This window comes from Mytilus galloprovincialis, chromosome 4, assembly GCF_965363235.1.
Source record: "Mytilus galloprovincialis chromosome 4, xbMytGall1.hap1.1, whole genome shotgun sequence".
NCBI classification, from domain to species: Eukaryota; Metazoa; Mollusca; class Bivalvia; order Mytilida; family Mytilidae; genus Mytilus; species Mytilus galloprovincialis.
The window spans coordinates 85,127,955-85,190,963 of NC_134841.1; the positions used below are offsets into that span (position 1 = coordinate 85,127,955).

The following is a 63,009-nucleotide window of genomic DNA, read 5'->3' on the forward strand; positions in this document are numbered from 1 at the left end:
AATGAACTATCATAAGCACATGTTGCAAAACATATATATACTGACTTTCAATTCACAATTTGAACCATCATTTTCAACAAAGCAAATCAAAACTCATGCAGTGATACCAAATTGAACATAGATTATTAAAAAAATTGCATTTATCATATTTATATCAACAAATTATATTCCTGCTTTCAGCCTTCACTATAAAGGTCAATCCAGAAAAGAGCTTTGGATGCATTAAATTTATCAAGTGTTGCTTTTATATTTTTCAGAACTTTGTATTAAACAGCTATATTTCTTTCTTTCTAGAGAACAAAATGATTGACACTTTAATTGTCTTGATTGTTCTTTTATTAAACATGTAATATTCACGAAATGAATAGGTACTCAAAATGATAAATAATGCAATGAATATTGGTATTAAATATTCCATTCATTTATAAATATTGATAAAATGATTTATCACTTAAAATATATTCAAAACATTTTATTGTCTTAATTACATCATATGATATTATAAAACATGAATATGCATGACTTTATCAGCTAAGATAATTGATAACCATGTGACATTATAAAATATGAATATGCATGATTTTGTCAGCTAAGATAATGTGATCACCATGTGATGCTTCCTTATTGTCATGTATCAGAAATAAAGAGATTCCATTTTATTCCTGTTTCTTCATCAAGATGGGTGCCACTGGAACAGCAGGATGTGCTTTCCCTTTCAGTAGACCAGAGATCACTTCCTGTGTTTAGTGGGGTTTGGGTTGCTCTGTGTTTAGTGGGGTTTGGGTTGCTCTGTTTTTAGTGGGGTTTTGGTTGCTCTGTGTTTAGTGGGGTTTGGGTTACTCTGTGTTTAGTGGGGTTTGGGTTGCTCTGTGTTTAGTGGGGTTTGGGTTGCTCTGTGTTTAGTGGGGTTTGGGTTGCTCTGTTTTTAGTGGGGTTTGGGTTGCTCTGTGTTTAGTGGGGTTTGGGTTGCTCTGTGTTTAGTGGGGTTTGGGTTGCTCTGTGTTTAGTTGGGTTTGGGTTGCTCTGTTTTTAGTTTTATGTAGTGTTTAGTGCACTGTTGTAATACTTTTCGTATTTTTATGGGCCCGCAACGAAGTTGCGGGGGCCATATTGTTTTATCCTTGTCTGTCATTCTGTCATTCCGTCATTCCCCAACAAATCATTATACAGGCTTTTTTTCTAAACGCCTAAATTACAGGCTTTTGGCTTTGATAAATTGTTGAAAATCACAGTTATACAGGCTTTTTTTCTAAACACCTTCAGATATTGGCCTGTTTTTTGGCATGTGTGTTAACCATAATGAGTTACAGATCAAGTTTGAGTTCCTTTCTGCTCCACCTATTTTTGCCGAAATTACAGGCTTTGGACTTCGATAAATTGTTGAAAATCACAGTTATACAGACTTTTTTTCTAAAGGCCTTCAGATATAGGGCTGATTTTTGGTATGTGAGTTAAGGAGGTTCGCTACTCAGTTTCAAAATAACAAGCTTTTCATAACACTAGTATATATTGATAGGGGTTGTCTCATTGGCAATCGTACCACATCTTCTTTATTATATTATAAACAAAAAACGGGGGTCAAGGGGCAATTTTTTTTGAGGCATTCAAATGGATAAAACCAGATGATTCTGAAAATCTGACAAAAATCCCAAAACATGACAAGTGAACATCCTTAACCATGATGAGTTACAGATCAAGTTTGAGTTTCGTTTCCTTCACTAATATTTGCTGAAATTACAGGCTTTGGACTTGTTACAGATCAAGTTTGACCTTTGTTCCGCTCCGCTAATTGTTGCCGAAATTACAGGTTTTTGGACTTAGATAAATTGTTTAACCCTTTCCTCCATGGACATTTTTTTTTGACATACTTGATTCGCATAGGATTTTTTCAATAAAAAAAAATCGTCAGGTTAAAAGTATTAATGCATTGCGCAAACAAATATTTCATCAGTGAAATTCCAGTCAGATGTTCTCATGAATATCCTCTTTATATTAATTACAAATTTTATTCAGTCTAATACAAATTTTTGAAGGCAAGACTTTTCAATTGAGGCACTACACAGGCGTCAAAAGGTGTCATTATGGAGGAAAGGGTTAAAATCACAGTTATACAGGATTTTTTTCTAAACGCTTTCAGATATTGGGCTGATTTCGGTATGTGAGTTAACCATGATGAGTTACACATAAAGTTTATGTTTAGTTCCATTTTGCTAATTTTTGCAAAAATTACAGGCTTTGGACTTTGATAAATTGTTGAAAATCACAGTTGCATTGGCATTGTTAGTTAATTTTGACCAATAGAATTGTTTGTTAATTTCGACTAATGAGTTTTAGTATCCCTTTGGTATCAATCACCTCTCAATTATTTACAAAATTGATTTGGACGTATGGGGTTAGCTCCCTTATAGTAACAATTAGTCAAGTTCATTTCTTTTTGATTAGACATAAGTTTATGTTATGAGTTTTTGTTATTGTTAGAAATTATAAGCTCCCATTGACAGTTTGAGTTTTTATCATAGCATTTTGTTATTTACCAATTTACATACATCATCCAACTGTTTGTCTCTTTACTTTTACAAGGTAATTTTATGAAACATAAATTGGTAATGAGCACCAAATTTTTCAAGAATAAAGTTTTAAGATCCTCTTTAAAACTACCTCACATGTGTGCGAATCATATGTAAAAAATGTCCCCTAAAAGCAGTTATTGATTCTGATTGGATGATCCCAGACTTGTATGAGAAATCATATTTCATCTGTTCTCCCAAAAAAGTCACATATAAACAAGGCTGTTATTAGTATATTATTGCACATGTAAAAGTTTTATTGTATTAACATCCTATATGCAGATTTGTACGAGTCTAATAGATATAGGAAGATGTGGTATGAGTGCCAATGAGACAACTCTCCATCCAAATAACAATTTATAAAAGTAAACCATTATAGGTCAATGTACGCCCTTCAACACCGAGTCTTGGCTCACACAGAACAACAAGCTATAAAGGGCCCCAAAATTACTAGTGTAAAACCATTCAAACGGGAAAACCAAACGTCTAATCTATTTTAAAAAAAAACGAGAAACATGTATAAATTACATAAACAAACTACTGTACCTCAGATTCCTGACTTAGGACAGGTGCAAATTTGCACCAGGATTAAGCGTTTTAATGGTACCAAACCATTTCCCTTTTTCTGAAACAATAGTATAATAACACACTATGAACGAATAAATTTGGATATCTGAATACAAAAATAGTAAACATAGTTAATAAAATATTAGGGACAAACATTCAAGGCCAAAAAGCAAACAAACAAGTCGAAACAAAGCCATGGCAAGACACCACCGCAAAATATTTAACAACCCTTAGAAAATATTCACTTTTGAAAAATATATACAAGTAAATGGAAAATAACTTAGTCGGTTTAGGTATATAAAATCTTCCAAGAATTAGGAATACCAAGAAAGTTCTGTCATATAAATACCTAATTTAACACTAGATACATATGGGGTGAATATCAACAATAAAACTGTACAATTAGAGCTAGATAAAACTTCCCTGTACAGATTTAAGGAGAATAATCTTGATGTTCATAGTACGAAGAAGTGAAAATTAGTAGATATTCCAAATAATCAAAGCTGGTATATAGACAAGATCCATATTAATATAAAATAACAAAAAAAAACATTTCAAATAGTATCATCAGGTCAAATTAACAAGAAAGTACAATTTGAGAGTACTCACAGTTACTGACAGCTAGTTAAAAGCCAAAACAATTAATAATAAAAAATCATGCATCAGAGACTAAAATCAACAAAAACACATCCCAGGGATTTAGTATTTTAACGTCATGAACACTCAGAGAAGACATGACATGTGCAATGCCAAAAATAAATGTATCAACAGGTAGTAGAATAGTGAGGAGAGACTTCTTTAGAGATAAAGATTAACGTGTGTGGGTCTATACATCCTGCCTAAAAAAGAATACATTTAGTTATGTTTTCTATACATCCCACCTCAAAATAAAATACAATTTAGTTTATGTCTATAATTGGTATGTTTTGCATTTGAATATTTTTTTTCTAAATATACTGGACTCATAACTCATTTACTTGGCAAATCTTCATAATTATATTGTCATGTTTGTCAGTTGTTCTTTTTAAATTGAAATGACATAGTCAATGAATTGCTGCTTTTAGTTGTGCAGAGAAGCAAATGCAGCATTTCTTTAAGTTCTGTTATTTATTTTTCCCATAATTTCTTTAGATTTGTCTCCCTTTTAATAACTAGTGAAGGAGAAGTGAGTTTTATTTCAACTGAGTCATGAGATTAAACTGTAGACCAATCTGTCTGTACAAGGAAAATTTTTAGTGTGTCCTAAGACTCTCATTTTGAGCAACTATGGCTAACAAAATGATCTCTTTCGTTATAACAAAATAAAACATGAGACTGACAAAATGACAGTAAACAGGATTTTTCTTGCATTTATTTTTTAGTGTTAATGTCAAAGAAATCATTACCTTCACTCCTGAATGTCAAAAGTGACAATCTTCAAAACCAATCTTGACCTCCATTTTGTCTGATATCAAAATATATAATGGATTGGATGGAATGTTGTTAAGTTATACTAAATTGACTGAATACCAAAGTCCTATTGTGGAATTAGACTAGGACTATTACTCAAAGCTGTGGAATTGGACTAGGACTATTACTCAAAGCTGTGGAATTGGACTAGGACTATTACTCAAAGCTCTGGAATTGGACTAGGACTATTACTCAAAGCTGTGGAATTAGACTAGGACCATTACTCAAAGCTGTGGAATTGGACTAGGACTATTACTCAAAGCTCTGGAATTGGACTAGGACTATTACTCAAAGCAGGAATACGTGAATATCATTTATATCCAACTTGACCTGCATTTTCATCAGTAACAGTACATTAAAATCAGTATTAGTCAAACTAGTTCTCTAGTAATTTCATGGAAACTACATATAGACTAAGACTCACTTAGTGCCATTTTCCAAATCAATCAAGAACCATAACTCTTGAACAGTAACAGAGAATATCTTCTATATTGAACTTGACACCCATGACTACATCAGTATCAACAGATTAGATTAATTATAATTCTTTGGATATAAAGTGTGTCAGATTTTGTGGACAAATGCAAATCTTCAAAGAAGTAAAAATTTCAATGAGATAGAGGGTTGAGATCTCACAACACATGTTTAACCCCCACGCGAAATGTTATTGCCTGTTCCAAGTGAGGAACATCTGGCTATAGTTAGTCTTGTATGTTTTTTTTAATTTCGTTTCATTTATATGTTTCAGAGTTTAGAGTGATGTCAGTTTTCTCATTTCTCACTTTTTTGTTAAGGGGACAGCTGAAGCCCGCCTGCTGGATTTCCTGCTGTGTTGAAGACCCATTGGTGGCCTTGTGCTGCTTTCTGCTCTTTGGTTGGATTATTGTCATTTGACAATTGCCTGTTTCCATTCTGAATTTTAAATAACTCCAATACAGCAAAATTGATAATCTTCAATAACACATAAACTCCCATTTTTTTTTTTATCAGAAACAACATATTAAAATTTGAAAGAATTTGTAGAACAGATGTCAAGTTATTGCATGGACACAGATAGAGACACAAACCTGTCTGGTGTAATATCTTAAAATTAACAACTTATTTTTCTATTGAAAAAGCTGATTAACAAACTAGTTTTTCAAAGATCTCTATGTCTTGACATAATAGTACAAAGAAAAAGAGGCATTGTACAATCTTATTCTATTTCATATGTTTGCTATAGTTAAAGTGTGGTCTTTATGGATTTGATTTGTTTTTTGGTTTTAGCGCCACTCTTGGGCTATTTCATGGTAGTCATTTTTTATTGGTGGAGGAAGCCGGAGTTCCCCAGAAAAAAACACAGACCTTTGATAGGAAAACTAACAATCCTAGTGAAATAAGATTGGATTCGAGTGAACTAACAAAAGCAGGGTTCTAACTCACAACCTCAGTGTTGGCTGGCTAGTGATAACAGTAGTAACTACCATACTGAGATCACTTGGCCACAGAGGCCCCTGTTCTTTATGGACGTAGTTTGAATAATCATTATGTAATTGTCAATACACATGGAATACCACTGCAAACAACAATCCCTCAAGCTATATATGATACATGTACTTTGAAAATTATTAACAGATTAAAAATCTTTGAATATCCAGCGTTGAGTGATCTTAAGAAGAGAAGAAAACAAATTTAAATTATTTATTAAACTCTAACATTGTGTCAACACAAAAAGTAATAAATATGGTCACCATAGTAACACAAAAATCTGCTGTATATTTACATCAACAATATCAACATGAAATGGTAAACAACAGATGGATTTATGTCGGAAATGAAATGGATTTTAACAATGTTCTGGATTTATACAGGAAACAATGGGGGTTAATTCCCCTTGGAATATAAATGCATTGCAACTGCCATTTTGAAAATACAATTTGGACAAATAAAGAGTTTTTCAGATTTTCTTTTATTTGTTTCTCTTTGAATTCATTAACCTTGTCAGTGGTACAACTCTTGAATTCTTATGTAGTACATGTTATATAACAGATTGTAAAAATATAAAACTTTGTATGTAATTATACACAAAAATAAAACAATCTTTCTTCTCAATTCATACTTTCATAAAATATACCATATCAAATAAAAAATTCTGTCGATAGATATTGTACTTGAAATTTTATATTTCATTAAATTCAAGTCATTGTGGCTGATTTTACATGAGGTAACATGAGGAAAAGGTAGCATGTTCCAAATTTCTTTGTGCACACTATTTAACTAAGATATTTTGCAAATATATAGAAATTCTATGTATAAACTAAAACTTGAGGTCTTAATTATGCTTTACACTAATATTCTGTGCACAAAATAAATTAAAAATAAATCTATCTTATATTCATAATTTATAATTATTAACATTCTCACTTTATTATACAAGATTATTACATAATCTCTCTATTAAATAATTTAATCTTAAACAAATCTTTTTCATAACTAAAGAAAACTTTCACTGAAAGCACAAACACCATCACCTTGCATATTTCAAAACATAGGGTGTCTACAATCTGTACTTGAAAAGTTTATATTTATTGTACATTCTGTATAAGCTCCTTTCTAGGGAACACCACCATATAGTGGTCCTCTGTTTTGTGTGTTGGTTATCATATTATACAGATTTTTTTGTCGATGAAATAGATCAGACAACTTTAGAAATTCATATCAGAATGAGACCATATTTTCTTAATGCCGTTTTAAAATGCTCAGCAACTCTTCAAACTAGGCATTGGTGATCATGACAAAATTACTTTTAAACACTCATAGCACTAGACGATTATTAGCCTTCTTCAGTCAGTATTTGACTATTTGGGTGAGAGATTTACTATTAAATAGTGTATTTGTTTGGAACCCATGCCATTTAAACCAATTTGTTTGACTCCTTCAGTAATAAATGTATAAAATCATTCCAAGAAATGAGTTTTTAAATGTAATCTAGGCATACGGTAATATCATAATTTTCACCAATTTAACAAACTCATTAGGCAAACCATGTCTTTAGATATAGGTTGAACTTAATTCCAAAAAGCAATAGAAGGACAAGTCTATAAGACTACCAAAACACTATACAGGATCAAATATATTCCATTTACATTTGTGCATCTCTCTTTCAATTTGGAAATTTAAACATAATGTTAAATGTTTTATTTGTAATAAGACTAAATAAAAGCTCAATAGAGCTTATATCTGTATACTTATTTTCATCTGTAAATAAAACTCTTAAACTTGAAAATAAACATCTATAAACAAATTTGAAATAGTGTACACAGAGGGTCCTGTTACAAATATATAACAATTTACATGGTGTTTTTTTCAGTGCCTTCTATACCATTCACAGAATTAACTATGACAAGTGTAAGATTATTTATATCTTGAAAAGAAATTTGAAAGTAATTATCAAAATTGTAAAATGGACAAGAAAGAGTATTATCTTGACCACAGATTTGTCCATGCTTAATCATTCATACATAATCAGACTGATTTTAAAACTTCTTCAAACAAAACAGATTTTAAATTATAAATCAAAAACCACAAAGTGTTCATTTTTTAAATCTAAAAAAGGTAAACAAATAACTTTAAGTACTTACAGATTAAATTATAAGCTGTTGTACTCTTTTAATTAAAACATGATTTGTTCATATTATTGTCAACACTCAACATTGACCCTTTAGCAGTATTAATCCATTCATAATCTCAAAAAAACTTGTCAAATTTTCTGTCAGTAATCTGATCTAAATCTTAATAAAAATTGTCATCAAATCAAAATATTATAGACTGAACAAGAATGTATTGTGCTTAGTTTTAATTATAAAAAGGTCAAGTTGACTATTATTGATATGTCTTGCAAAATTAGTCATCAGAAAATTAAAGATAGAAGACACTAGCATTGTTTCTCAAAATGTGGAATGTGTTGTGAATTATAATTAGTCCATAATTGGAGAAAACATCCATATTTTCTCTTCGAAATTTATGTCAGGCTAAACATACTGTTTAATCATAATTCAATAATCTTTAGAAAAAAATCTTTGATTTATATCATATGATATATGTTATTTTAATATCTAATAAAAATACCCTGAATAAACAGCTAAATTTTAACTGATGATTTTAGCATGACTTAATGATAACAAATTTTCTTGCGAGAGGTCACTTTTAATTTAATAATTATTTTTTTCAATTAAATACACAGCATCTTAAAAAGGCTGATTTCAGTTGTTTATATACTCAAAATCAAGTGTGACCAATAAAACTGTAATTTATGTCAAATTATATAAAACATTTTTAGCTCCTAACTAATGTGACACTAGCTACCATACATTGGAGTATTTTTCTATCTACTTAAGTCAAATGACAAAAATGATGGATAAATGTTTGTAACAATATAATCACAGTGATGGTAAATAAAAACCTGTATAATAAATCTAAGGAAGTATACCTAGGATATGGGATCTTGTCATATAAAACCCCTGGTATGCTTTAACTGCCCTTTTTAATGAATAAATTTTAAGCTCAATAGATGTAACATGAATAATTTAGGTCCAGTTAGCAAGAATATACCATAAAGTATTATATATATATTTATAAAAAAAAAAAAGAAGTAATTTTATTTTAACTTGAGACAAATGCTAAGAATTGAAGAACGAAGAAAGTATTAGAGCCAAGAATTAGTGGAATAAGCAGAGTTTCATTCTTAATATTCTTGACAGAAATTCCTAAAAGGCATCTGAAAACACATTAAGGTACATGTACTGACAATAGAGTTATCTCCCTTGAACCAGGTTTACTCCCTTAGTCAACTGTACAAGACCCTTTTCATAAAACACCTCCATAGTAGTAATACATTCGATCAACTATTGGTGACATTCATATTTTATGAGTGTATACTGTAGTATGGCCTGTGACATTATATGCAATGATTTGAATGTAAGTAATATAAAAACTACAATACAGACTGTGATATCATCATCTATTTAACTTTTTTATTGCCTGAAGTTCTTAAAACAATTATGACTCATACTGACAAAGTTTCTTTGTTATAGTAACCTCCCTTGATCTTGCCGAAAATTATGACAACTAATTTTCTTAACTTTGATATTCATTATGCAGTTTTGAAACACTTAACTGATCACAACCTTTTTACTAGTACCTTTATTTCCCCTTCTAAAGGATAACAATATATCACAAGGCTAGGCTGAATTTAACAATCATTATAACGCAATCTTTACCGTTATTTGTTTGACAAATAATCATTCATTTCTACAGAAATTATCATGTAACTATAATATAATCACTCAAATTATATATTGTGACTCATAATGAATACAAAATACAAAATCTTATGAAGATAACACTAATTACTATGTAATTATTGGTCATTTTAACCTTTTCAGTGATTATATATGTACAGGTGTGAATGAGTTTGCAAATCATAACAACCCATAAGGTTTGTTTATTTTTTAATGCACTAGCTGACTAAGCAGTTCAAGACACTGAATGAAATCTATTGTTTCTGACAGAAAAACAAGATTTGAATTTTCAAATGAACAGTACATTTTAGTATTTTAGCATTTTTAAATACCAATATCAATAAAAAATTTCCAGTTCATAGTATTCTCTTACATCTTAAATTAATAATAAGAAATACTGAACGTTTTAAAACATTTTTTAAAGCTAAACAATATTAGGCTTAATCACAGCAGAATATCAACAAAAACAACCAACAAAAAAATCTTTCTTGAATTTTCTTAATGATTTTCAATTTGTTCTAAATCAAGGTCTTCCTGAAGCTTGAAAATTTCTTCATCTTCATCATCATCACCAACAAGTTTTACTGGACCTTTGAAAGGAGAATCTTCATAATTTTCACAGTCAATAAATTCTGTACTATCACTGCGACAATGTTCCATCTCAGTTATAGGACTTGTCCGTGATTCCATAGCAGCTTTCAACGGAAAATCATTGTCTAATGGAGAACTAGCAATTGGCATTAAACTCATCACAGACTCTAGTTCTTCATGAAATCTTGATTTCTGAAAAAGAGGTTTAAAATTTCATTAAAACTGCACAGAATTCATGCTACTGTGGAATTTGGATATTCTAAAAAAAAATCAATGAATCAATGAATATTTTGGTTTCTAAATACATAACTAGGAAATCTACAACTATTTTACTGCAAATAACAATGAATCAATAACACATATGTGTTGATATTATAAAATGACAACCTAAGCTTACTAAACATCAAACCTAATAGTATCAATCAATAGAAATTGGAAAATCCAGGGAAAAATTTACATTTCCATCTACCAGTTTATATGAAGATTATGAATAGATTTATCTAAGCTTACATGGAATTAACAGTGTAATTGTCAAAGAAATGTTAGAAAGTCCCGCTTAACATGTAAATTTTTACTTTGCTCAATGTTGAGGGTCACCAAGACTTTAGAACTGCAGTAAAAGGGTTGTTCAGTTCAACCTAACTATAAACAAGAACATACAGTTTTAAACCATAGTCTTTAATAAATAAGGTTGTTAGTTTTCTCGTTTAAATTGTTTTACATGGTCATTTCGGGGCATTTTATAGCTGACTATGAAGTATGGGCTTTGCTCATTGTTGCAGGCTGTACAGTGACCTATAGTTGTTAATTTCTATATCATTTTGGTCTCCGGTGGAGAGTTGTCTCATTGGCAATCATACCACATTGTCTTTTTTTATATTTATAATAAGTCATCATTCAGACGAAGGAAAAGTTCAAATAGAATGAAATTCAAAACAGTGTGGCTGTGGCCATTGATTGACACATTAAATTCATCCATTGACTGGGACAATTTAGGTGAACGTTTGTATGTGACGACCACTGCTCACTATGTACTTTTTAAAGACACTTAAACTATGGGGTCACCAAAGGTTCTCAACACCTTAATAAAGTAATTCGAAAAATTAATGAGAAATAACACGATGTTTTGATTTATATCAATTATATAAATCAAAACATAAAGGTTATTCCTGATTATTTTTTCTAATTATTTTATAATTAAAGGCGTTAAGAAACCTTTGGTAACCCCACAGTTTAAATGTCGATCGTAGGTACGTCGTGAACAGTGGTCGTTACAGACAAACGTTCACGTAAATTGTCCCAGTCAATGGATGAATTTAATGTGTCAATCAATGGCCACAGCCACACTGTTTTGAATTTCATTCTATTATCACATGGAGTCAATGACAATTGCTTGTATAATAAATAGTGAATTTCTAAAAATACACAAAAAAAGATATATATGCTAACAAGCCAAGCAAATGGGGAAAGTATTTATATTCACAGCAGTCATTTTAGTTTTTGGTCTGTTAAGCTTATTATTGATTCATCTATATATAAACTAAAAAGTCGTCTTAGTTGTATTTAAAACATATTTTGTAATTTACTGATATAATAACACTTTTTTATGCAGCTGACATATTATAATATTTATACAATCAACACTGAAAAAACTGTTGAGTCATCATAAATTACTTTCTGTACCCGTACGTGCGTTATTAATTTTCATTTTATCTATGATTTATACAAAGATTTCAATAGATAAAAAAAATCTAAAATATACTAATTTTCATAATAACATCACAAAAGTTTCCTACTATAAGTGGAAATAACAGTTGTGTAGGTGTGTTTGTTTAAGTTTTTATAAGGTATCAGAGTTTGTATAATTACAAGTTCGTGTTGACATATAACTTCAAATTTCGTAATTGAATAAGTGAATCCTTGAAATAACACTGAAACCAAATTAACTAAGTCACTATAAGTGCCCTTGGTATACCTTAGATTGATAGTAGCTTATAGTGTTATGTTTACACTTTGAAATATTTCTCAAAGATCAATTTAGTAGACAAGAACAATTACTGACAGCTTTCTTAAATTATTTCTCTCTGATTAGCAGTAACTTAATTTAAAATATCAAATTCAGTTAATGAGGAAAAAGGAGATATCAAATTATCCTTTGCTGTAGGATTTTCAATGCCAAAATCACTTAGTTTCTAAATGAAATCAATTCTAAAATTACTGACAATCCAAAACTATAATTTGCCGATTCATAAAGAAGTATGCAAATACATACACTAAAAACTAAATATCGACCAAGTCCACAGGTTAAGGACTATATGTATGATATCTATCTTATTTAAACAGACTGTTAGAATATACAAACCTCTTTGCCCAAAGTAGGTACTGGGGTTGATTTTGGAAACTTCTCATAAGCTGTCTGAAAAAAAAAAGATTCATCATTTTAAGAGATGTCATTTAAATTCTAAAACTTTTACGTAACAACAAATTTATTGACATAAACACATTTTTCTGGTTATTATTAATTCAAAATAACTTTGAATCTCAATCAAAAGAATTCACATCATGTGACATGTTAGGTTAATATTACAAATTCTGCATTCATTTTAACCAACTTTCAGCTATACAGGTGTTAAATATTTTTTTTGTAGGTCTTCATTTCAAATATTCAAATATGACTTTAAAAAAGAATTAATACACTTGTCACTGAATCTTAAAAAGCGTAATAAGGAACAATATATTAATACATAAATTATATGAAACTTGAATTAATGTTTTTTTTTTTTATTGAGGTGTACAATAATAAAACCCCTGGACTATAATCTAATCTTTAAAGATTTAGTACCTAACAATATTAGCACTTGTAAGAGTGCAGTTAAATAACCACGTCACTGATTTATCGGCAGACCGTTCCAAAGTATATCTTGACATATAAAGTTAACCTTCTGGACTCTTATTGTCAATATTATGTGTACAAACTAAGCCCTTTTAAGTTTAAATGGTGCCTTAAAATGATAAGATAATATTGATTCTTCAAATAAAATGACCAATGTTCATATGTTAAATACACCATTAAAAGTGGATAAACATGTCAAAGCGTTTTACTTGACCATATTTATCATCCTATTGGACATTGTGATATACTTGTTAAAATTGACTCTATCTTATCCACATTAACATGAGCTTCAAACATACATGATATCAGCATTTAGTCAGTCTGTCCTTAAATTTAAGTGTAGTTAAGAGTATTCATTGGGATATCTAGAGAATGGGTTGTGCAAGACCTCCCTCCCTCAGTCTTTCTCTCACTCATTTCCATTTTATTTAATCAACAAAGATTATTTCAGACACTAAGATTTTTCTTATTTGAAAATGATTCTAAAGCAGGAGCCTTTAGTCCAGCAGTTGTTGTTGTCCGTTGTCTACCATTGATTTTCGTATGTTTCAAATTAGATCAAACCAATGGGTATTTTTTCTACATGTTTCACAATTGGTTCTCCCAGTCATTTTATTGTTAATGGTTGTAGTTTGTTCTTATCCCTGTCATTTTGATCTCATTGTCAACATATCACAATGGTTTCAATTTGTACAGTCTGCGATCTGAATTCAAATATAACTGAGTCAAGTCTGAATTTTCAGATTCTGACTGCCACAATGAATTTATTCTTGACAATAATGACTCAAATTTCTGTCACCCAATGCTACAAGTAAAATCTATCTCATACCAGATTTTGTGCTTGTAACATCTTGATCAGAAGAAAGAAAATATGATCCTTTTCCATTCTAATTTTGTATAAAATACTTTCTGTAATTAAAAGTCACATAACTATAGGGATGGACAAAATTAGGAGAAACATTTCATCAATATTGTTTGCACTCCTAACAATGGCGATTTATCTGAAGTCTTACAAGTGCTGACAAGCTCCCTTTCAGAAGAATAAGATCTTGAGGTATTTTAATTGTGCATAATTTTTTACTTTATTTTATGGACATTTAGCAAAAAGATTTGGCGTAAAGTCAAACAATTTTCTACATAAGATCTTGTTCTAGATTTTATGTATGTGTTGGTAACATGAAATATTTATATGTTACCTATTAGATTGCTATTATTGCATGTTGACATTTTAAGCAACAACATAAAAACCCAATGAAAAGGATAGTAAAAATCCCCCAGATAGTACAAAACTTGTAAAAAGTAAATGATCCTTTTCAACTTTTAGAACAAAACATTATTAATTATTTACAAAAACATATTGGGTGTCACCTGTGTTTTAAAGATCTTTTAAACAGATATAAGGACGATAATACATAAAAACGTTCTTGTAAACCTTATACCCAATACAGGACAATTTTTTGCGAGATCAAATTATATTTTTCTCAATGTAAAGGTTTATATACACAAACGTGAAATCAAGCAGAAAAACAATCAATTTAGATATTCAATACTGGTGCTTTATATTTACAAAAGACACAGTTTTATAGCCAAAATCATCAATATTCATTACAGCAATACACATTGAAGTCAGGTGAAAGGTTCGACAAAAAACTTAATAAACTTATATCAAGTGATTTCAAGTTTGAAAATAGGACAAAGTTTATTGATCAAAAACTATTTATGGGTTCTTCATTCCTAAATCTATAACCAGTCAAATTATAATCAATTTAAATGTTTTGAATAGAAAATGTACGTTGAACTGTAAAATATTTTTCATTCCTTTAAAATAGCTCTACATATATATGATTATAATCAACTTTAAGATGACTTGTCATTATCATGTAATGAATTCAATGACCTGTTTTAAAACCATTCACCGATATTTTAATTTGATTTGAAATAATAAAAGCCATCCCTTTGTTTTATAATTATTTTGAACAAGGAAATATTCCTAATAATAATAAGTTTAATACATGTATTTAGTTTGGAATGCATTGGCTTTTGTTTTAATACACACCCAATGTTTTCATCTTTTTAAACTTAATTCTATTGTATAGTTCCTGCATCAATTGCGCATTTTAAATTGTTTTTCAGCAATGAAAAACTTCCTCAACATTTCAATTTCTAGTGAATACAATTTTTCTTTAATCTTTGAAAATTGGTATCCATAAAATCAAATGAATCAACAATAGATATAGTATTAATCTTACTTTTTTTAGTCATTTTTTAAAAATCTTGCTTACATCTTTCAATTTCAAGAGAAATATAAATAAACATGCCTATTGTTCATAATTGTTTCTTGTTTCTTTTTTTTTCTTTATAGATTAGACTGATGGTTTTACCAGTTTGAATTGCTTTTTAGTAGTCATTTTGGGGTCCTTTATAGCTTGCCGTTCAGTGTTAGCAAAGGCTGTACCTTTACCTATTATTGTTAAATTTCAAACAATTCTAGAATCAATATGAAGCACAAATAAGTTCAACTTTCATTGTTTTTATATATCAAACTTAACAAAATAGTTTGCTGAATCAAAATTATGCAAATTGTCAAATTATGACACCATAGATGTTGGATGCTACCCATGTTGTGTGTTGAGTTTATTAATTATAAAAGTCTTAAAACTAGACTTCAATCAAAAAGTGTGAAATTGATCAAATTAATAAAGTCTTTGTTTGGTAAAGTGTTAAAATGTCTCCCATATAATATCTATAATGACTCAATCTTATGAACCTACACAATAGTCTAGAGGTATTTCACAAAGGTCACAATAGAGGTCTTTACAAAGGTGCTACACACTTAAAAGGTGAATAGTTGACTAAATATAATTCACCTTGAGACTTACTAGAAAGAATACTACTTAAAGAGATATAAGGCAAACATGAACGAGACAGCAAACTAACTACACACAAAAAAACATCTATTGAATATAACATCATTGTCCCCTCATCTTTTAATCAACTCTGGGAGTCAGTTTGATTTTTGTGTGGTTATCGTTAGTATGACAGAGATAAGAGTGATGATGAATTCTCTGATCAGACTGAGACAAAGCTCAAAGATGTAATTCTTGTTTCTTTATCCATTGAAGTTACAATTATTAAAAGTACAATCAAATTATCTATGAGACAGGTAAACTATTCAAAGTACAGGCAAATTATCTAAAGGGCAGGTAAATTATTCAAAGTACAGGCAAATTATCTAAAGGGCAGGTAAATTATTCAAAGTACAGGCAAATTATCTAAAGGGCAGGTAAATTATTCAAAGTACAGGCAAATTATCTAAAGGGCAGGTAAATTATTCAAAGTACAGGCAAATTATCTAAAGGGCAGGTAAATTATTCAAAGTACAGGCAAATAATCTAAAGGGCAGGTAAATTATTCAAAGTACAGGCAAATTATCTAAAGGGTAGGTAAATTATTCAAAGTACAGGCAAATTATCTAAAGGGCAGGTAAATTATTCAAAGTACAGGCAAATTACCTAAAGGGCAGGTAAATTATTCATAGTACAGGCAAATTATCTAAAGGGCACTTCCACTAAAAATGCCAAGATCATATGTCTGTTATAATTACTATTCAACATTTAACTTGTCAAAACGGAAACTTTGCAAACCATAACCATACACTAAGGGGCTACAATACTACTAGACTGGAAAACATGGATTTTCCATCCGTGTTTTCCATCCAAGATAAAATAAAATATATAACAATTTGTGAAATTTTGTGGTAAAGCCAAGTGTAATTCTTGAAACCTAACATTACCAGATACATAAGTACGTCTTTAAATATTACATTTTCTTTGAATCATTCTCTATCAAAAGTCCTATTTTTTGTCAGTCTCTGTTTAAAACCTATTCAACCTTTAAAGATCAAGTAAACCAAGATTATGTTTGCAATATACAAGAGCTTAACAAAAATCCTGCTGTTAGTTAATTTATCTATAAAAGGTTCCTGAACTTTCAATTCAGCAAATAAATACTGAACAAAACAACAAACTGTAAAAATCAGTTTGAGGTTTAAAATGATTTGAAAAATGACACTGTCATACATAGAGGAAAACTATATCTGTAACCTATGAATTATGTATGAAGTACATGTTAAAACATAGCAATTCTTGAGATTCCTACTCCTATTTAACTGATAAATGACTTTTGCACCTAAAAAAAGAGTTTTCAGACTATTGTCATTAAAATATTGGCAAGTGCAGCATTGATAGCACATAAAGTACATATTTAGTTGCAGTATTCTGACAGATTTAACTGAAATTTTTAAATATTGAATTCCTCAGCAATATCTATTAGAAACAGCATATTTACAGTCTTATGGCCCAGGCTTGTAAGATTGAATTCAGACTTGAACAATTATTCTCTAAAAGTCAACAGAAACCAGCAAAAAGTTGAGGTTTTGGGCTTGTGGACTCAAAAGTTAACTGTCAAGGCTGTATTTAACTTCGATATTTAGTCTTGTATTATTTAATTTTAGTTTCTTGTGTACAATTTGGAAATTAGTATGGCGTTCATTATCACTGAACTAGTATATATTTGTTTAGGGGCCAGCTGAAGGACGCCTCCGGGTGCGGGAATTTCTCGCTACATTGAAGACCTGTTGGTGACCTTCTGCTGCTGTTTTTTTCTATGGTCGGGTTGTTGTCTCTTAGGCACATTCCCCATTTCCATTCTCAATTTTATGTATAGAGTATTGACGTTTTTCTGTCTCATTGACAATTACCCAATCCATATTCAATTCTTAAAATAGATTACAAATAAGTAAATCTACACAATTACCTCCGTCATTTTGTTAAAGTTTAATTTTGGTCGATGTTCATAATCTCTGCGACGTTTAATACCACATTTTCTGTCGTAGAGAACTGAAGGTTGTGATCGACACCGAGGTATTTTATTACGATGATGGTGATGGTGATGATGATGTACTAACTGTACAGATGAAGTTGATCCTGAGGCGTTACTACACGAAATCTCATCCTCAAAAGAAAGACTACGGTTTTTAAAAGCATTAAATTTGTTAAAAGTTGTTTGTTCAAGCCATGATGCACCAATGGGACTATACATGTTGTCGTAACAACCGGGATATGTAGATGCTGAAAGTGGACGAGGTACGGGAGATTCCGGTGGTGTAAAAATATCACAGTGTAAATGATCACTAAATGCTGGACTAAAATGATGTTCTTTATCAATGACAGGAATCGGCTTCCAAACTTCCGTTTCTTTTGGCTGCCATTTTGATGTCACATCTGTACAATGTCTTTTGGTAGGTGGGTCTACGGAATTCCCGTTATCACAGGCTGTTGAGATCTGAGACAATTCATCCTCACAAATATCCTTACTTGTTTGTTTACGTGGAGACAGTTTACTCCTCTGTAAGTCTTGGCTTGATCTTCTAGTTTCTTTTCTAGATAAAATGTCATCATGATATGAGCGTCGGCCATCTGTCCTATGATGACCCTCGTCAGATTTTTTACGAATGGAATGAGGTTCTGTTTTTGTAAGACCAGAAATTCTGTCCCCAGAATTTAATTTAACTGTCCATACTTTTTTCCCTGTAAAAGGAAATCAATCATTTATACATAAATATGTTTAATATAATATTAAAGTTTAATTTTGTTATTCTTTAATGCTAGTTGTCAAAATATAAAGAAACCCCAAGGGTAACTGGGGTATAGAAATATGGTCACTTGGTCTTCTCCCGGCAGTAAAATGCTTGCCGAAGTGGGGCGTACGTTTGGCTGTGCGAGATGTATCAAGTTCGCAGTCACGTCCGGTCAGATCGGGGACGTTAAATCCGATGCCTCGTGTAAAGAGAGTGCCACGCTCTTTGCACGTTAAGAACCCTTGCAACAACTCTTTGATGGGTCTGTAGGTGGCCTGTTGCAAGGCTAAATTTCTGTCCTATCCAATATACCCTCATTTTCCAGTGGCAGTCCAAATTTCCCCGACCATCATCCCAGATGGCCTGTTTTATTTCAAGACCTACCTATAGTATTTATTGTGTACTTGTTCTCGTCCTGAATATGCATGACATATTTGCCACTGAACATTAAGCAACCAACAATCAATCAATCAATCAAAATATAAAGATGTAAATGACTGCTAGATTTTTTTTCTACATAATGGTTTGTAATACAGCAACATTGAAAACTCTCATATCTATAATAACCACATCAAGTCAATTAAAAAAATTCAATGTCAGCAATAAATTTTCATGGTTATTTACATTCAATAGATATGATTTTAACAGAACACATTAATCTAGGTTATTTTAATTTGAATAAAAAATGGATTTCAGGTTTAATTTGTAGTGTTATGTGTGAACATGAAATTAACAGGAAATTGTCTTTATTGCCAACGTTAATTAATTCAAACACAATATAGGTCAAGCCTGTTTAAAAACATTCAAATAGGATTAACACAGGATTTTGTGAATGTAATAACCAAACTAGGTTCTAAATAATTGATATTAAATAAAGGCAACAGTAGTATACAGCTGTTCAAAACTCATAAATCGATAGAAAAAAAATATGCACTATCTACGTATTTAATATGATGGAATGCCTTTAAATTCATTGAATTACAGAGAAAACTTAAGATAACCCTAAAAACTCTAGTAAACTTATATCTTAAAGTCTTTTGGTCTTATATAGATAAAAATGCACTTTGTTAACTGGAATTGACTAAATACCTTTTTAATTTTTTATCTCTATGCATTCAAATTAAATTTTTATCACTGTGCTATGACAAATGACTAAACACAATTTTGAAATAGACGTAAATGAATTGACAACTTCAGTGTGATCTAAAGGAGATATTAATTCTATTTTATAGTCAACGTCTAATAATACCCCTTCAAGACATTACTATAGAAGATCAAATTTGTTGTTACGTCAATTTTCGCTCTGATGAACTAGATAAAGAAACATAAAAGGGCTCATTGGCGATAAATCCCTGCAAGGAATAATTTGATAATATATATTTTTAAATGAGCGACCTTACCTAGGGTTTTTATAATTTGGGGAGGACACTTTTTTGAATAGTGATTATAACAACGATGACATAACTTTTCTGAGTTTAAAAGACATAAGTGCACTAAACCTTATAAAATAATTCAAATAAGTATGGTACTTAATTTCTTGTCCACAATAAAATTCGTGGCAAGCAAATAAAGCTCTTTGGTCGGGTTGTGGTCTCTTTGACATATTTCCCCATTTTTTATGGTTTTATACTCTGTATGAAATTCAATTCTATTTTATGGGAGTCTGACATCAAATATTAAAAGGGTTATTCAGTCTTGCTATCCCTTTTCAGTAAAATAGTAACTCAAACTACAAATCTAAAGGGGCACTTAGTAGAGTGAATTTTTTTCGATCGAAAGGTGTTAAAATAGATATCTGACTATTTTAAAAATTTCAATTCAAGATAATAAATACCTTCCAAAAATAATCATTTAAAATCCCGACCCACATATACGAAAATTATCATTTGAAATGAATTTGAGTATTATTTCTTTTCTAATAATATTGAAAATGACAGTGAAAATGTGTTTTGAATTACCTCAAATCACCTAATAATGGCAAATTCTCACAACAATCAATAAAAATCTTGGCCTACTTAATGAAGTGGGTCCTTTTTTAAAAATATGAAAAATGCATTTACACCAAGACGGCTCTTTTTCTGATGTTTCTTGAAAAATAGCCAGATATGATTTGTTTGTATGCTAGCTACTACATTTGTACCATGATTTGATTTCTGAATACTTTTCCACAGCCACTATACTCAACAGAAGAGATTATACTGTTGGCCCAAAGGAAATATTTACAAACTGAGGTTTTCTATAATTAGATAATGCTTTAACATTACCTGAGCCCTTAATGGCTGCCTCAGCATTCTTGGACAATTTAAACCCTTCTCCTGGCTGTATCTACAATTACAAAACACTTATGTTAAGTCTTTACTACAAATTTACAATGTAAATGTCCAGTCATGGCTTCATTATGAAATCAGTCTCCACCTTTAACAAACAACTAAAATCTCTTACTTAAGTTCTTTGGTAATAGTGTGGCTAAGGTATATGGAACATCATAAATTGAAGTACATGTTTTTAATAACCAATGCCCAAAGGTAAATGCAATTATGATTTTAAAAGCGTCTTATTGAAAAGGACAAAATATATTTACTTTATAACAAAAGCAACACATGAACCTTATATCTTTATAAACACATTAAAAAGCTGTTTCTTTTAAAATCAAACATCATTCAGGACTGAAGTGACACCTTTAATTCTTGTTCCATTAATTACAAAAGTAGATCGCTGTGACCTTCTTCTTCTTTTATGGTGACAAACAACTAATAACTGGGCAATTAAGTTAAAATTACTCTGACATGTCTGATAAAAGTTGTTGACATTGTGAGAATCACTCTTCAAGTTATCTTTGACCACTCAATAAATACTTGTCTAGCTCATAAAATACTTGAGAATTTGTCCTATCATACCTAAAAAGCTAAATTTTATTACAAAAAATATACTGATATATTTTGCACAGTGTGATAAACGATTGGCATTGTTCCACAGTATTTGGAATTTATATTTTGCCAAGACTTTGATTGTACTACAGTTTGTCCTTTACCCCACCCCGCCCTCAAGATCCTTATTATTTTGGTGTATTCATTTTACAAGTCCTCATGATATACAATAACTGACCAACATAACATATATTAGTCTGGGGATTTTTATCTGATAGCTGACCGATATCTGTTAGACAATTATGAAGACATCTTATTCATGACAGAGATTTCATTTGATGACCACAAATATTTTCAGCCACATAAAACAACCTATAAGGAATCTTATTAGACTTTGTATGTCCTCAGGTTATCATAATATCTCCCATTCTCCAGTCATAATTGTAAATGAAATATTTGTCACTGGATGTTAACCAAACAATTAATCAACCAAGCTTCATCCTTCCTTCACGTACCATGCATTAAATTCCTGCATCAGCTAGTACATACCTTTGAAGCTGATACAAGCGGTAGTAAGCATGGTATTTTGACATATTTTCCCAAACTTCCTCATACATTGGATACTGAATTAACAACATTATGTAATATTATCTAATATGTGTTTAAAAATTATAAAAAAAAACATCATACTATTCATTTTTTAAATACATATTAGTAACTTGTAAAGTTACTTACAAATGTAATTGGAGATTTTCCCTTAGTTTTGGCACATTCTTCAAGTTTCTGGTCCTTAAGCTTATCAGCCAGTATATCCACTGCAATCATCTTGTAATCCACAATGGATTCAAATTCACATATTAATATTTTCCATGGTGAATCACTCCATCCACACAATTATAAAGTCCTTATCAACATTTTCAATTCATTAAACCTACAAAAAAAGTTTAATATTTTGAAATCAATGTTCTGTTATTTAGTTTGTTTAATTTGAAAAAAAGGTATTGAGATGTTTTCCATTCAATTTTCAGCTTTCAATTCAACAAAAAGTACAAACTGCATAGAAATAAACATCTAATACACAATCAACAGACCTCATATCAAATGAACTTTAGTCCAAGTGTTTAGAAAAAATATAATTGTAACACAAGATCTTTTGACAACAAATATTAATACATCTATGACACCAAAATAAATAAGTTCTTTCAGATTACCAACTCACTGTGAACTACTTGTAATACAGATCCACTCATGCAGATAATCTCGTAAACGCCAAATATAACGGGAAAATTTTACCCTACCAATAGGTCCTATCAGTCAAATATGTAAATATGATATTGTACTTGAAATAAATGAAGAGTGCCATCACAAGCAAATACACAGGTGTGTACAAAGCTTAACTACTCACCCCATAATAAACAAATATTTACACCTTTTACAATATTGTTCCCGGTTTGTTTAGCAGCTGATAGAAAACATTTTCTTTAAATCAATAGCTCTCATTACTTCAGTTTGTCACTGTTTAAATTGTTTCAAGGTTCATTTTCATGGAAATTGAGAAAAACATTACTTTGAAGAGTAAATCATAAATTTTATTTTAATAAGGTTTTTATTTTTTGATCTCCTAATAAAGTACTCAAACACACCTAAATGTATGTGATAAGTTTCGAGTAGAAATTTGGATCTAAAATTTGATCCTTTATATGTGACTTTTGCCAGCTTTTTCTAAATTACTGTTTTGTGAATCAGAATAAAGGCAAATGCTATTAATGCACACAGACATAAAAACTAATGAAAAATTAAGGCCTACCTACATCTCTAAAATAAATCTCAGTTTTGGATTAATTTAACTGGAACAGAATTAAAGTTGTTGTATGTTTGCTGTATTATTAAAGTGACATCTTTATTGTGTGGTTTTCTTTCCCGTTAATGAACCATAATATGTATCCTATTCTATCTTTTTCAAATCAGTACATACAATGTACATTGCTATATATTTTGGCAGTGCTTTGTACCCATTATTGCTAAGTGGTTAACAGCTAAGATGACCATGATAAATCAAATAAAAAGACATTTAAAAAGGGGGCATGCAATCGGCTGCATTGCAAAAGTGATTAAAATTTTAATTCTGATATAAATAACGAAGAAAAAACTGACCCATGATATTTACACTTCATAGTTCTTTATTCTTATCATCCATTAGAAGAAAAATTTGACAAAATTGTCAAAATTTCCGTTTTTGGTGCATATCATCTACATTTATCCTGGTCATGATAATGTTAAAATAATCTTTCTTGGACATCATAGATCTGCCGAATAAACTCAACATAAAGCAACACCTACCATATCATCTTGTTAAAGTTTCATGAAGACTGAATAGACAACCTCCAAGGTCATTGAAAAATGTTTGGAAAAATTAAAAAAGCGAAGTATGTAAACTTGGACCATGGATTTAGATGACCTTAAAGAGTACCAAAAAAGTCATTGCTCAAAAGAATGTCAATCTTGTTGTAAGCCATAAGAACCTTCAGAAAAATGTTGAGATAAAGAACAGCAATAAAAGTGTTTCCTTTTTGATAATATCTGAAGTTTAGTTGACATTTTGTTTCTACATGTATGAAATGTTCCAAACTATAAACTAGTGAACCAATGCCTGGTAAATCTCCAATAGATATCAAAATATTTAACATGTATTTCATTTAAATGACTTTTTAGAACTTTCTCCTAAATTTTGGTATATATTTCAACACATTATTAAAATCATATCTGTCTTAAGTTTCTTCTGTTACAAACTAAATGCGTGTAATATATGTATGCTCTATAAATAGGCAAAATAATTTGTTTTCAGGTACCATGTTTTTTTTTAATTTACACTGTTGGTACATTGATTCATGTATGAAATTCTGTCAATATTCCAATACCAGCTAATTCATCAGCAATAATCTAAATTAAAATGTAATATATTTCTTCTATAGTTACAGCTTTTTTACCTGATCTATAGATCTATTGATGTTTTTTTTTTTATAGCCTAATTGGATTTTTGAGTCCATTACATACTTGGCAATGTGACAATTCGGCTGGTAGGTATTAATCCATTGTTATTTCATTATGGTAATTGATTTAATTACACGTTTGATTGCCCTGTCTTGTAATATTACACCCTTCTTCAACATGCTTCTGTTATTTCCAACTTTAGTCGAAAAACAAATATAAATTTCGGCCTGATTATAGTTCAAACCAGGTCAAAATATTAATTGGGTATTGTCTGTTAAGTATTCCAGTAAACAAAGTCAACTGTTACCCTGACATGTGATAGCAAGATCACTGAATGTATTAGGATATAGAGATTCAAAAATTGATGATCATGAAGCCAAATTTTAAAACAAAAATAAAGAAAGCACAGACTAAAAAAATGTTCAAAGAAATTCAAGTTGGTTTTCAAAAAGCAGAAAATTCAAGTTGTATACAAGAATCTCTATATTTCACTGGTATAAAGAAAACCTTAAAACTCAATAATCATATCATATATATAAATTTTATGGACACCATCACGAATTAGTTGATCCATACGATGTGTCTTTGACCAAACTAGCTAGGACATTTTTACTACATGGTAGATTGTGGTTTGTCATTACCTCGTCTAATCTTTTAATTACCAATTGTGACTGTTTTGCTGAGTGTGAATTCGCATTACTATAAGACGTGTTACGGTAATATTTTAATGTTGTGTCCTTGTTCTCCTCTTATATTTAATGCGTTTCCCTCAGTTTTAGTTTGTTACCCCGATTTTGTTTTTTGTCCATAGATTTACGAGTTTTGAACAACAGTATACTACTGTTGCCTTTATATACTGTGGATTGACTGGATTCATTTATTTTCGTAGGTACCATTTTTCATGGATTGAGGAAAACTTGTGTTTTCGTAGACATTTGATTTGATAGAAATTTTGTAATTCATTGAACATTTAAATTTGTGGTTACCTTGCAGAATCCTTGAAAATTGATATGTTAAGAATAATTAAGAATCTACAGTAAAACAGAACAAAAATAGATGTTTTGTAGTTGGTTGTGATGTTGGGTTGCTGTTTTGTTGTTGGTTGTCATGATGGGTTGCTGTTTTGAGTGGACCTTTACTAGATGAAAAGTTTATCCAAGACCTTAAAACCAATTTAATTGTAAGCAACTGTATTTCTAAAGGTTACTTAATTGTAATCAACAAGGGATTTTTCCTGTATTGCATGCCCTTACATTAGTTTCGGGTAGCTGTCTCATTCAGACATAACATTCATCTGATTTTATTTCATTCAATAATAAATTCCAAAATGTACAGGTTGTGGTTCTGAGCCTGGTTTAAAAGCCATTTTTTCTCTCAAGATATTTACATTTGTTTATACACTGTAACTGCCATTTGTGAAACCAAGGTGAGAGGGACATATAATAAATTTATCAATGTCAGAGAAAATATGCCTTTAGAGTTTGTACTTTCTCACAAACTATGATGCTTAGTAACCTAAAGGGTTGAAAAGATTAAATTTTAATGATTACATTTAGAATTCTTCAAGCAGAAAATCAAGACGAGGCCCAAATACAGACTTATCAAAATTATTTATATATTAGATGAATATTTTTACTTTTCATCAAATAAACAGAACAAGGAATTGAGAAGTACTTAAGCCAACAATACAATCATGTGTGATTTTAATATTTTGTGGTGTTTAGAAATGTTGGCAATATTCCAAGATCTAGACTTTTATTGTATTAGCCTTTCACCTTTATAAATACTAAGTATATAGATAAACATAAAAGGCTAAGATTATTCTTTGGCACCAAATCAATACTACCAGCATTCTTATTTTTTTTACAAATATTTTAATTGTGAATTTCAGATATGAAAATAGCTAAGGAGGTCCTATTTATTTGGGTAACGATAGAATGAGTGATTACTTCAGATAAACCATACCCACAAACGTGCTGTTAAAATTTCCTTATTCTCTTTAAGAACGAAAGACACGCAAACATTATAAGTTTAATTGTTATGTTTTCCAAATGTAATTACTAACCGTACATACATAATTTTGTTCCCTCCCACTGGGCCTATGAACGTCAAGTTTGATTAGAAGTCTTAACTTTTTTTAACTTTTAAAATATACCAATGGTGCTTTCAATTATATATGTAATTATAATAAACAACTTTTTACAAAGCAAAGCTTATGGTCCAATATCATAACTTAATTATGCCCGAGTCTTATAATTCTTGGTTTAAAAAATTAAAGAATATTATCAATAGGGTAGACAGTTCCAAGTGAACAATAGCACACTTAAATGAGTGACAAATCTAAAAATAATCACAATTGAAAGGGAGTTTTTCATAGACCCAAATGTTACAAAAAAAAATGCACATAATCTAGCAACCTAGGAATTGGTTGAAGGGAAGTTTGTCTTGCCATGTGTACTTTATTACTATGTAAAAGTACATTGTAATTGTTAAATTAGAAAGGAATCATGGCCTAAGGTTGTTATGAGTCTTTTTTACCCCTGCTGTTGGCTGTTTCATTGACATATACCCCATATTTCCTTTTCTAATTCATATTTTGGAAAGACAATTATTTTTTTTTAGATAACCAATAACAAAAGCAATAAATCCAATTCCGTTCTCAGAGGAAACCCATGGACTTTCAGGAAACAGCTGCCATTATTTAATAAATTACTCTAAAAAAAGGAAATGTCATAAACATATAATAATTCATTTTTTGGTTACAAAATTCACTGCTTAAAAGACAGTCAGATTTTTTGCAAAAATCAAACTTTTTTCCTCACAATTTTCTGTAATACCAGTCTGCACGAAAAAATGTTCAACTACTAGTCCAAAGACCAATATTCTGACATTTTTCTTATTGGGGCAAACAAAGTTTTGCAAAAACTTACTTACTTGAATGAATTTTACTTGTCTGGGGCATCGGACCAGTGGCTAACTGTACAGACTAGTAATACAAATGTGAAAATAACATGAAGAGATGAGATATGATTTCCAATTTTGAGTGCAAATGGTTTGGGTAAAACAACTATAGCCTCATGGACTCATGAACTCGACTTTAACAGTTACAATTTCAACAGAATGTTGGACTTTAACAGTGCTTATTTGGTTTCAAGGGGGTCCGAACCCCCCTGGCTACGGGATGAATCTTTACCTCAATATGTTCTCTTTTTTCCCTTCATTACAGCAAAGAAGTATTAAAATCCAATCAATTTAATATTTCATATGTAAATATCATATTTCCTATATTGATAATCCTACCTTGCTATATATTTTACTTTGATAAAGAAATGAACATTTTTATTCTGGCGTAATGAGGGTTGTCTGCAAAATTAAATTCTTTTCAAAAACACTGTTGTAATTTATAAAAAGTTGTTCTCCAAAAATCTTCATCATTAATGGTAAGTTCATAACATGTTTACCATTTTTTCATTTCTATTCAAAGCTTTTTTGTTGATTTATTATTTCAAACGGTTGACCGAAATATTAAAAACATTCTGATCAATGTCAAAAGCCAGTTCAAAGAAGACTTTAAAACTCATCTTGCATGTCAGAAAACAGTTAAAAAAACTGTTGTTCAATAAAATGCACAAGGATGGATATAAAGTAAAGTAGTTGCAACAACTGTTATGATTATGAATTACTGTCAGCTGTCGGTGCAGGATTTAATAAAAGTTACCAAACAACATTGTGAGCGTATGATCTATTAACATTTGCATAATTTGAACCAAATTTTTTATCTTTCTAAAATCATTATTATTTCTCTGTATAAAAGTATAAAACCACTGTGGCTTAATTCTTCATTACTACATGATAATAAAATGTTTTCCAGGTTTAAAGTTGTATGCTTTTCTATGTGTGTTTGAAATAAATAACATTAGTACCATGTTAACAAATATATTAGGCAGACATGAGGCACTTTAAATACAGTAAATAAACTCATCATAGATACCAGGATTAAAATATTGTACACCAGACGTGCAAGACGTGCGTTTCTTCTACAAAAGACTCATTAGTGACATCGAATTAAAAAAGTTAGTAAAGGCTAAATAAAGTATGACAATAAAAGTCTTTTATTAAAACCTAATGAAACGATCTCAACTTTTCTGAAATTTATGTGCACATGTTTTATATGATCTGCACATGAAAACTTGTGGTACACTAAACTCTTATTTGTACAAAATAAATATCAAACTGACGTAACTATCAGATAAAACTATATTGGAATACAATGAATGTATAACTAATCTAATATGAAATTGAATTGTCCTAATTATTCATATATATATATATATTTATCTCAAAGCTAGAGGAAGATGATTTTACAGTTTCTATTGTTATGTTTAACTAAAAACAACTGTACTCACATTCACAAAGAAAACTTCCTTTCAAATCAAATGTTAATATAAAAAACTTTAACCATTTTCACTTCAATTTCAAAGACAAAATATATTTAAAATACCAAATACAGGTTTAAATGTTTTACAATATTGAAATTATTAAATGCCTTACCTAACTATACAATCTCCAGTATATATCCAAATCCTATTTATCCCAATAAGGTTAATTATCCCTTAGTGACCTACCGATTAGCATATAATGACCTTAAGTAATCCTACATGCACAAAACGAATGATTATTGCTTTGTAAATTATTAATAAACCTAATTAGCCGCAGGCATAAAGATATTAATTTTGTGTGAAGAAATAGATGAACCATAATACCTATAGATATTAATTTAACATAGTTATGTTCTAAAGCGTCATGAATATTAGATCAAAACTATATTCAAATGTATATTATAGGGTCAAAGATTGCATTTTTATCCTTTCAAAGACAGCAAAAATGATGTAAAGAATAGGTATACTAGCTGCTTTTCTAATATTTCTATATTTTTTTTTAATTCTGAACAAGAATTATTTATGTAAGCTTATTAAATTAATATGTTTCCTTAATAACAGGGTAATACCATTAGCATACAGTAAATTTAAAGCTTTACATATGAAATGTAAGTTACACATACAATGAAATGCACGTTACACATACAATGAAATGTAAGTTACACATAAAATGAAATGCACGTTACACATACAATGAAATGTAAGTTACACATAAAATGAAATGCAAGTTACACATACAATGAAATGTAAGTTACACATACAATGAAATGCAAGTTACACATACAATGAAATGTAAGTTACACATACAATGAAATGAAAGTTACACATACAATGAAATGCAAGTTACACATACAATGAAATGTAAGTTACACATACAATGAAATGAAAGTTACACATACAATGAAATGTAAGTTACACATACAATGAAATGAAAGTTACACATACAATGAAATGCAAGTTACACATACAATGAAATGTAAGTTACACATACAATGAAATGCAAGTTACACATACAATGAAATGTAAGTTACACATACAATGAAATGAAAGTTACACATACAATGAAATGCAAGTTACACATACAATGAAATGTAAGTTACACATACAATGAAATGTAAGTTACACATACAATGAAATGCAAGTTACACATACAATGAAATGTTACACATACAATGAAATGTAAGTTACACATACAATGAAATGCAAGTTACACATACAATGAAATGCAAGTTACACATACAATGATATGTAAGTTACACATACAATGAAATGTAAGTTACACATAAAATGAAATGCAAGTTACACATACAATGAAATGAAAGTTACACATACAATGAAATGCAAGTTACACATACAATGAAATGCAAGTTACACATACAATGAAATGAAAGTTACACATACAATGAAATGTAAGTTACACGTACAATACTCTAGTTCAGGGAAACAATGCGCATGTGCAAAATCGATCGTGATTTTGCGTTATCGACTTATTAGATACGAGATTTGTTAAACTGGGGGCATTATCAGTTTATTGATTTATCAGATCGGCATCGTTATTACTGTAGTCAGATTAATGCATACTTTATTTTCACATGCTATGGCAAACGAAAATATATACAACATATGACAAACAAAAGGCAGCAGAGAACAGAAGTTACAGAGTGTACAATAATATTATGACACTATATGTGATTTAATATTCCAAGCGGCTGCATTTGAATAAATGCATAGTTTTACTGTCAGAGATTTAGAATAAATTATCTAACTTGTACCGATTTGGCCAAGAATAGTAGAATAAATATAAAATTCTATACGTACAGATCTATACGTTGGACATGATAAAACAAAATGATATTCCTTCTCCAAAACATTCATATTGCAACATATACAAATTCTATTTTCTCTTTGAGTATTCAGATAACGACCAACTTCAACATTTAATCTAAGTGTGCCGCTACGCAATTTTGTTAATACATACTTTTAATGAACAGTTCTGTCGTATATTTATTTTTGTGTCAGAAAATTCATGTTAGTAGGTAGAAAAATGATACTAAATGCGATTTTTTTTTTGTTATACTACAATTACTATAGAAAAAAGACCCCCCCCCCCCTCCTAGACAAAAAGAAAACAATTATTGTCGTCTTGTCGAAAGCAAGGAGGTCTTTAAGATTTATGAGTGAAATAGCTGCCTACTTGGATCTTTTGACATACATCCTTCTTTTTGGGAAGTTTAGCGAAAGCGATACTTAGCGATGCTAGATCCGTCCTCGACATTCACACCGACTAATTCAGCATTTAGGTTCAGTCTGTGGTTAAAGTTTTGTTTTACATTGTCAAACATAATGGAATTTTGGGAAATTGGGAGCTTCTTTATGTCCAAAATACAGTATCCAGGGCAAAATTTTGCAAATATTTATTTTCATTTTTCATGTTTTGTCTGAGGTTAAAGATTTTTGTGCAGTCATCAATAATCGTTTTGTTTAATCGTCCAGTTGCAAGTTAAATGCATATCCATGCAGGTCAAGATCATGATAATGATATATGATTGTTGAAACTATTTTGTTCTACATTGCGCTGGACTTTCACTCGTTTGTTCAAAATGCAACAGTCAGAGTAAAGAAATTGTATATATCTTATAAGTGGGTGCTGCTTATTTAATTCCATATGATGATCTGTAGCTGTTTGATTTTATGGGAACTTATTTTATCATGGTTTGACTGACAAGGAACGTATATATATTGTACCAAGGTTTAACGTCAGATTATTTATACAATATTGAAAACATAATCTTTATAATGCCATATTGTTTATTTTTTATTGAATACAGTGACACATAATATCATTCATTACAACTATGTGTTATGACCAGCAACAACTTTTCAAAAAGATCCGTCTTACATGACAATCATATGGTTTAGGTTGTTTATCTATATTCTCCCGGAAAAAAGCTAAAGAGAATAAATTATGTAGTGTCACCATTGTATGATATACTGTTTCGGCAATTATTGCCATTACGCCAGCATGTTTCTGGAAATTATTATCAATCGACAAAAAATTATATTTCTGCACATAAACTTCTTCAAAGTTCTTAACAGCTTCCAGGGACTTGAAGGACTTCGTTCCTTCTTTTAATATCAAACATTTCGTTTTGGCTATTTGCAAGCAGTAATTTCAAATTTCATTTCCAATTTTCTCCCGTAATTTTTAAACACTAATGTCCCGAAATTTTTCAAAATATTATTTATTTTACTTAATTACACATAAACATAAACAAACAAAAAACAGATGACACACAACGACTTCACAGGTAAACGGGAAAGTGGCAGGCGTCCTAATAAACGCCTATTAAACACCGAATATTGATGTGTACCATATATGACTTTGCCCCCAGTTCATCCAAATCTCGCATATTCTCACATGAATTTTAATTAAACGCTTGACCCACTCAGAATTCTAGGTCACGAACAAGCTTTCCTTGAACTAGAATATTGAATGTAAGTCACATATGTAAGCAACTATAGTATTTTTCTTCAGTGGTTCCAATGTTCCTTCCAAAAATTATTTGGAAAAAAAATATTATATCAAATCAAGATTTTTTCACTGATATTTGCAATTTCTAAACTATTACTAAGTACATGTACCTTGAAAAACTAGAGCATTTAGGAATCAATCAAATGATCTCATAATTCATGGTAAAATAAAATGTTTATTTTATAAGACTTGCATGTAAAAAACAAACAGGTGGTCAACTGTTCTAAAGTAAAGTAAACTTAATCTGTATTTTAGGGTTCTTAGTACAGTCATAAAATATCCAAACTTTAGCTCAAAGTATATTATGTAAGATTTTCAATTTTCAAGGTGTATAACACTGAAGGGTAACAACCTGAAAAGAATGTTTATAGGTGGATAAATCAAATGTGCATGAAATACACAAGGAATGCATACATATAAGGAAACAGTGTTTGTAGTGTTGTGTCCTCATCTTGACAGCTGCTTAGGTAGACATTAAACAATGAACTATTGAGTCAACATCTATAGCAATATCTTGGTTTTACTTATCATTTATTTAAAAAAATAAAAATAATATAAAGCCATTACTTGTTTTTGTCAGTAAAAAAGAGACGAGTGATGCCAAAGGGGTGTCTAAAATTACAAGTAAAAAAAAAACAAACTAAACTAACTCAGATATGTTCCTTATATATAGTGTCTTTTTGTTGTTGGGATGTACAAGAACCCTATCATGTCCACTTGTATTTTTGTCCATCTGATGAGTTAAGCCTTTTTCAACTGATTTTTATAGTTCATTCTTATGTTGTACTGTTATACCACTGTCCCTGGTAAGGGGAGGGTCGGGATCCCGCTAACATGTTTAACCCTGCCACATTATGTATGTATGTGCCTGTCCCAAGTCAGGAGCCTGTAATTCAGTGGTTGTCGTTTGTTTATGTGTTACATACTTGTTTTTCGTTCATTTTTTTTATATAAATAAGGCCATTAGTTTTCTCATCTGAATTGTTTTACATTGTCATATCGGGGCCTTTTATAAGCAACTATGCGGTATGAGCTTTTCTCATTGTTGAAGGCAGTACGGTGACCATAGTTGTTAAATTTCTGTGTCATTTTTGGTTTCTTGTGGAGAGTTGTCTCAATGGCAATCATACCACATCTTCTTTTTTATAAAAAATACCTAGGCAAAAAACAAACAAAAATCGACCTAAAGACATGGATTTGGATTCAACTGTATCTGAACTACAGTGAGTGAGTACAGGTACCTCAAATTCATAACTGGATTTTCCATCAGAATAACCAGTTCATAAAAAAGTCTTTAATATGAAAACATGTGAATAGAAATGGATAAAATGTGGCATATATTATCGATTTATAACTCCTTAAATAGTTAAAACTAAAATAATTATCTATGTTCTCACTATAGATATATATATATATATATATATATACATATGTTTATTGACTTTTTAAAAACCATTAATTTCTTCAAATTTTGAATCATAAAAATAAAATGCTAATAATTACAGTAATAATCTATATTTGAATATGATATACAGTATCAAAATGAATCATAATTTGAAAGGATTTCACTTGAACTTTCAATACAAATAATGCAATTGGGAATTATTTTTTTTCATATTTAGCCAAAATACATTTTATGTTTTAAAATAAAATAAAACTTTTCCAAAGAGTTATACCAAATCTATAAACATGTAAACAAGGATTTATACAAATAGTGATGAAGCAACTATAATATAATATTATTTTCGTTGGGGGATGTCATTAATCAATCAAAAATTCATAAATATTCTAATAAATATACTTAATAAGAGAGCTGCAGACATCATGAAGTCAACAAGTGTCTATGCAATACAGTGGAGGATCCAGATATTTTCACAAGTAAGGGAGGAGCATTAGCTACCCTAAATGGGGCCTGCTCCAGTCGTGCTTCAATTTTTCCCGCAAAAAAGGGGAGCCTGGGCCCTCTGTAAAATTGTTTATGCAATATGCCAAGCTTTACCTTAAATCATGTCTAGCTATAAAATGTTGTCAAAACAAGCGTGCACACGCTGAAATGTCTTATCATTGATATTATGTTGATAGTCCTAAATAAAAAGCTTTATTACAACTGACACATAAGCTTAACATTAATCAAGATAACTAGAACAAAGACCAATGAACCATGAAATGAGGTCAAGGTCAGATAAACCAATTACCATGCCAGGCAGACATGTACAACTAACAATGCTTCCATACAACAAATATAGGTGACCTATTGCTTATAGTTTAAGAAAAATTGACCAAAACACAAAAACTTAACACTGAGCAATGAACCAGGAAAATGAGGTCAAGGTCAAATAAAACCTGCACAACTGACATATAGATCATAAAATGTTTCCATACACCAAATATATATGACCTAATTCGTATAGTATTAGATAAAAAGACAAAAACTCAAAAACTTAACTTTGACCACTGAACCATGAAAATGAGGTTAAGGTCAGATGACATCTGCCCGCTAGACATGTACACCTTACAATCATTCCATACAACAAACATAGTAGACCTATTGCATAAAGTGTGAGAAAAACAGACCAAAACACAAAAACTTAACTATAACCATTGAACCATGATAATGAGGTCAAGGTCAGATGACACCTGCCAGTTGGACATGTACACCTTACAGTTTTTCCATACACCGAATATACTAGACCTATTTGCTTATAGTATCTGAGATATGGACTTGACCACCAAAACTTAACCTTGTTCACTGATCCATGAAATGAGGTCCAGGTCAAGTGAAAACTGTCTGACGGGGATGAGGACCTTGCAAGGTAAGCACATACCACATATAGTTATCCTATTACTTATAATAAGAGAGAATTCAACATTACAAACAAAATAAAACTTTTTTTTCAAGTGGTCACTGAACCATGAAAATGAGGTCAAGGACATTGGACATGTGACTGACAAAAACTTCGTAACAAAAGGCATCTATATACAAAGTATGAAGCATCCAGATCTTCCACCCTCTAAAATATAAAGCTTTTAAGAAGTTAGCTAACACCGGTGCCGCCGCCGGATCACTATCCCTATGACGAGCTTTCTGCAACAAAAGTTGCAGGCTCAACAAAAAAATCATCTGCCATGAAAATCCATTTTATGACCTATACTTTACAATATAACTTCAAACAATCACTGACAAGGTTCCAAGCTTGTATTTTTCATAAAACTTGTGAATTAAAGCAACTATGGAATTATTTCTTAACTAGATGCTTAAACTATCATTTAAATATGATATATATATGCAAACAGTAGTACAACAATCGTTTTAAACATACAGAAGACAAGAAGTACAAAAATCAATTTGAAGCACTTACATTTGAACAAACCATGTATACAACAAATATCTTTTCAATAACACATGTATACCTAATAAACTATGACAATAAACAACAGAAATGTAAACAAATGCAAGATCTACATAATCAAGAAATGACCAGAATCATCGGAGTAATCTCCATATCAGACTTTTTTTAACTTACTTTCTTTTTTAATACAGAATACTTGTTTTTGCGATCCTTGACCAATGGCAAATATGCAAAATCTAATTCGTGCAACTGCAAAATTGTTATGGAGGAAAATCACTATTGAAATTTTTAATGCATGATTTTATTATTGCAAACCTGATACTGTCCAATTTTGGAATTAATAAAAACATGCACTTGTTTCTGAATTTACAATATTCTAAAACTTGTCTGCATGCTGCAATTATAAGCAATAATACCTCATTTTTTTAACATAAAGACTAAATGAATCCATACTATTTCAACAAGTTACCATTATTCTATCATACATGTACCAGAAAAAAAATTAACAACGAACTCACCACAAATCCAGACTTACATTATCTTCAGAAAATTTGCAAACTGACAAATTTTCTGACACCAACAAAACAAGTACATGTATTACTTGTAAGACCTTAAGAAGTATAATTATGTCCAAAATTACTGATTACATGACAAAGTTGGGATGACCAAAGGCTATTTTTGATTCATCAATGTCATTATTTAGTTTTATAAATCATGGTCATCACCAATATATAAAATGATTCAAATTTAAAATGGTCAGTGAACATATATGAACAAGTTCAACCAAATAAGCAATTATCATAACACTTCTAAAGCTAATTGCTTTTATAGATTACAAATTGGAGAAATTGATGTTTTTTGAGAAAGAGCTAAAACAATAAAATTCTGGTATTTTTAAAGTTTTTTTTACTTATCTGAAGATTTTAATACTTTGATGCAGATTTAAGTGCACATGACACTGGTTTCTCACAAAAAGTATTTAAAACAAAATAATTATGTTAATGTCTTTTTATGTTCTTTATAATGCAAGCTCACTGGTTTTTCCAATAGATCATTATGGAAATGTTACATCCAAACTGGTATTTGTATCAAGTCCAATTGTTATTTAAGTTAGAAAAACAAATGTTATCTACCTGCATAATATTAAAATAGGGTTCAAATATCAACACAACGCCTTCACACACAATTATCTGGTTTTCCATATACAAAGTACTTGTAGGTGCTATGGAGTCATACATTGTATATATATTGAAGATCTATATTATTCACCTGGTAGACCAAATATTTAACAATGGATTTGTTCCAAGCAAAAACTGCACAACCACATATTAATCAGAAAACTAGCAGACTGTTATTGTCTGTAAATGGCTTTTTTGTAATTCATTATCAGTTAGAAATAACAAAATGCTGACACTAGCAAATTTCTGAATACTTATAATGACTAAAATAAGTTTAACACATTGTTTAGAGACATAGTTGATACAATCAAGAGACAATCAATACAAAATATCACAACATCAAACCTATTTCTGTCCTAAATATTGCAAAAATTAACATGGTTGGTTATATAATTAGACAAATGGGACCAAAAATTTAAAGAATAGAGAAAAATGGCCTACAAATTATAGGACCCCATCCTGACCCCAATTTAATAGTACCCCATTGTTCTATATAAATCAGTAGTAACAGCCATGTTTCTAGATGGATCACAAGGCAAAGCAGACTCCTACAAAAGGATCAGTTTTTGTGTAATTACCAGTGATACAGATGTCAATGATGACCACTTAAGGTCATGAAGCTGTATGTAAAATATGCATTAATAAGCCTTGAACAAAAAGGCTTACAAAACTAATTGTAATCCTCTACTCTAGGTACCATAATGATTCTTTTGTAGTTTTAAATGTAGTGCTATCACAGTAAGATGTGTTGTCCTGTTAAAACCAGTTAAAATACTGTTGACACAGAGATATGATTTAGTTCCTTGCCTACAACTGACCTAAGTCAACATATAGGCAGTCATTCATTTGTTATTTAGTACATATCATATTACAGGTCTGTATACAGGATCTGGGATAAATGGTAGCTGAACGACAATTTTTAAGCAAGCAATCTCCACATGGCCACATTGAGCTCCGTTTTTTCTTCAACAAGGTGGTACGTGTTAAAAGAACTTGACATAGCATGTTACTTTGTAGATGCTTTGCCATTGTTGTAGACTGTATATCAACCTCGAACTTCCTTTGAATAAAAATGTCTATGTCACTTGAGCCCTGATAGAGCTAGTGCATTTGACAGGCTAGAAAACTTTTACAAATGAAAAATATTTGTCCTCATCAATACACCTAGTATGATGAATAAATTGTTAATGATGGCATAGGCGGATCCAGGGGGGCCCTGGGGGGCGCGGGACCCCCTTTCGTGGGAAAAATTTGGTTGATTATATAGGGAATCATTGAAGCATGACTGGAGCGGGCCCCCCTTAGGAAAAGTTCTGGATCTGCCACTGGATGGTGACAATATGAGTAACTTTTCTAAAACAATTATCAACACCAGTACACTATACTGGATATCTCTTAAGGTCTAAATCAAACCATCCTGGTTATCATAGAGGAAAAATGTATATGAAAGTGCAACAGTTCAATGATAGATGTGAAGTACTCATAAAAGTTCACTTGGTTTGTTCAATCCCCTTATAAAAACTTTTAATGTATGTCCAAAACTTGATATATATATATATATAAACATGATAAAGTATCTGTAGGTGTGCAGCCAAGATTTGAAAAGGTGGGGGGCTGGTAAGGCAATGGTTGGAATGATACTTGTAAAACTTCTACATATTCATTATATTTGAAGCTTCATAAGGCTGGGTAGGGTGCCAGTCCCCTGCCATCCCTTAAAACCACCTCTGAACTGAAAATATAACACCTTACCCTAGGTACCATACCTGAAGCTTAAAGCTTAATTATGGTACTAAGGTTGCTGAATCTGATGCTTGGTACTTCAGTGTATTATGTATAGATGTGAACTATGTGAACTAGTTAGCCTAATCAAACATCTTGCGGCTATTGGAAAACCCATTTTTTTCTGTATTGGATTAGAGCTTTTTTGTATACCTATAAACAATACATGCAATACACACAATTATAAAATATTACCTTCAAGGTCTTCAACTACTAATGGCCAATACTGCTTCATCAGAAATCTGTAACAAAATATTATCACTATGTAAATATAACATGTATGTAATCAATATTAAATTTTATAACAGAAGATAAGGCTTATTAAAGCCCCTCATCAAATCAATAACAGCTGATTTTGTTGTGACTATAGTCAATTTCTGTGTCAACAGGAAGTTAATTATGCTCCATTTCTAAGTACATAGGAAGCAGCATTTTTCAAGTACTTTTTTATAAAAAAAAAATCCTTGAGAGGAACTTTTCTGCATTGAATTTTCCTTACCTTTTAGCTTATTTTTTCAAATCAATATAATGAGTGACTATTTATTTTTAACATAATGGAATGGTCTTAAAACTAGTCCAACTACATGTATGTTCATTAAAATGTTCTGTAGGTAAGTGTAAAAATTCGAAAAAACACACAAAAGCAATATCAGATGATGAAGGGGGGTATTAACAATCTTGACCTCCCATGAGGGTCTTGCAAGGTCGGTGGTTAAATTTAATGATCTTGAAGAATAACAGTGTTTTTATTTGGGTACAAGACAAAAATGAATCGAGTTTTCTGTCTATCTGAAAAATTAAAATTCTGTTTGTTTCTTTTATTACATATGACACTCATTTCAATAATCTTTGATACTTGTAGCAAGCAGTACTAGTGTACAGATGTGCTAACAAAAAATGACTATGTATCTGTTAACTTAATGATAGAAAAAGACATTTAAAGTATTACAATTATCATATAGGTGCAAATAATAAATGAACATGTGTAAAAATCTAATAGAACTTTTTAATGTTTTAATTAGCGTGTTTAAGTTATATTCTTAGACATTTATATCATTTTAATTCAGTAACTGTATCAGTTTATTTTCACAAAATGATCCACGCTTAAATAGATTGAATGTTGATTGTTGCTATTTTTGGACATTATGTAAAATATATTATATATATGTATCTGCAAAAAAAAAAAACCTTTTTGTAACAAATTTAAAGTAGATAATATGATACTAGGCAAAGAACAAATGTCCTTAAAACAACAAAGAAACAAAGAATAGAAGGGGTAAATTAGTGTTTTATATGAAATGATCAGATTTCCCTCTAGTCATTGATTTCACAAGTCTCATTTACACCTGTATACATGGTGGTACCACTTGTTTGAATACTTGTGGGTGATACAATGAGGGTCACATAATAGTGTCCTGTCATTAAAATTACATGTTATTATCAGTTCTCCATGATAAATTAGCAGTTTTATAAAAAATGTTCAAATTCAAAATTTAAATATTTTTTTTTCCATCCCAAGTCAAATCTACTAAATAAGCCATTAAATATACATGATATTATAGTTCTTGTTTTCTGACAAATCCAAAATACGATAAAAAAAAATGCAACATGTCACCAATAACATATATATTATATATCATTACCAATAACATATATATTATATATAATTACTTGTAATCCTGCATGTTAAAGAAGGTGAAGAAATAAAAAAGCAGTGACATATATATTATGAATTGTTTTGGACCTACATTGCCCAGGATACAAGACTTTTGTCAGTGTCTTTCTGTTAAAATATCTGAAATGCTTTACCTTCTTACATTGATGATCTTGATGATATTTTTTCGTTAAATAATCAAAAATTTTCTAAATATACTGCTGAAATTTACCCCAAGAAACTTACTTTAAATAAATCAAATTTAAACGGTAAAAACTGTCCTTTCCTGGATTTATATATTCTGGTTTTAAACAGGAAACTCTACACTAAAATTTACGACAAAAGGGACGATTTTTCGTTCCCTATTGTAAATTTTCCATTTTTAGATGATGGTGTTCCTTTTGCACCATTTTACGGTTTGCCAAGCCTGTGTCTGTTGTGATGTTTTCGATTTTAATGAACGCAATCTATGTATTACTGGTAAATTATTAAATCAGGGATATCGTAACCATAAATTACTTAAAACCTATTCTAAATTTTTCCATAGATATAAAGATTTGGTTTTGAAATTTGGTTGTACCTGTAGAAAACTTATTTCAAACGAGATAGCACATCCTCATTTTTACGGAAATGTTTTTAACCGTGCCCGGAAATTTAGAAATGATCCTTGTAAACTTATCGCTCCTTTAAATAAACTTATTCTAAAAGATTACCAATTTAAGTTAACACTGTAATAAGATCATTGAATATTATTTTTATTGGTATAAATATTGATTTTGTTATCAGTAAATTAAAAGCAAACTAAATATTACTTGTGTGTTATATACATATATACACATTCATGGATCTACAATCTGTTGATACCTGTAACTTGGCATTGCACAAGGTCATGTTTTTCTCTGTTTTATGACGTCTTTACACTAAATCCATTGGATGTTGGATGTGTATGGATTCATTGATAATTTAGTCTTAGATGCATGATTTTTTTATTAGTTGTTAGTGGCTTTGAACTAGCTGTCAGATAACTGCAAGTACTCTCAGATCTGTTCCTAGTGTCTTTTTGTTGTCGGGATGTACAAGTACCCGGCCATGTCCACTTGTATTTTTGTCCATCTGATGAGTTCAGCTTTTTCAACTGATTTTTATAGTTCGTTCTTATGTTATACTGTTATACCACTGTGCCAGGTTAGGGAGGGTTGGGATCCCACTAACATGTTTAACCCCGCCATATTATGTATGTTTGTGTCTGTCCCAAGTCAGGAGCCTGTAATTCAGTGGTTGTCGTTTGTTTATCATGTTTATGTGTTACATACTTGTCTTTCGTTCATTTTTTTTATATAAATAAGGCCATTAGTTTGCTCATTGTTCAGTGTTGAAGGCCGTACGGTGACCTATAGTTGTTAATTTCTGTGTCATTTTGGTCTCTTGTGGACGGTTGTCTCATTGGCAATCATACCACATCTTCTTTTTTATGTATACAGGGTATCCCAAAAAGTAACACATGGATATTTTATGTATACAAGGTATCCCAAAAAGTTTATTGTAGTACAAGAACTAATTATTTTCATGTACGGGAGATTAAACCTTTGTGGCAGCAAAGTATTTATAACAGTTGGGGAGAACTTTAAGTTAAAAGAATTATTTCCTTCTAGCAAATGAATTTTGCATAATAATGAATTTTGCACCATGAATATGGTGTAAAAAAAAACATCCTAAAAGAGAAAACCAGAAAACTCTCATTAACTATAAGCGAAAGAAGCTATGCAAACATGCTGCTTTTCATCACTATTTAAGTATTCATAATATTACAATCAACTTTTGCAACTTGGGCACATGTACAACATAACGACATTTGATTGTGTGTTATACTGTAATCTTCTGTTCTGTTTAATGCACATTTTCTTAAATCAAATTTCAATTTCAATAATACACTTGAAATGTCACAGCTTCATTAAAAGAATTTATTTCAAATTCATTTATTTTAATGCATTTCTAACTCTTCCACTTTAGATTTAAATCTTAATAGTTGCTATCACCTTTTATTTGTATTCTAAATTTAGGGAGCGTAACAGTAAATATATTTTCATAATTGACCAATTTTCACTACAGTACATAAAAAGAAATATGTCACTGCTTTCTGATGTAAATAATTGATAACTTTGTTCTTCTTACAACTGGTTATAACAGTGTCTATATGTCTGACAAGATATCTTCGTTTTATTTTATTGCCTTTTTAAGATACATTTCTTTTCTGTTTATGTCGTTAAAATTCATGACAAATTACTGAACATCTCATATGCATACCCGCCAACTGTCACTATTTGCGGGGGATTTCCCCCATGGAGGCTCCCAAGTGGAAATTTTGTAAGAGCAATTTTGTCCACTATTTTAAATGAAATAATTAATTTAACAATGGCTATGAGCTTGTTAAAGCACGAAGAAACCAAAAAACCACATTAGAATATATTTGAAAGCCCCCTTTGAAGGTTTTGTAGGACTATAAGAACCATCTTTCATGTAAAATGGGCATTTTGAAAAGTTGGCAGGTATGCATATGTTCAAATGTCAACAGATCTCTCAAACAAACAATCTTATCAAAATTAAGCTCAAAATTGGGTGATCAAATTGCTTTAACTAACACAGCATACAACTATTGAAAACAAGTTACAAACAGGGCAAGCTGAACAAATTAGATAATTACTTAAAATAATATTGAACTATTATCAAGAGATCTTTCATGACAAAATTATTCATGGATTGCTTAATTTCAGAAAATCCTTGGAAAATTTCTCACAAAATTGATATACTAATGGTTTTTTAAATCAAGGGCTTGTTGCATGTTATGTGTTTGAGTAATTTTAAATAAATACCGCAAATTACATGTTTGTATGAAATAAAAACAGTCTGTATTTCAGAGTTCAATAAGGTCTATTGTATAATATAATGAGAAAAAAATCAATAACAAAGGGAAATGAAGCAATATATGATTATACCATGTATAAATAAGTCAGTTTAAAATCAGTTCAGAAAACCGTAACCTTTATGTAGCTCAAGGTCGTTTTTTTACATTTGACTCACTTTGCTTATTAATGGACCAGACAAATTCAATAATATCAGATTTACTTTATTTAGGAGTTTTTTTAATTTTACGATCATTGTGTATTGTTTAATAGATGCACTCACTGGCGGATACGCACTGCAACAATAACTCTGTGATATGATAATAGGTTGTTTGTATAACGCACATTATGGCGGAACTGACTTGCATGGGATATTGACTTTTTGTAATTATTTTTTGAAATTTGCTTTTAGTTTTACAACCATAACACATTATGGTTAGGGCGTCATGCAAAAATATTGCATATTATATGACATTATTAACAATAAACTTTAAAACTTTTATTAAAACTATGACATGACACCTACATATACTGCTATAAGTTATATAACTTTAATGTTACCACCATGACAAACGCAACAATAACAAGCGGATCTTTATATCAATAATTACAAATAACATACAGCTGAAATTTTTGAAGAATGGAATACTTTGTAGACTTGTATAAAGTTTCATTCTGATGTGAATAGTACTGATTGATTTGTCATTTTCAACAGTTTCTGGGCTTAACAGCATATTTTTCCAAAATTTGGTACACACTTGAAGAAGCTTTGTGTTGGATTTGATTCACACGTCACATGGATTTTTTCGGATGAGATCAAAAATCTTAAAAGGCAAAATATAATCTCAAAGCTTCTGAGGGGCAGGACCTTTTCCAGGACGTCGAGATTGGGTGTTTTTAGGCTCAGTATTTCGGGATTGATCCTTTCAGGGTACCAGGAATTTTTTTTTCAAATTTCAGGATGTCAGGATTTAAATTTCTGTAAATTTGGGACCTCAGGATTTCATGTTTTTAAGCCCAGGATTTCAGGTTCAAGGCCCCTCCGACCCCCCTCTCCTATTGTTTGTAGTTTTGTAGACTTTCTTGTTTATACTTTCACTTTCATTCTAAATGTTTTTCTTTTTACAAATAGGCATTCACAGTTTCTGATAAACTGATATTTTGATAGATGTGTCAAGCTTCTTTATCAGATCTTTGTTGGAAGTGGTCAATGTTGGGTTTTCATTAAGTCAGAAACTGCGTTGCTTTCATGATTATCAATAATCATAAAAAAACTTGATGACAAGAGCTGATAGACAAACAGACCTGAAACAATCAGGTTCAATAATCAGTCATCCGCCTTTTCAGTTTATGGCTGAGCAAACAAAAATTTAATCGAGCACTTTTTTTGTTCCAACAGATCTCAAAATAAACATAACAATGTTTTCTACGATAAAGATAATGAATGCTTGTGGCAGATGCTTTTAAATTGGCAATTTTTGGTTAAAGTAAAAAATTTGAGTATTTACAAAACCCTTCAAAATGAAATATGCCTCCTCACCCTCTTGCAAACCTCATTGATCAAATCCAATTGATCTACAATTGAACAAAAGCCGACCTTGACCTTGAATCAGGATACAATGTGATTAATTGGCATATGAACAATTTGTACTTCCATATTTTATGATAAATGGTTTATCAAAATATTTCCCAGGGGACACATTTCATTTCAAACATACAAAAATGTGATAAAAGAATATGTAGAAAAGTCTATTAACAAAGCATTACTTCTTGACAGCCCAGTAATATAGATTAGTTTTACCTGACATTTAAGAATATGGTACTAAACTCATTATAGAAAATATTAACCTTTAATATCGTTTTTGTTTTCAATATAATTTGAATGACAATCCTATCGTGTATTTACACAACGTAAAGAAAAAATACTTTCAAATACTTCAATCTAGTACTCGTAGCCTTGTTACATTCTTTTTATCAAATATTCATTTTTAGAAACTTTGCATGTCAACAAGAAACTTGTAGTTTTGTTCGAATAACTCTTTAGTAGCTAGAAGGAAATGATATATACAAAACTGGTCATTACAATTACAATACATAGATAAGTGCATAGACACTAAATATGACCAAAACAATCACTGCACTGGTAACATTCTATATACCCCTTAAACAATTGCTTCAAACAATATTAATGTGGAGAAAATAAATAATACAAACAATGAACAGGGAATGACTTGTGAGGCAACATCAAAATGTACATATATCTGAGAGTCAATGTCATCGAAATTAGTCATCTATAACATAATTTTTGAAGTGATTGTCAAATATATATTCTTTTAATGTACTTTTTTTTTTTTTTTACTTTTGATCCATTTGATACCGGTAAGTGAATATTTGTAAAGCTAAGTTGTTTAAAGGCTTTGGCTTTCCACTAGATTTGTTCTTTTCTTGCTTAAATTTAACCAAACATGCTAAAAAGACAGACAAATGGACATTCAAACTCATAAGTTGAAAATAAAGTGACAACACCAGGGATAAAAGAGTAATACACCTACAAACAATAGTACACCAAACTCAACATGACAAAGACTGAGCAACACAAACCCCACAACCAGATGCTCCGCAGGGCGTAGCTTTATACGACCGCAGAGGTTGAACCCTGAACGGTTGGGGCAAGTATGGACACAACATTCAAGCTGGATTCAGCTCTAAATTTGGATTGTGATTAAATAGTTGACACAGCATAGGTTTCTGACACAGAATGAATGTGTTCTAATGAACTTAAAATTTTTGTTTTCTCTTAGAGCAATTCACAATGCTGTTGAATATTAATCCTCTCAAAAAAATGTTTGAAGAAATTTTCTTTTTTATTTATGAAATTTCAAATAAGAAAAATTGAACCCAATTTTTTTAATCACATCCCCCTTTCCCTTATTCCAAAACTAATCTCAATTAAAATTTCTAATGGAGTTTGCAACAATAACTACTCATTTAAATACATCATAAAATATTAAGATGTAAAAAAACTGCTTGTTATCACTGAATGGTAAAGATTATTTTAATTTATCAGTTGGTAGTAAAAAGTGAATATACATTGTATATTTTATATAACAAAGATTTAAGTTGATTCTGGACAAAGAAAGATAACTCCAATTAAAAAAAATCTTGCTATTGCACAATATTTTGCAATTAGATATTTCTTGCTTACTATTCTGGACAAAGAAAGATAACTCTAATTAAAAAAAAATTTGCTATTTCACAATATTGTGCAATTAGATATTTCTTTATAATAATTTTAGATCCTGATTTGGACCAACTTGAAAACTGGGCCCAAAATAAAAAATCTAAGTACATTTTTGGATTCAGCATATCAAAGAACCCCAAGATTTCAATTTTTGTTAAAATCAGACTAAGTTTAATTTTGGACCCTTTGGACTTTAGTGTAGACCAATTTGAAAACAGGACCAAAAATGAAGAATCTACATACACAGTTAGATTTGTTATATCAAAGAACCCCATTTATTCAATTTTTGATGAAATCAAACAAAGTTTAATTTTGGACCCCGATTTGGACCAACTTGAAAACTGGGCCAATAATCAAGAATCTAAGTACATTTTTAGATTCAGCATATCAAAGAACCTAACTGATTCATTTTTTGTCAAAATCAAACTAAGTTTAATTTTGGACCCTTTGGACCTTAATGTAGACCAATTTGAAAACGGGACCAAAAGTTAAGAATCTACATACACAGTCATGACAGTTAGATTCGGCATATCAAAGAACCCCAATTATTCAATTTTGATGAAATCAAACAAAGTTTAATTTTGGACCCTTTGGGCCCCTTATTCTGTTGGGACCAAAACTCCCAAAATCAATACCAACCTTCCTTTTATGGTCATAAACCTTGTGTTTAAATTTCATAGATTTCTATTTACTTATACTAACGTTATGGTGCGAAAACCAAGAAAAATGCTTATTTGGGTCCCTTTTTGGCCCCTTATTCCTAAACTGTTGGGACCTAAACTCCCAAAATCAATACCAACCTTCCTTTTGTAGTCATTAACATTGTGTTTAAATTTCATTGATTTCTATTTACTTAAACTAAAGTTATTGTGCAAAAACCAAGAATAATGCTTATTTGGGCCCTTTTTTGGCTCCTAATTCCTAAACTGTTGAAACCAAAACTCCCAAAATCAATCCCAACCGTTCTTTTGTGGTCATAAACCTTGTGTCAAAATTTCATAGATTTCTATTAACTTAAACTAAAGTTATAGTGCGAAAACCAAGAAAATGCTTATTTGGGCCCTTTTTGGCCCCTAATTCCTAAAATGTTGGGACCAAAACTCCAAAAATCAATAACAACCTTCCTTTTGTGGTCATAAACCTTGTGTTAAAATTTCATAGATTTCCATTCACTTTTACTAAAGTTAGAGTGCGTCCGACGACGACGACGACGACGACGACGCCAACGTGATAGCAATATACGACGAAAATTTTTTCAAATTTTGCGGTCGTATAAAAACTGGAGGTGATCTCCGGTGCTCCAGAAGGGTAAGCAGATCCTGCTACACATGAGGAACCTGTCATGTTGGTCTTGTTAGGACAAACCCAGTATTAAATCAAATTTGGTAGGTCGCATTTGGGAAACAGGAACAGGAAAGTAATTATCAAAGAAGGTCCTACACCTGTGTGCAGGAAGTATCAATAGCAAGTCATACTCTATTAGAATCAAAAGGGGTAATTATATCCCATGCCTTATTTTGGCAAAGCAAAAAGCTATCTGCATGTAAAGGAACCCCTTTGTAACAACTCATAAAATGATCTGTTTCAATGCTAATTTATCAAAGTAAATTTGATAAAACTTCCTAAATTTTGAGTTTCCAAAGTGCTTTTCTGGATTTACCTTCATGGAGAATGTTCAAACACAAATCAAAGAGCAGATTACTCTGAGGGATACGATTGCCATTGTTTTCATTGACACATGAAGCTGGATATTATTTTCAAAACTAATTCAACTGCACATGTAAAAATGTAATTTACGTAATCTGAATAGTTACAAAATAGCCAATCCCGGATGCAAGTGTATGAATAATGTACTTATTGTGTTTTATTTTTTAACTATCAATTCCAACTTTACTTTCCACAGCAGTCACTGAGACTCCGAGTGAGAGAAGGTATTTCACTTCGTATCTTATCACCTATTTTCCTACGTTAATTCTAGGAGGAACCCCATTCCTAACTCTTTAAATATTTAATTTCCTTTGGGTAAGTGGTCATGACTCCTTTTCATACACATTCCTCGGTTTAAATTGCGATCTTTTTAATATAATACGACGTTTATCGACAGAACAAGTTAATTTTTCTCGATATGTTGTATCATATATGATTCAGAATTGACGGAAGCTACTTCCGGAAGGGAGACATCTCGAAAAGATAATATGGAAGACTCCATTTCGCCTGAAGGGGTGTTGTAGTTAAACCTTTACGATGTGGACTACATTTATTTTAACTTAAATGATGCATATTAATCTACTAGTCCTTACTGACAATAGAAGGAATGAGGCCCACAATAATAGAGTATATAAATTTATACCGTATGATCATCTTTGCATGAGGGAGTTGGAACCTTAAATGCAAATCAATAACTGTTTATACATGTATTTAACAAAAGGCAGTAAATATCCCCTCTCCTTTCTTCATCCTGATTGGCCCATTTTAAACTAACCAATTGGTTTAATCATGGTCCCAAACAAAACTTCAAGATAATATGCAGTTCTCTATGTTTCTCTGACTGTCTATACAAAAAAAAAAGGGTTTTGAAAAAAAATGGAATAGCCCTAAGGCCCAATCTTTATTAGCCAAGGGTTACAATCCACTTCCCGCTCCTCTCCACCCTTGGCCGATTGAAATAGAATTTCGGAGACACAAGGTAATAATTTACATTGGTTGCAGTCGAAACTCGCTGCAATCAATCAAAAAGCGCCTATAACATGACCACGTGTAAATGTAGAAAGTGTATGTAAACAATTGCCACACACTTATTATGTAACAAGTCTTTACATCCCTAAACATACAAATATATTTAGTGACAATTTGAATGTTTTTAATTGACTAATAGAAGTTCCAATACAACTTTCTGGTACTAATGATTATGCATAAATGTCAACATATATTTTCGTTTCCTGCTCTGCCAAGTGTGTTGAATCTAGACGTTACCGTGTTCGAAATTGAAGAGTTTAAATGCTACCATTTGTCAAGATTAATTAATGTATTCGGAATGGGTGTGACTTTAATATACTGATAAATGGTGCAACATTATTACCACAAATGTTGGCTTAATCAGCCAAGGGTGGAGAGGAGGGAAGTGGATTGTAACCCTTGGCTAGCGAAGATGCTAAGGCCCTTGCTTGATTTGAATGACACTTTATTACAGCTTGAAAATATAAGGAAAGGGATTTTTTTCATTAACTTGGGGTAGAAGTTCTAAGTTTTTTAAAACATCATGACAGTGAAATAGAATTTATGACACAACTCTCCTATGTGCATATGTAGTTCGTTCACATTATTATTGACTCAGCTGATGAAAGAACTATCACGCAGTAGCTGTACATCTTTCTTATGCTTTCTGATTTGAGTAGACAGAAAAAAATATCACAAGGACAAAAAGTCAGCTACATTTTTAGTTCTGCAGCTTCATCATGTTCATGTACCATGCAAGTTACCTTTTTATGGAAGCAATCACAAATTGAATGACCATTATGGAATATCTGTTTCAAACATGTCAGATATGTTCCAATTGTCAAATTAACCACAATCTTATCCTCTTCTCCTCAAAAATGACCTACTGAATTAAGGTTTAAAATCACTGGGTATGTACTTACATGAGTAATGACCTGGATATGCTTACTCTTCAGAGCACTTAGGCTTATATCACCCACTGAGTCTTTATGTAGGGTTCATGTTTCTCAGTCTTTGGTTTTCTATTTTGTGTTTTGTCTTTGGGTCTTTTTTCTTTTTTTGCCATAGGCACTGCCACACTATAAGAATTGCCTGTCTACTTTTCAACATATATTTCATGAGTTTAAATGAACCTTTTGCTTTGGTATTTTTGAATCTCCCTTATAAATTGACATTCAAGTTCATGCATTTTTAGTCTTTTGAATACTGATATGAAAATAGCTTCTGCTGTTATAGCTAATAGACTTAAACCACTTTTACCATTTGTCATAAGTGATACACAAAAAGGTTTCATCAAAGATAGATTTATGGGTGAAAAATGAGGAAAATAATAAGACAGGTCTTTTATTACTTGTTGATTTTGAAAAGGCCTTTGATTCCTTAGAATGGTTATTTTTAAAAAATTCTTTAAAAAGCTTTAATTTTGGGCCTTCAGTTTGTAAATGGCTTGAAACTTTATATTCAGGGGCATCAAGTTGTGTTATAAATAATGGATATACTTCTAATTTTTTTCAATTGGAAAGAGGCTGCAGACAAGGAGATCCTCTTTCACCCTATTTATTTATTATTGGTGTTGAATTACTATCTTTAAGATTAAAAGATAATCCTGAAATAAGGGGAATAACTGTAGATAATAATGAATCACTTTTAAGCCAGTATGCAGATGACACATTCCTTATGTTAGATGGAAGGGAAATATCATTGAGGGAAACACTTTCATGTTTTGAATCTTTTTATAAAATTTCAGGTTTAAAAATAAATGCTTCAAAGACAAAAGCACTATGGGTTGGAAACAAAAAGTATTCAGATATGATTCTTTGTCCTGATTTAAAACTTCATTGGTCACATTCAAATTTTAAACTTTTGGGGATTGAATTTTCATTAGATTTAAACTGTATCACAGAAATTAATTTTGCCAAGAAGATTAAAGAAGTCTCTGCAATCCTGAAAAGCTGGCAACATCGTAAACTAACATTATTGGGGAAAATTACAGTAGTTAAATCTCTTGCTCTTTCAAAATTGGTACACTTAATGACTGCATTGCCAAACCTATCACAATCCAGGTTAACAGAGCTCACTTCACTATTTTATAATTTTATTTGGAATGGAAAACCAGACAGAATTAAGCGTAACACACTTATTGGTGATATTTCACAAGTTGGACTTACATGTAATATGGTACATCTTCATTCCTTTAATATCTATTTAAAAATTAACTGGATAAAAAGACTAATGTCAAACCCACTTGGTGGCTGGCAGCAGTTGTTACTGGCAGACCTCACAAAGTATGGGGGTGAAAGGGTTTTACATCTACAGAAAGAAAAGCTGATTGAGATTTCTAAAAGATGTAAAAATCCTTTCTGGAAGGATGCTTTACTATGCTTTTCTATCGCAAAACCTAATACTGAGAATTCTGTCAGTGACATTTTATCATTAGATATTTTGAACTTTTCTTCTTTGGATGATTTCCCATATTATATTCAATGGAAACAAGGAGGTGTGCAGTCAGTAAGTGACCTAATTAATAAAGAAAATATGAATTTTTATAAATTTGAGCAATTTCAAGAAAGAGTAAAAATCAACAATTTTATCAAATATCATGGTCTGATTTCAAGAATCCCTCAGACAATGAAAACATGCCTTAAAGAGAACTGTTTAAAGCAAGATTTGGATAAGCCTGATAATGGTGATATTTTTTTAAAGAGAATTAGAGGTAATGTGAAAGCAAAATTTGTATATAAAAATTTAGTAAATAAAGTTATTGAACTACCAACAGTCAAATTTTTGAAATGGGAAGATTATTGATTCAACAGAATGGTCAGACTATTTCAGGATAACCAAAAAATCCTGTAGAGATGTTTATTTAAGAACCTTTCAATACAAATTTCTGCATAGAATCATAGCAACTAATACCTTTTTATACAAAATTAAATTAAAAGACACCAAGATGTGTACTTTTTGTAAACTTGGTGAAGAAACCATTGAACACCTTTTTTTTGAATGCCCAATAACTTTTCAATTGTGGCAGTCTTTTTCAAATGTAGTAAATCTTTTTTTTGTAAACTTTGTTCTTAACAAAGAGAATGTGTTTCTTGGTTGCAAACATGAAAGTTTATTACTGAATCTGTTAGTCATAATTACAAAGAATTATATATACAAATGTAAATTAAATGAAACAAAACCAAATATGGTTGGGTTAAAGAATAGAATTAAGAAATACCAATTTCTTGAACATTATATTGCAGAGAAAAATAACAGAGTCCAAGTGTGTGAAAAATTTTGGTCTCCTTTACATGTAATATTTAACTAATTATTGTTACATACAAATGAGAAATTTTATTTTTATTTTTTCATATATTATGAGCAAAAATTTATCCTTGAGCTTTTGATTTTTTGATTTTTTTTTTTTTTTGTCTTTAAAATATATTTTTTTTTTTAAATGTAAGTCAAGATTCTTATTGTAGCATAACAAATGAGTGGAGAGTATTTGTATTGTATGAGAGAAAGTCAGAGAGCGAGAAAATATTACCTAATAAAACTTATATGTAACCTTAAATATTATAATTGTAAAAATCAATTTGTCAGTGATAAAAATTGTATACTGAATTAATTTCTATAATATGTAACCCCTTAATACCCTTGTCAGGTGGTATGTAGGGGTACATGTATGTTAAATCCTGACTATTGAAAAACAAATAAAAAATCAAAAAAAGTTCATGCATTTTTCCTTACATTTCCTATGTTACAATAGGCCAGTTCCGGGATACAGATTTCAGACGAATCGTTCATGTGACTTCCATCACCACGTGACAAAAATGTATGATAGAAATTGCCAACACATGTTGAGCAAATGGGTTATAAAGTTTTATTTTATACTGCACAAAATCTTTGGGAAATTAAAATCTAAAAGGATGTTCACCCTCCCTCAGTCAGCAGGCCATTCATTAAGAGGCGGTACCCGGTACTTTTACCCTCCTATGCTACTGATAAGTACCGCCTGAATTCAGGAATTTTTATATAAGATGTTCATTGAATACATTGTAAAGTACCACCTACAAATAGGAATGTACCGGTCAACACGAAAGATAATGAAACCCCTGTCAGTCATACGGCAATCACGAAAAATATGTACTTACGGAACATTGATTATTTCTATACTACCCTACTATGAAAGTGCTGGAAACTTTTAATAGAGCAGGGATACAGGCACGTCTTCTATTTAGTAAATGATGTCATCAAGTCGTGCAAAATTGACAATTGACGATCTTTTCCGGTGAAAGACATAATTCCAGAAATGACCTATTCTTTTGTTATCATATCACAGTAAGAACACATTGTTTACTGATGTCATTTACCTCGATTTACCAGAGGTCAACCAGTGGCAGCATAACTCATTCATAAAAGCTAAAACCAATAAAAAACTGACTGCCAAGTGCAATAGTGTTGAACGTGGCGTAAATTCCAATCAATACACCTTATCACTACATCAGTACATGTGTGAGCCAAAATTTGTTCCTGTGAAAAAAGTTCCAGTGGAACTAATTTCACAGGAAATATGTTCTGGGAGAACTTTTTTCACAGACTATTTCTATATAATTTGTTCCATCTATATGAAATAAGTTCCACACTTTACCTGCTGAAATAAGTTCTGTGTTGGTGAAATTTGTTCCTTGGCTAGTGAAATAAGTTCCATGTTTGTGAGATTTGTTCCTTACCTGTTGAAAAAAGTTCTGGATTTGTGAGATTTGTTCCTCACCTGGTGAAATAAGTTCCTTGTCTGTGAAATATGTTCTACTGGTTAAACAAGTTATCTTATATACTGAGCACTTGTCTTCAGTGAGTTTAAAGTCATTATAAAAAACCATGTATTATAAGATTCTTATATTGATAATGTAATAAATAAAAATTGTAAACATCTTATTTGGATCATGTGGAATAAAGCAAAAGTTCAATAACATAATTAATGACACCTATGAACCAGGAAAGAGTAGAAAAAGAAATAATAATAAAAGTCGTTCCGAAAAAAAAGTATAGTTAAAGATGAACATTTGTACTTTAGTTACTTTTTTGAAAACGACAAAGTGACTGATCAATTATATTAAAAGACATAAAGAAACAAAAGACACTCTTTTAAAACTGTGCAATAGTATCGCTTTTATTTCTCATCTCCATCATACATTCATGCCTTCAATTGCAAATGTACCCCATGCAAGCACAGTACTTATTTTCTGTGAAATAAGTTCGAGCAGAACATTTTCATTGATTTCTATAAAATACCTTCGTTCAAAACTAATATCACAGGAACTTATTTTACTTTTTTTCTAAATTTTAATATTAGAACAAAACTCATGGTGCTGTGATTTTTGTTCCGGAACTTATTTCACTCTTGGTTAAAAAATTAGTTCCGGAACAAATTTTATAGTGCTGGAACATATTTCCTGTGACATAAGTTCCGGTGGAACATATTTCCTATGAAATTTGTTCCGGCGGAACAAATGTCACGCCGGAACAAATTTTTTGTTACACATGCATACATGTATTTGTCTGCATTTGTCTGCCATTACTGGACATCACACAAGTTCTCGTTAAATTTTGACGTCATATTAGAAAATATCTGACACCACAATAAAAAAGTGATTGTTGTACATGTATGACGTCAAAAGTTCAAGCGAGACAGATTCTAAGGTCAAGCCGGAATAGCGATAAGATGTATCAATCATTCATAAAAAATTATAGCTAAGATTGGTCTACGCAATTGTTACATTGTTTGCTCAACAAGAAAACTGCCTATTCTATATTAATAATAAAAAGAAATGCTTATAGTACCTGTACTTGATTCTGTTGATGACCACTAACTCAGTGCAAAAAGTTCATAGAATTATGGGGGTTTAAATTTAGTGTGGTCTTGTTGTTTTTGTAATTAAATTCTATAATACTTGAGAATTATTTAAGAAAAGTTCTTATGATCTAGAGAAGTTGCTTGACATGCGAAATATTGAACATAATCAGCATTAAACAGATCCGACATTCTGAAGACCCTGTTGCGGACCCCCATATGATCCTGCATCAGAAAAGTGGAGACTGGTGCTTCAGATTCATTGTCAGCACCACAGAGATTCCACTAAGTGTGATTGTTTGCGGAATTACAATCTGGATATTGTTATTTCATTAAAAACATTTGTATTTTGTCTTAATCTTAGTCTTCATGCTTACCAAACCAACCCATCTCAAATTTCGGGATACTTGCAACAGGTTTGGTTTAGTCATGAGGACTTCCGAATGTACAAAAAAAAAGTTTAATGGCGGGAAAACTAAAAATTCATTCATACTTATTCTTTAGACAGTACCAGAGTGAGCTAGTAGAAAACTCACTATTGCTTATGATTGTGACACAAGTTTAATTAAATTTGTCTAAGTAGTTTCAGGAAAAGATTTTTGTAAAAGATAAAAAAAAAAATTACAAAAAATAATCTTTTACAGAAATCTTCTCCTTTGTATGACTTGTATACATAGGCGGATCCAGGGGGGGGGCCCTGAGGGGTCCGGGCCACCCCTTTCGTGCGAAAAATTTGTTTGATTATATAGGGAACCATTGAAGCATGACTGGAGCACCCCCCCTTTTTAGGTCAGTCAGCAGGCCCCCCATTAGGAAAAGTTCTGGATCCGCCACTGGTATAGTACTGATTAGTACTATACAAATCTTTGCTGAAACTACTTTGACAAATTTAACCAAACATTGCAATTTCTGACGTTTTGTTTTCATTTCTTATTGACTGCATGCCGACTATATATGAGGCTTGTAATGGGGGTACCTTCATGATGAATAACAGATCATAACAGTAATAATTCTTGCCAAACAACGGTAACAGTAATTTTTGTTGCATGACGAAAATATATGCACTTTTGTTTAAACGATAAAAAAATCGACTGATTATGATGAATCACATTAAAAAAATTCAAAATAACAGAACGATGATTATTTGAGACTTCTGACGAATCACGGTTAAATTCTAATAAATTTTATTAAATTTTAATAAATTTGACGCTAATGTTAGCCCAAAATTACTGTTTGACGTCTGATGGTTAAAGGACATTACTACCCTCATATATTACCTTTTATCATTGATTTCAGTTCAAAGTATACTGTATCAATACAGTAGGAATATTTGTAAAAACTGCATGCAACCTAAGTACATATCCTCATTCCTGGTCTACCTTCATCAGAAATGCAAACCAGATGCTCCGCAGGGCGCAGCTTTATACGACCGCAGAGGTTGAACCCTGAACGGTTGGGGCAAGTATGGACACAACATTCAAGCTGGATTCAGCTCTAAATTTGGATTGTGATTAAATAGTTGACACAGCATAGGTTTCTGACACAGAATGAATGTGGTCTAATGAACTTAAAATATTTTTTTTGCCTTTGAGCAATTCACTATGCTGTTGAATATTAATCCTCTCAAAAAAATGTTTGAAGAAATATTCTTTTTATTTATGAAATCTGAAATGAGAAAAATTTAACCCCCCACCCCCATTTGTTTTCACATCCCCCTTTCCCTTTTTCCAAAACTGATCTCAATTCAAATTTCTAATGGAGTTTGCAGCAATAACTACTCATTTAAATACATCATAAAATATTAAAATGTAAAATAAAGTGCTTGTTATCACTGAATGGTAAAGATTGTTTTAATTTATCAGTTGGTAGAAAAAGTGAATATGCATTGTACATTGTATAAAACAATGATTTAAGTTGATTCAACTACTATTCTGGACCAAGAAAGATAACTCCAATTGAAATATTAATTATATATATTGTATAAAACAAAGATTTAAGTTGATTCAACTACTATTCTGGACAAAGAAAGATAACTCCAATTGAAATTGCAATTAGATATTTCTTGCTATTGCGCAATACTGAGTAATTGAAAATATTTGCTATTGCACAATACTGTGCAATTGAAGATTTCTTGCTATTGCGCAATACTGTGCAATTGAAAATTTCTTGCTATTGCACAATACTGTGCAATTGAAGATTTCTTGCTATTGCTGAATACTGTGCAATTGAAAATTTCTTGCTATTGCACAATACTTAATATAATAATTTTGGATCCTGATTTGAACCAACTCGAAAACTGGGCCCATAATCAAAAATCTAAGTACATGTTTAGATTCAGCATATCAAAAAAGCCCAAGAATTCAATTTTTGTTAAAATCAAACATAGTTTAATTTTGGACCCTTTGGACTTTAATGTAGACCAATTTGATAACGGGACCAAAAATTAAGAATCTACATACACAGTTAGATTTGGCATATCAAAGAACCCCAATTATTCAATTTTTGATGAAATCAAACAAAGTTTAATTTTGGACCCCGATTTGGACCAACTTGAAAACTGGGCCAATAATAAAAAAATCTGAGTACATTTTTAGATTCAGCATATCAAAGAACCCCAAGGATTCAATTTTTGTTAAAATCAAACTAAGTTTAATTTTGGACCCTTTGGACCTTAATGTAGACCAATTTGAAAACGGGACCAAAAATTAAGAATCTACATACACAGTTAGATTCGGCATATCAAAGAACCCCAATTATTCAATTTTTGATGAAATCAAACAAAGTTCAATTTTGGACCCTTTGGGCCCTTTATTCCTAAACTGTTGGGACCAAAACTCCCAAAATCAAACCCAACCTTCCTTTTATGGTCATAAACCTTGTGTTTAAATTTCATAGATTTCTATTTACTTATACTAAAGTTATTGTGCGAAAACCAAGAATAATGCTTATTTAGGCCCTTTTTTGGCCCCTAATTCCTAAACTGTAGGAACCATAACTCCCAAAATCAATCCCAACCTTCCTTTTGTGGTCATAAACCTTGTGTCAAAATTTCATAGATTTCTATTCACTTAAACTAAAGTTATAGTGCGAAAACCAAGAAAATGCTTATTTGGGCCCTTTTTGGCCCCTAATTCCTAAAATGTTGGGACCAAAACTCCCAAAATCAATCCCAACCTTCCTTTTGTGGTCATAAACCTTGTGTTAAAATTTCATTGATTTCTATTTACTTTTACTAAAGTTAGAGTGCGAAAACTAAAAGTATTTGGACGGCGACGACGACGCAAGACGACGCAAGACGACGACGCAGGACGACGACGCAGGACGACGACGACGACGCCAACGTGATAGCAATATACGACGAAAAATTAAAATTTTTGCGGTCGTATAAAAATCCAAATATTTGAAGGCCAACAATTTTTTAACAACCGAAATAGCTAATAAAATGTTAAACAGTGATGATTGTTCAAATTGTACTTTCAATGGTTTCATCAGATAACATGATTCAGATAGTAGAAATCATAGGGCAAAACCCCAAAAAAATAAATCAAATTTTCAGTTCTGAATTATTTATCTGAAACAATAAGCTTATGTATGAGATTTTTTATTACAGTGAATCGACTTGTTTGATGACAGTTTAAACAGGTTTAAGTAAAAAATTTTCAATTAAAAATAATTTGATGTAGTTCATGCTTTTTATTCCTAACTAAAAATGGTCATAATCATAGCCATGTTTCTCGTTTTAAAATGAGAAAACAGTCCAACAATATGTCCCCATTCAAAATCATAGAAAAGATGTCAAAAAAAGATATGATTCCAATTCATAATTCTTTTCTTTTTTTCATAGATATGTAGTTGAACGAGTTCTGAATGCATACAAAATTTCATCAAAAACAATATTGCCCAATTACATATTCTTTAACTACATCAAACCATGCAAGTTTGGCATCACTTGGACAAATGGTTCAAATCAAATCATCCAGACACTCAAAGTTTCAGACTCAGTCTAACCAGAACTGCTGTTTCTTTAACCTTGACTTAGTGACATCCAAATCAATATTTTTCAACCAAGTTTGGATCAGATATTGTATATGGCTGAAAAGACGTTGGGCATTCCAGTTGAGAGCAGGTCGTGATGTTTAATTTTCATTACACTTTAAAAGTTGACCTTTGTTTTGAAAGTGTATATATAAAGCATGCTGTACTGTATTGTAAACTCAACAACAAAAGCTTTTGGCATCTTGACAATATTTGTAAGTTTGTTTGTTTTAAGTCAGTTGTGTTATATCTATGATGTATGTTAAATAATAATTCTGCTTTAATTTGATACCTTTTCTCATTAATTCGTAAATAGTGAGACATTGTATTCTAGAAATTTTGATTTATAATGGAACTGTATTCAAGTGAATATTCAAAATTTTCTCTCAAATTACATGTCTAAGTTGGTGGTTTTCACAATTCAGAATTCTGCATCATCTGAACAATTATTTCACAAACTGACTGGATTAATATAAGGTAATCCAGAGTGATCACATAGTCCCAGCATTGCTTGATCAAATAAATGGGGAATGTGTCCATGGGACACAGATCCATGGATACAGATGATGCCCCTGCTTGCATATCATTTAAAGTTATAAAGGGACCTCACTGAAGAACAGTAATAGTGACACTACCCAAATGTGTACTTGATCTGAGTTTTATGGTAATAATTAATGTATATAAGTTTCATAAGATTTGGTTGAGGCAAACTAAAGTTAGAGAACTGAAACAAAATATTCAGATTTTTTTCCATTTATAAAGGGGCATAACACGGTTAATACACACCACCAACTGTTTAACTTAATCTGTATTTAGTGGTAATCAGCATTGTGTATAAGTTTCATAAGATTTGGTTGGGGCAAACTTATGTTAGAGAACTGAAACGAAATATTCAGCAGTTTTTCCATTTGTAAAGGGGCATTACTCTAGAATAGTTAAAGTGAAGGCACAAAAATTCAAATTTGATCTGTCTTTTGAAGTAATAAGCATTTAGAATAAGTTTCATAACATTTGGTTCAGGAAACTTAAGTTAGAGAACGGAAACCAACTTTGGGATGTATGGACACACAAGGGTAAAACTAAATGACCCCTCCGCCGCAGCAGGGCATAAAAAGAACAGAAACAGTTGTTTGAAACATGGCATAACTCTTCATGAAGGACTTAGTGAAAATTTGACAACAAAAGATTTGTCCTGATCTATAAGTCACTGTGAACTGTTGCCAACATTACTAAAATCCAAAAGTATCAATAAAACTTTTTTTCACATCTCAACTATCATTCATAGGATACAGAGAATAACCAAAAGAACCACCTGTGTGACAGAATGTCGAATAAAGATGAGAGCCATGGTGTATTGTGAGCGAATCAAACTACTAACACAAAGATTCCTGGTTCGATCCCCATTCCGGGGAGAAAATTTCAGGGATTGAAATTTCAGCTCTTCTTTGACCCAATTTGCGAGTAAGGTCTTGAGATACAATGATAGGGGACGATAATTGGCAGACTTGTGTTGAGAGAGAGACATATTTCTTGCACCTAAAAGATTTTTAAAAAAAAGCAGGCTAATGCCGCTACAAGGCAGCACTAAAAAGTTGCAATAACTTGTTAACCAATCCACTATAAATAAATATGTTTCAACTAAAGATGAATTACACAAAATGACACCCAGGTGCTCCGCAGGGCACACTTTATACAACCGCAGAGGTCGAACCATGAACAGTTGGGGCAAGTATGGACAAAACATTCAAGCGTGATACAGCTCTGAATTTGGATTGTGATCAAATTTTTGACATTATATGGTTTTTTTACACAAAACAAATGTCAAGATTTTACAAATCAATTAAAGATTTCTTCTTCAAACTTATTTAAATCTAAAATTAAATAGTTGACACAGCATAGGTTTCTGACACAGAATTGAACTTAAAATTTTTTTTTTTGCCTTTGAGCAATTCACTATGTTGTTGAATATTAATCCTCTCAAAAAAATATTTAAAGAAATTTTCTTTTTATTTATGAAATCTGAAATGAGAAAAATTTAACCCCCCCCCCCCCCCCCCCCCCATTTTTTTTCACATCCCCCTTTCCCTTTTTCCAAAACTGATATCAATTCAAATTTCTAATGGAGTTTGCAACAATAACTACTCTTAAATACATCATAAAATATTAAAATGTAAAATAAAGTGCTTGTTATCACTGAATGGTAAAGATTGGTTGGTAGTAAAAGTGAATATACATTGTATATTGTATAAAACAATGATTTAAGTTGATTCAACTACTATTCTGAACAAAGAAAGATAACTCCAATTGAAAATTTCTTGCTATTGCACAATATTGTGCAATTAGATATTTCTTGCTATTGTGCAATACTGTGCAATTGAAAATATTTGCTATTGCACAATACTGTGCAATTGAAGATTTCTTGCTATTGCGCAATACTGTGCAATTGAAAATTTCTTGCTATTGCACAATACTGTGCAATTGAAGATTTCTTGCTATTGCTGAATACTATGCAATTGAAAATTTCTTGCTATTGCACAATACTTAACATAATAATTTTGGATCCTGATTTGAACCAACTTGAAAACTGGGTCCATAATCAAAAATCTAAGTATATGTTTAGATTCAGCATATCAAAAAAGCCCAAGAATTCATTTTTTGTTAAAATCAAACTTAGTTTAATTTTGGACCCTTTGGACTTTAATGTAGACCAATTTGAAAACGGGACCAAAAATTAAGAATCTACATACACAGTTAGATTTGGCATATCAAAGAACCCCAATTATTCAATTTTTGATGAAATCAAACAAAGTTTAATTTTGAACCCCGATTTGGACCAACTTGAAAACTGGACCAATAATCAAAAATCTAAGTACATTTTTAGATTCAGCATATCAAAGAACCCCAAGGATTCAATTTTTGTTAAAATCAAACTAAGTTTAATTTTGGACCCTTTGGACCTTAATGTAGACTAATTTGAAAACGGGACCAAAAATTAAGAATCTACATACACAGTTAGATTTGGCATATCAAAGAACCCCAATTATTCAGTTTTTTGATGAAATCAAACAAAGTTCAATTTTGGACCCTTTGGGCCCCTTATTCCTAAACTGAGGGACCAAAACTCCCAAAATCAAACCCAACCTTCTTTTTATGGTCATAAACCTTGTGTTTAAATTTCATAGATTTCTATTTACTTATACTTAAGTTATGGTGCGAAAACCAAGAATAATGCTTATGTGGGCCCCTTTTTGGCCCCTAATTCCTAAACTGTTGGGACCTCAAATCCCAAAATCAATCCCAACCTTCCTTTTGTGGTCATAAACCATACCTGTCAACTGACCCGTATTCTGCGGGTGTGACCCGAGATTTTCACAATTCTGAGGGATCACCCGGGACACCCGCCGGGTCATTGAAATAACCCGGGAATTGCGAAAATGACCCGATTTCACCCGTATTTCTTAGCCTTGAGATTGATTAGTAATATTCCTTTGAAATACCGGCAAAT

At 31.0% G+C, this 63,009-nt stretch overlaps 1 protein-coding gene across 5 annotated transcripts; it reads right to left on the minus strand.

Moving 5' to 3' along the window:
• Positions 1–6,249: 6,249 nt before the first annotated feature.
• Positions 6,250–55,870, minus strand: LOC143073217 (protein FAM53A-like). Of its 5 annotated transcripts, none has more exons than XM_076248580.1 (7): positions 55,847–55,870; positions 39,319–39,365; positions 22,587–22,782; positions 21,249–21,309; positions 18,162–18,934; positions 12,816–12,869; positions 6,250–10,645 (listed from the first exon to the last, which is right to left on the minus strand). In XM_076248580.1, exons 3-7 carry the CDS (start codon positions 22,674–22,676, stop codon positions 10,361–10,363), a joined length of 1,263 nt encoding a protein of 420 aa, XP_076104695.1. In that variant the 5' UTR covers positions 22,677–22,782; positions 39,319–39,365; positions 55,847–55,870; the 3' UTR covers positions 6,250–10,360. The 5 variants fall into 5 exon arrangements, with proteins under 5 accessions (XP_076104695.1, XP_076104697.1, XP_076104696.1 ...); XM_076248582.1 differs by lacking the exon at positions 55,847–55,870 and adding an exon at positions 55,460–55,494; XM_076248581.1 differs by lacking the exons at positions 39,319–39,365; positions 55,847–55,870 and adding an exon at positions 29,249–29,365.
• Between the last annotated feature and the right edge of the window lie 7,139 nt (positions 55,871–63,009).

Bases quoted from the DNA above. Each gene is read 5' to 3' on its own strand.
- LOC143073217 (XM_076248580.1), bottom strand. From the start codon at position 22,676: ATGATTGCAGTGGATATACTGGCTGATAAGCTTAAGGACCAGAAACTT. The intron at 21,310-22,586 runs GTAAGTAACTTT...TTGTAATTGTAG, and splicing joins GAAAATCTCCAATTACATTT to ATACAGCCAGGAGAAGGGTT. The intron at 18,935-21,248 runs GTAATGTTAAAG...TTCCTTTTACAG, and splicing joins GGCAGCCATTAAGGGCTCAG to GGAAAAAAGTATGGACAGTT.